General features: G+C 38.4%; 1 protein-coding gene across 3 annotated transcripts; it reads right to left on the reverse strand.

Moving 5' to 3' along the window:
• Positions 1–526: 526 nt before the first annotated feature.
• On the reverse strand, positions 527–50,945 carry BMX (BMX non-receptor tyrosine kinase). 3 transcript variants are annotated; one of them, XM_036271584.1, is made up of 19 exons: positions 50,803–50,945; positions 42,503–42,649; positions 41,546–41,650; positions 39,635–39,716; positions 37,235–37,354; positions 34,960–35,024; positions 30,432–30,553; positions 26,598–26,669; positions 25,872–25,925; positions 22,763–22,817; positions 20,994–21,073; positions 18,383–18,510; positions 15,463–15,537; positions 14,553–14,724; positions 11,273–11,489; positions 10,319–10,383; positions 6,493–6,611; positions 2,803–2,960; positions 527–909 (listed from the first exon to the last, which is right to left on the reverse strand). In XM_036271584.1, the coding sequence occupies exons 1-19, from the start codon at positions 50,803–50,805 to the stop codon at positions 835–837; spliced, it is 1,914 nt and encodes a 637-aa protein (XP_036127477.1). In that variant the 5' UTR covers positions 50,806–50,945; the 3' UTR covers positions 527–834. The 3 variants fall into 3 exon arrangements, with proteins under 3 accessions (XP_036127477.1, XP_036127476.1, XP_036127475.1); XM_036271583.1 differs by having other exon boundaries at positions 26,598–26,666; positions 30,378–30,553; XM_036271582.1 differs by having other exon boundaries at positions 30,378–30,553.
• Between the last annotated feature and the right edge of the window lie 4,627 nt (positions 50,946–55,572).

Below are 55,572 nucleotides of genomic sequence, written 5' to 3' on the forward strand. Positions count from 1 at the left end.
GTGAAACAAGCCAAGCAGAGAAAGACAAATATCACATGATCTCACTTATTTGTGGAATATAATGAACTAAACAAACTGATGAACAAAACTGACCTAGAGACATAGAGGTAGGGTACAGACTGACAAACCTCAGAAGAGAGAGTGTTGAAGGGGAAGACATAAACCTCAGAACTTATATGCAGGTATGCATGAACAATGGACATGGACAACAAAGCTGGGGATGGGGAGGAGGGTGTCAATGGGGGGAAAAGGAGAAACACCTGTAACAAAAACAATTAATAAAAATAATTTTAAAAAATACAGATTCTCAGGCTGCACTCATACTTGCTCTACCAGAATCTCTGGGGTAGTTCTTAGGAATCTGTGTTTTAATAAACTCTCCATTTGATTCTTACAGATGCTAAAAATTGAGAATATTGAAATATGAAGGCAAATGTCCACATTTCTGTACTTATTAATAGCATATTTAATTATCATGAGAGTGATGAAATAAAGAAAAGAATATCCAACAAATAGTTTTTCAGTTCTGTTCATCTTTACACACGGTACATGCCCTCTCTATTGCAATCAGAAAATGTGCTTCTGTTATAGGCTTGGAAGTATAATGTTAAGAGCAGCAGAAACAATATTATTAATTTGACCTAAATTTCAAGGACATCTTTTGTTTCCTACCTTTGTAATTTCTATATAATATAACAGACAAACAGCATACAGAATACCATTAAGAAGAACTAGCTAAATTACATCATCTGTGCCTTGCTACTTAACAAGAATGAAGATGTTGGCTAACATTTATATTTATTGTCAATCTCATCAGATCTCCTAATTTCTTCTTCAAGGTTTGTCTTTTTCCCGAAGGGGTTCAATGGAAGATAGGAGTTGCTGAAATGTGGGACGCTTTTCTGGAAGCTAAATAAAAGAAAAAAAAATCCATTGGTTTAGGTTATGATGGTTGTGATTAAAAATAAAATATATAAAATATTTATACCTGAGTCCTAAAGCTAGCAACTTTTAAAATGTGGAAACACTACAGATATTTTCACTAAAGAGAAAACAATTACAGCCCTAAGAATTGAAAAGAAAAAGTAAAAGTATCTTTGTTTACATAAGATATGATTGTATACTTGGAAAAACCAAGAGAATCAATGATAAAACAAACCTAATTGTTAATAAAGAAATTCACCAGGAGAGCAATATATAAAATTAACATACAAAATCAGTAGCCTTCATATACATGTACAATAACCAATTAGAAGATACAGTGAAAGAGAAAACCCCTTTTACAATAGCAACAATACCAACATAAAATACTAACAAAAATCTACCCCCCAAAGAAACCTTTAAAAATTGCTGAGTTATACAAATTTCGATTTCAACACATAGAAAAATGTTGCTTGTTCTTGAATAGGACAAATCAATATCATAAAGATAAATGTATCAAGTTAAAATATAAACTAAACATAATCACTTTATAAAGGGATTTTAAAAAATTGTGGTAGGGAAAACAAAAAGCTGATAGAAAAAAAGGCAAAGAGAAGACATAATTCTCAGCAAGATATACAAATGCCCTTAGAATATACTTCATTCATAATGAAAGAGGGATATTTGAAAGTTGCACTAAATGCCATTTCTTATTTTTCAGATGAGCAGAAATTCAGAAGCTCAACAATGGTCTGTGTAGTAAGATTATGGGAAAATAGGCACATTGCTAGAGTGGCAATACATGGGGACAAAAATTGTATGCTACTTTTTTGGTAAGAAAGAAAGGGAAACAAAACCACACATATACTTACATGCTTATCTTTGTGCAAAGAAGTAGAGGAAGGAGAAATTGGAATCTAGTGAAAATTGTGAATGTTTTTCCAAAAGTCGTGAAATAAAATGTAAAAAAGAGGGGAGACTAAAGTATTCTAAATCCTCACTATATACAGAGCCTTCATCTGGGGATTCTCTTTGCAGACCCCTTTCAGTGGATTGTGCTGTAATTCACACATTTGTGCGGAACAGCTGTGGAGAGAAGGCAGTTTTTTCCTGTTCAGGGCCTCCTATCCATTGGATGATGCAGTCCTTAGTCCGTGGAGAGGGGAAGGCCAAGAAGGTCTGGCTTTCACTCAAAACCCTTTGCTCCTATTCTTCAACTGACAGGGACAGCAGTAAGTCCTGTACTTGTCTATGTTTATATTGTGCATATAGTATGTATACTTACAAACTGATTGTTTTCAGTCCGTGTGTGTGTGTGTAAAGACAGAGTCCTGCGAGGGCAAATCAATCTCATGCAATTTCAGCTTCATGTCTACCCCAAAACATCTTATTCCTCATCTGCTTGGACTGCTTTTATTGAGCATTTGGGAAGTGTGAGAAGAGAGGATGGAATCGTGTCCATTATGTGTTCTCTACACATGGTTATAAGTTCTCTGTTACATGTTTTCTACTTGAGGAAAGACCCTATAGTGTGGTTAAGAACAGCGACTCCAAGACTAGCCAGCCAGCCAGCCTCTTAATAGCTGTGTGACCTTGGGCAAGTCACTTAATGTCTCTGGGTCTGTTTCCTCTTCTGTTAGTTTTAGCCATGATAATAGTACCTACCTCATAGTGTGTTTCCTGATGAATAAATAGCTAATATTTATGAAGTTTGTAGAACAGTGCTGGAAATAAGTTGGCACCTGTAGTGCTTGTTTTCAATTGCAAACACTTGAGGGCAGAAGCCCAATCCATTTCCACCTGATCTGTAGCAGGTGCCTCCCCTCAACAATGCTTTGCCTAGTGGTGACACAGTAATTAGCTCCCAAGTGGGGCACTTGCCTCATGCCAGCAGCTGTACATGATCTGGTAGATGGTGTCCGACGCCAGTTTGGGCCGGTAGAGCCTGTGGCCCTGGGAGACCTTCACGACCACCTGGGAGTTGTCATACAAGTCGTAGGGCTGCTTCCCCAGGCTGAACACTTCCCACATCAGGATCCCTGCACAACACCAAAGGGTGGCCAGCAGACAATGAGGAAAGAGAGTGTCAGAAGATACACAGTTTGTTGAATGAGCTTTACATGCCAGGTCAGAGTGAGGGAGCCCTTCGAAATGAGTCCTAGCAGAAAGGACAGAGTATGTAGTGTGGGTATATACCATCACTTCTGGAGCCCAGAGTATCTACTCCTATGTTTCCTGAAACACAGCCCTCCATTTTTTGCTGGTAAATGGGGTAAATAGCAAGGGCAGCTGCAGAGGGAGCTACTTGGGGCCAAGATTCTTGGGTTGCTTCAGGGAAGCAGCTGGGGCCTTGGTAAACCCACAAACTACCTGGCTCCAGCCCTTGGGAAGGATTGATTGAAGTCATCACCCTTTCTCTCTGCCTTGGCAGTTGGGTACAACAATTTTATTGCACAATCAAATTACCTTTCAGTGGAAACTTAAAGATAAAATCATTGACAGCATTGCTCCTTTTCTTTTTGCCACAGTGGTTTGTAATATTTTGTGGGTCAGGTATCCTTTTGAGAATCTGATAAAAGCCATTGGCTCTCCTTTGGGAAAATGAATGCACAGCATTTCTGTGTTTGGCTTCTGGATGTCCACAGTGCCCCATCCAGGGCATCATGGACTCCAGGTTAGGAAAGTAAGTTCTGGTTATAGTGGTCAATAGGCTGGCACTTGTGGTCAGTCAGACATGGCCTTTGAGACCCAGTTCTGCCACTTACAGGCTGGGCAAGTTTCTTACCCTTCTCAGTCAGCTTTCCTGTCTATAGTATGCACATATTTGCACATAATATAGTTGCTGTGATAATTAAATAGGATAAAACACACAGAGCACTTAAAAGAGCACAGGGCATTTTCACTGCTCTCTGAATGATGGCCATTTGCCATCATCCTCACAGCCAAGGCTTTGAAGCTGGCTGACTGTTGGAAAACCAGAAATATTTAAGACGGAAGAAAATTGTTCGAGAACCATAACTGATTCATTTTGAATATCTTTATCGGGGACAAATTAAGAATGGATTTAGTTTTTGGAAACAGCCAGAAAATACCAGGAACCAAGTTCTGGTGCTAAGATAAATAATCAAGGTGGATAATGCTATTTTTGGTCAAAAACAAGGTGGAATTATGAGTAGCATACTGATTTTTAAAAATATCAACTGGAATAAGGAGACTGGAACTAATTTTGACAAGTTAATCAGCACAAAATGACATCAAGTATTCACCAAAATGCTATCTTTGTGGTTTTTCTTTTTTTTTTCCTCTATGCACTGGATTAATTTTTTTTTTTTTTTGGTTCAAATTAAGAGAGCTTTATTAGCTGCGCGGCGACTGTCCCATCCTACACAGAGGAGAGAGCAGCCCCGAGCTCAGGGGGAGGGTTGCTTATATAGTTGTCTTAGCCTCTGTTAAGGAATTTGGGTTAAGGGTATGCGAGCAAGCAAGCACGTACAGAAGCAGATATTTGCAGTTAGCTGTTATGCCTGAGGGAGCAAGCAGTTTCTGTGTACACAAAGCAATGGTTATCGATACAATGCAGTGGTTGTCTATTAACAGTTAGTTCTTGCCATTCCCTTAAAATCCAGGGGGTAAGGTCATGTGTTTGTCCTTTACATTCCCCACTGGTCTTAGGGTTAAATCAAAACTTTGATTCTAAAGTGTCTTCAATTTCTTCCATTGTGGCTAGCCTCTGATAGGGAGTGCTAAGAACCATGAGCTTAACAGCCTGTACTTTTTCTCTAAAAAATTGCATTAAGCGATTGATTAAGATTGGGCCACAATTTAATATTAATAGGAGGAGGATTAAGGGGCCCGCAAGGCCAGTGATAAGAGTAGTGAAACATGGGGACCAATTAAAGAAGTTCTCATACCAATTATTAAAGGTGGATAGAGCCTGTTCTCTTTCATCCAGTTGCTGTCTAACTAATCTTATGCTTTCTCTAATAATATCTGGTTGGTTAGCATAAAAGCAACAGGTTTCTCCTAAGGCTAAACAGAGAAGAAATAAACCTGTGGAATGATGTTAGCAAGAATACATAAGTCTTTTGGATTAGGTTTGTTTTTTTTTTTTTTTACAATGAACAATACTAGTTTTACTAAAGGAATAATTATTTTGAAAAAAATAGTGTGATATAGAAAAATAAATGCCTAACTAAAATTTTCTTTTTTTTTCTGTTTTTTTCTTTTTTCTTCTATTTCTTTAGTTTTTCTTTTTTCCCCTATTTTTTCTTTTTCATTTTCTATCACCATTTATTCCCCCCTATACCCTCCTCCACTTATACACACTCCCCTCCCCACCCACAATCACCACACTGGTGTCCGTGTCTATGACTAAGTTTTACTTTTTAAGGCAGTCTTCCCAATGCCCCCAACTCCCTTCTCTCTGAAGTTTGTCAGTCTGTGATAAACCAAAGAACTGGTATGCATATATGCACAACCAATGGATACAGACAATAGTGTAAGGGAGGCAGGAGTGGGGTGGGAGAGGGGAGGAGGGGGGTCAATGGGAGAAAGGGGAGGACATCTGTAATACTTTCAACAATAAAGATAAAAAAAATAAAGGCAGTCTTATAGATGTCATGTAGAAAATCAAATTATGTTTAAGGACCAAGACAAGTATGAAATAGGTCTCAGTTGAATTTAATACAGTCTATAGCTTGATAATAATTTGGATTATTTATCCTGGATCCATCTGATGGTGATTGTAAAGAGACTTGACATCCCTCACAATGTAGAAAAATATCAGCAAATCTACAAAATCACAATTTAAGAATTATTTCAGTTTTCTAATTTACTTTACTAAATTTCAATGTAGATCTTTTAATAAAATAGATGTTAGCAAACATTTTCTGTAAAGGGTCTCACAAGGAGTATTTTAGGTTTTTTGGGTCACGCAGTGTCTATGGTAACTGCTCCGTTCAGTTGGTGCTGCACAAAATTATCCAGAGACAATACTGAAACAAATGGGCACGGCCTGGTGCCAATAAAACTTTCGTTCCAGAGACAGGTCACTGGATTTGATCCTAGGTTGTGGCTTGCTCGTCCCTGATCTAAATTATGAATTTTAACAAAGTCATTAGTTGAAATTGGTATGAGCCAAAGAGAGCACTGAGACATATTTGGTTTTTACATCAGGCATGCCCCCCCCAAATTGGTCAATTCAGAAGAAATGGCTATCATGGCTGCTTTCATGCCAAAAGTTGATGACTCCATTGTAAACCTTTCAGTGTTTTGGACTTCATGCAATCTATGTTTTAGTTTTCAATGACTCCCTTTTAAAAATTGCTTGAAATATTCAATGGAAGAGCTTTTATGAGAAGGTGGTAGCAGGATGCAAATTATAGAATGTGTAGCAGACATAACACCAACCCAAGAAAAGATCATCTTCTTCTTCTATCTCTTACTTGTCTACAGGTAATTTTGTAAGTGCTCAGGGCTTTTGCTAAAAATGGATGTTGCTACTCTTGTGGTTTCCTGTTGTGGAAGCCAGCTTGTGAAATGGGGCTGGGGCCTGTGTGTCCACATTCTTACCGAATGCCCATACGTCTGACTTGCTGCTGTATTTGAAGTAGTGAAACACTTCTGGGGCTGACCACTTGACCGGAAACTTTGTTCCTACTGAGCTGACATACTGGTCATCAAGAACATACCTGTGAGGGGAAACATCAATATAGACCTTAAGTTGCTTGGTTGTGCAGAATGGGGAGACCTCTGCTGCCACCATTGCCTGGTTGTGGGTGGTATAGGCTGATGAAGGACATAGAGGCAGCCAGTCTCAGCCACATGGCCTGGTGTTCTGGATCTTTTGCTTCCTTTCTGTGTGTACACTAAGCTAGAAGCTGCTTATAACTTGTAAGCTTTAAAAAATGATATCTAACTTTGAAAACACCAAAATCTGAATGCAAAATGTTTGGTAAATACAGAAAATCACATAAATATAAACTTAAAATCACTTAGAATCCCATTCTAAAGATAACCTATAATTCTACCACTCAAGATACATTATTAACTATACTTTCCAATCTTTTTTTATATATAACACGAACAAAATTGGGTTTCTGTCATATTAAAATTTGCTTTTATTTGCTTTTATTTTTCCTTTAACAGCATATCAAGAACATTTTGCCCATGTGGTTACATTTTCTTCTGTAGCATTATACTTAATGGCTGAATGCCCTCTTATGGATTAACATAATTTGTTTAACCATGTGAATGGCTTCCAATCTTCTGTTGTTATAAACAATGATGGACAAACAATATCCTATGGAATTATCAAGATCATAAAAATATATATTCAAGGATCTTCACTACTCTCTGTTTATAATAATGATAAAAAATGGAAGCAGTCTTTTTTTTTTTTTAAAGTTTAGCTGATTTCTTTTTTTTTTCTTTTCTTTATTGATTTTTAGAGAGAAAGGAAGGGAGAGGAAGAGATAGAAACATCGAAGAGAGTTAGATTGGTTGCCTCCTGCATGCAATCTACCTGGGGCCAGGGATCAAACCTGCAACCCAGGTAAATGTCCTTGACTGGGAATTGAACCCTCAATCCTTCAGTGTTCAGGCCAATGCTTTAACCACTGAGCAACACTGGCCAGGGCATATTATTCTATTGTATTAATGTATCATATTATATTTAATTATTCCTCAACATGTGGACATTAAGATTGCTTCCAGCCCGGCCGGTGTGGCTCAGTGGTTGAGTTTCAACCCATGCACCAAGAGGTCACCGGTTCGATTCCTAGTCAGGACACATGCCCAGGTTGTGGGCCCAATCCCCAGATTGGGGCATGCAGGAGGCGGCCAATAGATGTTCTCTCTCTTTGATGTTTCTATCTCTCCCTCTCCTTCTCCCTCTCCCTCTCTTCCTCTTCATCCCTCCCTCCCACTCTCTCTAACAATCAATAGAAAAATATCCTAGGGTGTGGATTAACAGAGAAAGAGAGAGAGAGAGAGCAAGAGCGAGCTCTATAGTTACCAAAAGGAAAAGAGGCCCATGGTATATGGTTATGTGTAAAAGTAGGTATATATAATGTGATTCCACTTTTGTGGAAACAAATAGTAAATGTACTTATTTGCATATATGATTGGGTATACGTAGGAACCAGGTATGGAAGGACATCTACCAAAAGTGTTAGCAATAATTACTACTAGTGATACAAATGGGGTGAAGGGATGGGGTAAATTGTACTTTTGACTTTCTATACCATTGCTATATTTCTCATGATAGGCACATACTATTTATATAATTAACAGAGAAAGACCCCATATATTTGCCCACAAAACAAATAATGACTCATAAATAGGAAAATAAAAAATGAAAATTATGGAAACTGAAATTTCGGATATAATTTATAGAAAAACTTTACACACCAAAATGTGTTAGAGATATTTAATGTAATTTAAAACATCAGAAAATGCTGGTTTGGCAAGTCATTCTTTGAAATATTGATAATAGTAATAATGAATAACAACTTCATAGGATTATGTACAGCACCTTCCATACTTTCCTCCCTGGGCCTCTCCAATGCCTCAGACATCATAAGACACCCAGAAACTACACTGGCATCCGCCAACTGAGGTATGCTCACAGCTTAACCCTTCCTTCAGATCATTAGGACCAAGTTAAGTCACAGGCATCTGAATGATGTGACACACAGCTTTGTGACCAAAAGGGTCTGGTGCATAACCCCCAGGATCCCTTATTCAAAGTAAGACCTGTGTTCCCCTTTTCCTAAGCAAGAAAGAACTTGAGGTATATTCCCAATATATTGGCATAACAGCCAATATTCCTACTTTAAGATCAAAGTGGGGATCAACCTTGTTCTGGGAGCTTCTCCCTGCTCTAAGGAGCAGAGAGCAGCGTTTTCTTTTGCCTTTGGGAGAGCTACACATATGGAATATCAATGCAAGAGACTCAGTGTATGGTGGTTGGAGTGATAGCAGGTAGCATACAGCTAAAGGGATACCTTGCAATATTGAGGGGTCACAAAAGAGGAGCACTTTCTAATACTAAATTTTGGGGTAGACTTAAAGAAACAGATCCTCCTATGGTGTTTTAGTGCCAAGTTTGCTAAATACAGAGCTGGCCTCGGTCAATTCTTCAGATCTCTTTGAAACTGCATTATTCCTCTTCAGAATTATGTGAGTTTATGTTTAGTCAGCACAATTTTATAACTGCATTTTGTCTCAATGTCAGGAACATCTACTTGCCCTTTAGACCAACTGTGGGCATTTTGAGGGCAGGGACTATCCCATTCATATCAGTATGTCCCACAAGTTCAAGGACTCTAGTATAAACTCGATAAATGTTTGTTCAATGGAAAAGCCAGCATGTGTGTTTTCATTTCCTATGTAAAATCATGAAAATTTGCTTTAAGGCTTAAACAGTACAAGAATTCAGAATTAGGGAATGACAGACTCTTTTAAACTGCTATCATAGCTCTATCATAGTTTGGCCCAGCGGTTAGAGCGTCCGACCGCGGACCAGAGAGGCCCGCATTTTGTTCCCACTAAGGGCACATACCTCGGTTGCAGTTTGCCCCTGCCCCGGTTGGGGTCGTGTGGGTGGCAACCACTTGATGTGTCTCTCTTATATCAATGTTTCTCTCTCTCTCTTCCTCCCTCTCTCCCTCCCATTCTATCTCAAGGTTAATGCAACAGTGTCCTCCAGTGAGGATAAAAATAAACAAAGAAAGAATAAAAAGCTAAACAGCTATCATAATCAAAATGATTCTCCAAATAATGAAGTGGTGATAAAACACCCATTAAGAGAATCTCATAGTCTATTTTCATGCCTTACTTGGTGATAAAGAAAATTTAATGACATGTCAAAAAAAATTTTCCTAGTGCTAATGCTTTCTTTACCCATTTGAACATACATTAAGAAAAAACCCAGATAGGGCTAAAGGAGCCTTGATTGACTATCTACCTATCTATCTGTCTGTCTGTCTGTCCGTCCGTCCGTCCGTCCGTCCGTCCATCCATCCATCCATCCATCCATCCATCCATCCACACACACATATTATTTATCCAAATTATCTGGCTGTAATATGTTACATTTGAATATTAAGAATCTTTCATGACATTTATTTGTAAGTTTAGAAAATGTTTATCAGGGTGTTGAAAGAACTTAAAGGGGCTTTGTATAATTTCTAAAGTACAATTTCACCTCACAGGTGAAGAACTGTATGAAACGTGTTTCATAGGTAGTCAGAGGTAGTATGAGGGAGGGGATCCAGATTTCTAAGCTCCCAATTCAGAGCATAGTCTGCATCCCTACAGGGCCTTTAATCATAATGGCATTTAGATGAGAATGGAAATCCTCCTTTAATTAGTTGCCCCTTTGGAACCGGCTTACCTTGTCATTCCAAAGTCAGATACTTTCACAGAGAGATCACTGTCTACCAAGCAGTTCCGAGCAGCCTTTGGAATAAAAACAAAATTACCAAGTAGTAAAGGTGACTATGAATCTTCTGACATCAAAGTCTGACATTTTTTTTTTTTCTCTTTGGCTGAATTCCCAGTGAAATCTAACATTGCCTATCAAAACCCCAAATGTTGGGGAGTTGTATTTTTTCCCTTTGCAATTTTCAATTTTACAAAATAAAAATGTGCTTTCATAAGTATTTTAACCTGGGCATCTATCCTTATCAAACACAAAAGGTATTATACATTAAACACAGAATCTGAGCTTTTCAACAAGAAGGGAAAAATCAGTTTTAGGGCCTCTCTCTTCACCACTAGGATACCGTGTAGTAACAGATGCTCTCGGGGTATAAATGCTGCACAGACTTAGAATGCATTTGCCTAGTGTGCATGGCATGTTTGCTGTTCAACACAAGAAAACCTCTAAAGATAAATACCAGTGCATACCAAGCAGAACATTTCCCACTTGTCTTCTGACCCAAAGACACACACAAGTTTTATTTTTTTCTGTTTGTGTTTGTATTTTCAATTATTGTATTAAATGACTGCTTTAGCACTAAGCCCTTCCCAGAGTAAGGGTCAATTTGGATTTAATGGTTCCAAGAAACACTAAATTGATCAAAGTCTTTCCATCGTTTTCCTTCAAACCACAACACAACCACATAGATCTTGATGGCTTCTTTTACTCTTTCTGTTTTTCAAATATTTAATTTTGAAATTGTAATTTTTTTATCATTAATATGTCATGTGCTTAAGCAAGTCACAAGCGAGCAAAGTAAAATCAAAGGTGGCCTTCTTGCCATTTCTCTTAATGGCCCCATTGCTGGAGGTGGGAACTATGGATCGCTTTCTTTCTTTTCTTTGAGTTTCCAATGGCTTTGCTTACCAAGTCCCGATGTATGAACTGGTGGCTCTCCAAGAAGGCCATGCCTTCACAAACATCATAGCACATTTCTAAGAGCTGGTAGGGTTCAAGTCCTTTCCCATGACTCTTCAGATAATTAAGCAAGCAGCCATTGGTTATATATTCAGTCACTATATATATAGGGTATCTCTTTGAGCACACACCATAGAATTTCACCAGCTTGGGATGGTTAAGTTTCCTGGAAACAAAAGATTTTCAAAGTTTAGTATTGAATTTCCACTCCATTTTCCAAATGTCCTGAAAAAGAATCACTCTCAGATTTTTGTTTTATTTGGTTAATCCTCGGGTGGTGGGGGGGGGGGGGCATTGATGTATGTGAGAGAGACACACTGAGTGGCTGCCTTCTGAGTGACCCTGACAGATTTTTGTTCCTTTGAATTCCCCCCTTCTACTTGAATAGAAAAAAGAAAAAAAGTTTGGATCTTATTCAGGAAACATCAGCTTTGGAGGTAAAAAATGCTGTCTCACATTGAACATTGACAACCCCAGCAGCAATTTAGCGGTTATGGATGCTGTGTTCAACTTTTGTACGGAGAAGCAGGGAAGCAATGGTCTGGTGCCTTGGAAATCCTGTTTAGTCTAGTGGCATCTTGAGAACTTCCATGACTGATTTGGAAGAAGCTACACCCTAAGATCACACACTTCCATTTTAGAGCATCTAACTTTCATGTCTATTTACCTCATTGTAAAAAAAAATAAATCTGAATATGAAGGGTATAGATAAAATGAAAATAGTCTCCATGTTAGGGAAATAATATTAGGCATGGTTTTTCTTTTTTAAAAGAACTCATTTTACTTTATTGTTACATTATTTTTTCAACAATAAATTTAGAAAATAGTAACCCCATGACATAACACTTCTGACATCAAAGTGTCATGATGAATGGGTACTCAGCTGTTATGATGTTCATCAACTTGTCCTTATGTAATTTCTTCTTATCAATTTCCAGGATGATTCTTTAATATTCAGATGTGTAAAGTAAACCTAAATTTAACGTCAACTTTTACATGTTTTAATAATTGCGGACTTATTAAATATTTAGTTATTTTCTTTCTTCTTGATTTAACTATAGGGACATGCCATATCATATTACTCTGGACAATGAGCCCAGTAATGCATATTTCAGCAACCATGGAGACCTGCATGGTACTTAGAAGTTCTCTCTTCAGAGGGTATGTTTATGGCAGAAAAAATGTCCATCACTCAATGAAAACTGTTCTTTGAACAAATTCCATCACTAACCAGAGGGCACATGGCAGGGACACCATGTCAACTAGTACCCCCATAGGCCTCAGTTTGACCACTACATGTGGGATTTAACATTTCCCCTTATGGTACAGTTCGGTCTCTTTTTTAATGACTAGATGATTTGTTAATGACTTTTTATAATTCTGTATGATTAGCAGCCCTGTAATAGCAAACAATATGTTCTAAAGTTACACCAGGACACGGGGGTTACACCATGAGCCTAAGGGAGTTTCTGGCATATTTTTATGTCTTACAAAAAGAGGACATCAGGGCCCCCTCCCCAGTTTTATGACAGTCAAATTGCCAAGAGCAGATTGAGCTACATAATTTACAGGAACCAGAGCAAAATGAAAATGCAGGGGTGCTTATTTAAGAATTATTAAGGATTTAAGGATAGTGACAGCACAGTATTAAACCAAGCACGGGACCTTCTAAGTGCAGGAGCTCTCAACACTATGCAGGTTACATGCCCATGAAGCCAGCCCTAGACAAAGGCTTGTATTCACATAATCCCTCTGCTTCAAAACAATTCTGCAACTGTGGTAAAAGTGATTGTTCTGGCTCTACTGGTACTGTTGGTCTTCATAAAGAAACTACTTAGAAAATGGACACTGGGATGTCTGCTTGGGTTTGCATCTCCACTCTGCCACTTTAACTAGCTTGGTGACTTTGGGACAATTATTTAATATTTCTGTGCCTCAGTTTCCTATAAGACAAAGATAACAATGGTACATCCCTCGTACGCTTCTTATGAGGCCTAAATGTGTTAATATTTATAAAGTTCTCAAAGACATGCCTGTAAATACTATGTAAGTGTTTAGGTAAAAAATTGAAAAGAGCTATTACTCTGTTGCAGGCTAGGATTTGTGATTTCATTATCTTTCACCAAGTACAGCTATAGCACTGTTTTTATACCATGCTTCTTATTTCCTGAAAAGCAGTGTGACCAGCTGTCCTAGTTTGCCTGGTACTGGGGGGTTGCCTAGGACACAGGACCTTCAGCACCAAAACCAGGGAAGTCTCAGGCAAAGCTGGATGGCTGGTTACCCTTCAAAGTCTGATTCACCATATTGACAAGAAGAGGTAGAATCATTAAATCAATTATTTGTACTTGCATAAATGAGAGAGAGAGAGAGAGAGAGAGAGAGAATCTGAAAACAGAGAGAGAGAAGACGTATGTATATATGTATTGCCCAAAACACTGTGCTTGGAGATGAGGCCCATTAGGAAGGGTATGTTCATTATCAGTGACAAAAGAAAAGGGTGAAAAAGGGATTTATCAGACTGTATTGAAGGTACCAGGAATCAAAAAGATGTCCATTCGGTATTAGTTTTCAATATTGTCTCAGTTCTGGCCACTAGAGGCTCCTGCCCTCACGGATATGCTTTACAGGACCCTACTATGTTCTTAACTTCACTATTTACCTCCCCACAGGGCAAGGAGGCCAGAGGGCCAAGGAGACATGTTCACTCAGAACCCATACATCCCTTTTTCCATCACATATTCATGAGGCCTCTTCCAGGACCTGTGCAGACACTTTTAGGGTCTGTCCCCCCAGAAGTGAGCCACACTGTTGGTATGACTACCTAACCAAGATAATTAGCCAAGAGATGTTGGAGACACACAGAGATATTGGATGTACTTGCACACAAGTACTAAGTATACTGCAAGACAGAGCAAGGGTTGGGAGGAGAAAGGGGAGGGAGGAGTTTGTGGGGCCCATGGGCCAGAGGCTGGTTCCTCTAAAGAGTTTTCAGAATTCTAAATTTAAATATAGCCTTTCGGGTTGTCATGAAGGTATACTTGTTAAAGGAGGAGCACACAACTGATTTTATTTAACAGTGTGTTAGCTTGATTGGTAGCTTCTAAGTATTTATATCTATGATATGTGGACTCTTGCCCCAGGCCTTGAAAATGTTAGAGTCAGGCCTGTCAGCATGAATGTCCTCCCATGGTGAGGGCTAAACTGCCTTTCCTCAGAAGAAACTTACATCATGGTCTGAGCCTCCTGGAAGAATTCATCTTCTGACATGGAGCCCTCCTTGATCATCTTAATGGCAACATCATACTGCCCTTTCCACTTGCCCAGATGGACCACTCCAAACTGGCCACTTCCCAACTCTTTCAGCAGGGTAATCTCTTCTCTTTTCAGTTCCCAGATTCCTAAATAAGACAAGACAGATACTCTTTAGGATGAGAATAGAGGCTTTGGGGCTAACAGCTTCCTAAATGATTTCCTCCCCAATAAGAGTTTCACATTGACAACGTGAAGAGCAGCAGTGATTTTTATTTTAAGCTGACCACTTAAAAACCCTTAGTGATGTGGTTTTATGACCTTTTAGGCCACATGATAATACCAACAAGACAATACTGTTCTTGAAGCAGCTACAGTTATTGACAAAAAGTTTACAGTAGAAACACTTTGCCTACCAGAGGCATCTTGGAAAGACTTAGTGTCAAAACGTGCTGATGCTCTTAGCTTGGTAAAATATCATTATATTTTCTTGTAAAACCAATTAAACAGTGACCTGGGTGGATGTTATTATCCTAAATACACATGGTTGAAAACTGGCTCCCCTGAGCAGGCACAGAATCCTGGAAGAACGAACAGGCAATGGGGTTCTAGAGGCTGATGATTGATTGAGTCTAATAAGATAAAAATTTTGACAATCTTTCTGTCAAATGCTGGAGAGATTACAGAATTAGGTTGGGAGGATCAGAAAGGTTTTTGTTTTTAGAAAATGAACAAATATATTAGAGCTGAAGCCTTCACTGGCACAATCTGAAAAGGACTGCCTTCCTGTCTTCCCTATTTTTTTTTCAGTAAATTAACAATATATGTATATTTTAACCAAAAAATGGTGGGAAGTAGAGTTTAAGAGCCCAAGGGTATGTTCATACCACTTCCCAAAGACACGGAGGTGGGGACCTTATTGGCTTTGGTCGACACAGGGTGGCGAAGTCGTGTGATCATGCCTGCAACAGAATTAGCATCATATAATCATCACATCACATCACATCACATCACATCACATCACATCACATCACATCACATCACATCATCACATCACATCGGTTCGCACCTCTGATTATGTTCTCTCTAGAGCAGCTGGAAAAACACAGAGTTCAGGATGCTGAGATGCAGAGAGAAAATCCCTTTTGATCATATTAATTCTGTAGTTGTATCGGTTTGCTTGACTTGACTAATTAGCTCAATGTAAAGCAAAAATTTAAAGAGTCAAACAACTTTATGTGATTTTGAAAATCCCATAGAGTTAGTTGCTTAATAGAATCTTTCTTTTAAAAAAATTTTCCGTTTTTATATTGCTCTCTTTTTGTTGTTGTTAATCCTCACCCAAGGATATTTTTCCATTGATTTTTAGGTAGAGTGGAAGGGAGGAAGGGAGAGAAAGAGAGAGAAACATTAATGTGAGAGACACATCGATTGGTTGCCCCCTGCACGACCCTGACCGGGGCTGGGGATCAAACCTGCAAGCCAGTTCTAGGAATCGAACCCATGACCCTTCAGTCCGGGGGGGCCAATGTTCTAACCACAACTGGCCAGGGCTACGTTGCTATCTTTTTGTAGTTCTGTATTTAAATATGTATAAACATATATTTGGTAAAAAAAAAAAAAATCAAAACAGTACATAAGGGTACAAAATAAAAAGTAAACTACTTGACTTTTAAAAAATTAAACCTATTAGCCCTGGCCAGTTTGGCTCAGCAGTTGGAGCGTTGGTCTGCAGACCAGAGAAGTCTGGGTTCGGTTTCCACTAAGGGCAAGTACCTTGGTTTCAGTTTGTCCCCAGCTCCGGTTGGGGTCATATGGATGGCGACCAGTCGATGTGTCTCTCTCACATCGATGTTTCTCTCTCTCTTCCCCCCTCTTTCCCTCCTGCTCTATCTGAAGATAAATGTAAAAATGTCCTGGGGTGAGGGAAAAAATTAAACCTATTACTAAATTGCTTTAAATTGTCAAGTCATTTTAGTTGTTTGCAGCAAGTTATGTTAAAGCTAAGTTAAAATAATAGTATTTATAGTGGCTTGAAAGAATTCACTCAAAAAATATGTTTGTTGGTTTAAGTGTGTGATGTTTTCCATGTCCTGGAAACTATCACAGTTGTCCTGGTTTTCTCCTTATTTTTTATTTTTATTTATGTATTTTTTTAATCCTCACCCGAGGACATTTTTTGATATTTTCTTCAGATAGAGTGGGAGGGAGAGAGAACGAGAGAAACATCAATGCGAAAGGTACACATCGAGTGGCTGCCACCCACACGACCCAATCAGGGCCGGGGACAAACTGCAACCGAGGTACGCGCCCTCAGCGGGAACCGAACCCGGGTCTCTCCAGACCGCAGGCCGACGCTCTAACCGCTGAGCCAAAGCGGCCAGGGCTCTCCTTACTTGTTAAATATTATTTATTTATTTTTCATATGAGTAGTCCTCAAATGTTTTAAATCCTACACCTTTAACTGGAAAAAAATTAGTGCACTCCTCCAAAATATGTATTTATACAATTGCTGCTATACTGATATGTTATGTGAATCATAAAATATCCTCACAAATAGAAAAGTTAAAAGAATGAGGTTTTAGCCCAGCCGGTGTGGCTCAGTGGACTGAGCGCCAACCCATGGACTGAGAGGTCCTGGTTTGATTCCCAGTCAGAGCACATGCCCGGGTTGCAGGCTCGGTCCCCATTGGGGGGCGTGCAGGAGGCAACCGATGGATGTTTCTCTCTCACATCGATGTTTCTATCTCTCTTTCCCTCTCTCTCTAAAAACCAATAAACACACACGCACACGCACACATATATATAAAGAATGAGATTTTAAAAAATCTAAATAAACATTTTACTGTTTTCTTCTTATACCCCGTGGGGTTACTTATGTTATATGTTCTTCGGCCCTGGTGGGGGTCGTGCAGGAGGCAACCAGTTGATGTGTCTCTCTCACATTGATGTTTCTCTCTCCCTCCCTCCCTCTTTCTCCCTTCTTCCCCTCCACTCTATGAAAAAAAAATCAATGGAAAAATATCCTCAGGTGAAGATTAAAAAAGAAAAGAAAGACTTCCAAGACATGTTGAGTAAAGAAAGCAGCTGGAAAGTGGCATGTGTAGAATGATCTCATCTCATTAAAAATATAAGCTATATATATATATATACAAACATATATAAATAATGAATACTAAGTATTAGTATCAGCAAAAGAAAAGTTCTGTCAGAACAGACACCAATTTGTATATCATTGGAGAGATAAACTCCGTGGACAAAACTATAATGTTTGAACTTTGCAATCAACTTCTGTAGGCAGAAAAAAACCTGCAAATATTTTTATAAAGATAATCTCTACTTCTAAGTCATTCAGCTCACTTAATTTTTTTTCTGTTATTATTAATTTTTCATGTATAATGTTATATTCCAGGAAATGTGGGTTAAAAATCACAGGAGGTATAGAGCTTGAGAACATTTTTTTCTTACTTTATGATTCCCTATATAATTAAGAATATTAGGAGGGCCCAGCCAGTGTGGCTCAGTGATTGAGCGTCGATCCATGTACCAAGAGGTCACCGGTTTGATTCCCAGTCAGGGTACACGCTCAGGTTGTCGGCTTCATCCCCAGTGGGGGGCATGCAGGAGGTGGCCAATCAATATTCTCTCTCATCGAAGTTTCTCTCTCTCTCTCCCTCTCCCTTCCTCTCTCTCTAAAATGAATGAAGAAAAATATTTTTAAAAAAGAATATTAGGAGGATCAGTAGTATCCAAGAAGATTGATATTTATCAACAAGGACCCATAAAAGAAAAACGGAAATAAATTACCTGCTGAATTGTGTTGATGATAGTGAATAAGCTTAGGAATAGAATCAAAACAATAGTTTTCTGCCAGATACAATTTGTTCTCAGCATTTGTATGCACATGGTAATGTTTGATGGTTCCTTTTTTATCACTAGTAAGAAAGAAAGACTGTTAAGGCATTTTAAATAAGAAATTGAAGCTTAATTACACAATGGTTAATTATTTTAGGTGCATTTGCAAATTTTGGAGAGGGAAGTCAGAGAGAGTTTCTCAGTCTTGATATCTGGTATTCTTCTGGAGGTATCCATGACAATCAGTAATTATGGAAGAGGGCGCCTCTCTGAACTCAACATATCTTTTGTGCATGCATGTACAGAACTCGTGTACAATAAAATTTCAGCTTTCTAGACTATTCCTCCCTTAGTAAGTATAAAATTGAAATGTTCCTTTGATTATTGAAAGCCCCGAAGTTCTTCAGAATCATTATTCTGAACATCAATTCTTTTTAAGGATAATAATGAAGATTAAAGTGTGGGAGGCAGTGGTGATTAGGCTGGCTGTGGGTGTTCTCCCCCAGAGTATGGGTAGGAAGCTCTTTGGGGAGTGGAACAAGCAGGAGAGAGTGGGTGAGGATGTCCTTTAATTTCTCATGTGAACTTGTACATTTTGTACATAAAACATTTTTTTTCTTTTGCTCTACTTTTAGAAAATAATGGTGAATTGATGCACACTGATTTAGGCTAACCAGGAATAATATATCTGTCTTAGACTTGAGAGTATGGCAGAGTGCTTAAGAACTGGGCTTTGAGTCCTGGTCTACAGTTTGCTGGCTACCTTATCTGGTTGTTATAAAGATTGGATGAGATTATATACCCATCAATCTGCACTATGCTTGGCACATAAGAAACTGTTAATAAGTTATTAAAAATGCAATTATAAAAACAAGAAAAGGTACTTTCTTGTTTCAAATGGCTAATCAACTCTTGGTGTCAGCCCGAAATTCACTCAAGCCCATTAATAGTGTTTTATAAAAAGAAAACTTCTGTATTTATTAATTTTGATTATTTTCATTTGATTCCTTATCTATTTTCTAATTTTTATACCCAGCCACCTTCAAAAATATATTTGGTGTCAAGAAAGTTGACTAGGAAGATGTGTGATATCAGGCTTGAATAAAATCGCCGGGTCAGAAGGCCATAGAGATTTTGATATTCAAAGAACCAAGTCTTCTCCCAGTTTTTACTGGGTTGGCTTCAGCCAGCATCCAGATGTGCAATCTAGAACATGAGATGCATGGCTTCTGGCATTGGAAAATGCCAGATGACTGCTTAGAATGCATCCTATTCTCTCAAATTGGAGATAGGTATTCTGTAAAAAAAAATTCTAAAAATAAAATAACTTTTTAATCATTTAATTATTACAAAAATACATATATATGCACTGTGGGGCAGAGCACATGGAGAAGGCACCAACGTACAGGGTCATTAAATCCAACCATTAAGAGGGTTGCACACATAGAAAAACGAATTTTATCAAGTGGTTCTAATCTAGATTTGGTCAGATTCTTATTTCAAAACATTGAGAGTTTCAGTGTGGGAAAAGGAGTGTGGCTGAAGGAACATGAACTTTTGGCTGTTGAAAGCCCAGCTTCAAGTTTTTGTCATTTATCGACTTTCTTGGTGGATCTTCATAAGCACTCTTTGAACCTCAGTCCTTTCATCTGTAAAATGGTGCAAATAAAAACAGCTTTCCTATTTGCTTCACAGAATGATTAGAAGGAAAAAGGAGGTAACAACCAATGGGTAGGTGGCTTGCGAAACTAAAGTGGAATCCTGATGTTGGTAATGATGACTTGCATGAGACGCTTGTGGAGGTCTTTTATGCCCTAAGCATTGGGATGGGAGTAGTGGAGCAGGTAGAATTACTCTTTCCCAACAACAATCATAGTAATTACTATTAGTTTATTGAGTGTTTACTATATGCCAGGCACTGTTCTGATTCAATACACTAAATTACTTCATCCATAGAACATAATAATCATTATTATGTCCCCTTTTCAGATGAGGAAGTTGAGACACAGAGTTTAAGAAACTTGCTCAATGTCATAAAGCTTTGTAAATAGCAGAGTCAGGATTTGGACCCGGAGGACTGGCTTCAAATCAGAACTCTTAACCATATGAAGAGAGCAGCACCCTAGAAAGACCTATCTGGGGAACACAGCTACACTGATTCAACCTTTTGCTAACTCTGCACCCACAGGAAAGAGTAAATTCAGATGCTGTGGTAGATTCTCAGCTCAGCAGGTGGCTATGGCCAACAGTGTAGAGGTTCCAATGCTATTTTTTCTCTTTCTAGACTTAGGACCAAATTGAGAGGAATAACCCAGGATTCCTTTAACAAATGTTTTCTGAGGCGTGCTGTGCACTGGGCACTCTGCTGCCACGAGGGATGGGCAGAAAAGGATCCCTGAGAACAGCCTCTTGGAAGTAGAGTAGAAAAAAGACTACTACAAATGGTTTCATTCAACAGAGATACTTTGATTTAAAATTTCAGGGTTTAAATATAGTGATCAAATGACCAGCATATTCAAATAATATACAAGAAGATAAAGAAATAAATCCATGTCATACTTACTTCACAGCCTTACTAAATAAAGACACTGTGTACATTCCCTCCTGCCTGGAATTTCTAACCATAAATGCTCCTTCTTTTCCCTGAAAAAGAAAGAAAATGTAGAAGAAACAGAAAACACGTTTATTATCCTTGAACATTATCCTGGTAGTCGGTAGGAAAATAGATCTTTCAGATTCACTTTAAATCTCATTGATGGCACAGAATATTCAACAGTTGGCACAGAAAGGGACCCACGTTTAGCTTTCTTCATTTTCTCACTCAGTTTATTTTACAGATCTATCCTGTGTGCTTTGACTCTTTCTCTCCAGTTAACTTTTAATGCTCTCTTATAATTTTCTGTTTTGTATTTATGTAAGTGTAATGCTTTCATCTTTCAGAAATAAAATTTAAAACCACATATCAGACAACAGTGTGGTAAAGGCAAGGGTGGGTTAGGAACGGGGAGGAGGGTGTCAATGGGGGGGGGAAGGATGGACATCTGTAATATTTTTAACAATAAAGATAAATTGAAAAAAACAACAAACACATATGCTCTTAGAAGGTTTTAGAAAACCAAAGATGTAGAACAAATCATTTAAGTCTTATGCTCAAGTTGTCTTTCTTCATTACTTGTGCTAATTCTACACAGATCCAGATTCAGAAAGAGCAGATAATAAACTAGGAATGTGACAAAATACCAAGTTAGTGAAGTCATCTCATTCTCACCAGTACTCCTCAAAAAGATAACTGATGTGTTATATAAGGTTGAACTATATCCAAACATCGCCCTGGCCAGTTTGGCTCAGCGGTTAGAGCATTGGCTTCAGGTCCAGAGAGACCCGGGTTCGGTTCCCGCTAAGGGCACGTACCTCGGTTGCAGTTTGTCCCCGGCCCTGGTTGGGTCACGCGGGTGGCAACTATTCGATGTGTCCCTTTCACGTCGATGTTTCTCTCTCTCTCTCTCCCTCCCACTCTATCTGAACAAAAAATCGGAAAATGTCCTCAGGTGAGGATAAAAACAAAACAAAACAAGCATCACTTTGTAGATCAAAAGTTTGCCATTGGTAATTCTACAACAATTAGTAATAAAATCATGTAGACTTATTTCTTATTACATCTGCATTATTGTGGTTTGGGTGCTAATGAGAAGTGCTAGAGCCGAGGTTTACTGTTCCATAGATGTTCCAATAAACCCTCATTCTGTATTCATGCCCTGGGTAGTCCCCTCACACATTGACTCTCACACATTGAGCCATGTGACTTGTTTTGGGTAATGGGACATTAGCAAACATGACAAAAACAGAGACTTGATAGTGCTTGCACTGAACTGTCAGGCTCATCCCTTCAACCACTGCTTTGAGATTACCATGCGGTAAGGAAGCCCAAGTTAGCCACATGGAGAAGAACTATGGCATCCAGGTTGTCTACATCAGCTAACCCTAACTCCCTAGTGAGTGCATCAACCAGTTAAATACAGCCACATGAGTTACCCTATACCAAACCTGCTGAAAAACCACAGACCCAGCTGAATCACACACAGAATTGTGAGAAATCATAAATGTTGTTTCAAGCCACTAAATTTTGAAGTGGATTATTACACAGAAATAGATAATGGAAACAAGGGAAGTGGCTATATGTAAAGGGCCTGGTGACCTATAGGCTGGACAACCAACACTATGATGATATGAATGTATAATTAGCACTAAGGTTTCTATAAGACGTGTATTACCCTCTGGACCCAACAATAGAAAGGGATTTTTAGGGGCTATTTCAAAGACCAGACTATTTACCTTTTGTCTCAGTAACTGTTCAGATTGTGACCTGGAGATGTTACCTGCAAACCAGCTGCAATAGGAAAGAATTCCATATTTGACAGTTAATAATGTTTAATTGCATAATTTGTCACTCAGCTTTCAAACCTGTAAAATGAGGCATTAGCCTAGATCAGGGATGTCCAAACCTGGCTGCTCCAGAGAATCACCTGAAGAACTTTTCGAAAATACAGATTCCTAGGGTGGGGCTTGTACATCTTTATTTTTAAGTGGGCTGGTATTTAAGCACTTTTTTTCTCCTTCTAATTGATCTCTAAATTCTCCTACATTTCACCATTTTGAATGAGAGCCAGAAATTAGACCAATGAAGAATATTCCAGTGAGAAATTCAGTGTTGGCAAGAATGAACATTTATCTTTCAACTTTATAATTTTCTTTTAATAATCCAGTGGAAGCATTTTTTATATCGTCTAGTTTCAAAGCAAATGCTTTTTTAAAATATATTTTTAATGTGAAGGATAGCAGTAGATAAGCGTCTATGGTTAAATTAGCATAGGAATAGTTATAGTGAATTGAGAAAAAGATGATGTGAAACAGCCAGGTGTAATCTTTAAATATTGCCCTTTTTACTAAGTTAGCCAAGAATATTATATTTCACTTTGTATGTGAAGTTCAAGAGGTCACAGAACTGTTTCTCATGTGAGATAAAAATCTATAGCTTTTTGGTTTTTGCCAAAATGTCATACTATGGACACAAATAAGGTGGGAGATGGGATGGGCATGAGTTTGGGAGCTTGGGAGGATCCTCTGGCTAGAAGATAACACCTGAGGAGGAAAGGAGTACATGAAAAGGGTGAGGGTGTATTAGGTGAAGGGGGGTATCAGCTGGTGGGCAGTTCAATGAAGTGGGAAGAGTCTTAGATGTGCCATCTTGGAGGTCTGGATTCTAGATATAACTTCCTAATAAGTAGTTCTATGACTTTGGACCAGCCACTTTGCCTCTTTTAGCTTTACAATTCTGCATATTTAAAATTAGGATGAGGATTGAACTTGATGTTTGAAAGTCTCTTCTAACTGCACCCTAATAGGTAATATATAATTAACACTGTAGATGTTAACCAATAGTTTTATTGCTAATATTTTAAGCTAATCATATTTAATCAAAAGACTCTTCAGGGAATAAGATTCAGTATATATGCCTATGGGAGATAAAAAAAAAAATGAGATGATCAGGAATAAGGAGAGAGGCCTGGAGAAGTGAGGTGAGATTGTATGTAAGCTACCCACACATACACTTACACACACACACACACAGTCACACACATACACACTTTGCCTGTGTCATAATTTTGATGAAGGCTGAATTTGGTTGTTTTAAAAATATTTCAGCCTTGGCCGGTTTGGCTCAGCGGTTGGAACGTCGGCCTGCGGTCCAGAGAGACCCGGGTTCAGTTACCGCTAAGGGCATGGACCTCGGTTGCAGTTTGTCCCCGGCCCTGGTTGGTCGTGCAGCTGGCAGCCACTCGATGTGTCCCTTTCACGTCGGTGTTTCTCTCTCTCTCTTCCTCTCTCTCCCTCCCACTCTATCTGAACAAAAAAATGGAAAAATGTCCTCGGGTGAGGATAAAAAAATAAAATAAATAAAATAAAATAAAAAATATTTCAGCATTTCAGTGTTAGAACAGCAGAGGCTTTGGCCTAGTCCTAACACATAATTTTCTGTCTAAATCTCGGTGCCGCCGTCTTTAATGGGATGGAGTAGAGATGCTTATGAATTTATGGTCATAGAACAGATGCTTTAGTGACACTGATAGAGCAGGAAGCTGGGGGCACCAAGCACAGTGTGAGCAGGTGAAGCCCCAGATCATATTGCCCTCTGGTCCTGATCTCCCGTTGGCACCTCTTTGACTTCGAAGAGAGCAGGTCTCTCCTAATCATTTTCCATATTGCACACATCTCACAAACCATTTGAATCTAGAAATGATGGAGATAGACTGTCCATATAGTCAGATCTGGGCTTTCTGAATAAAAAAAAGACTTCCAATTCATCTAAATACTAAAGACTAAAATCCACGATTAGAGGTTCACTCCCATTGGTTTAACCCTTTGCCATCTGTTAAAGTGCAATTCTGTTTGGATAATTTTGGATAATTTCTCAGTCTTTTGTCAGATATTTTTCTGAGCATAGATGTTGTGGAAGAAAGTAGGGCTATAGAGAAGTTTGAGGGTAGTATAGAGACCATGATGCAAAGGGTACAGCAGTCTACTCCAATGTGACAGGTATGCCTAGGGCTAGGCTGGGTTAGAGGGAAAGAGAAAGAGCTGAAACCATTAAATGTATATTTTACAGAAGCTCTCACTACACTTAGAGCCAATGAATTAATACCAGCACTTGTGTAAAAACATAACTATAAATATGCATAATCCTAGTGTCTGAGAGATGTAGTATATCCTTTTACTCCCACCTCTCCTTAATGCCAATCTTTACGTCCAGGAGATTTGTTTGTCCTTATTTGTAGAATGATAGAATCTTAGATTTTGGAAAGGAACTTAATAACCACTTAGACCAACCTGTCTCAGTATAGTTGGGGTGATCACACCTTATTTGCCAGAAGAGTCCTTTCTCTCTCTAAAGTGCCCTAATTTGGATGTTAAATGATAAGACTACCCTAGGAATACGAATCCCTCAACATACATGCTGTCACGTTTAAGCCTCAGTTGTGCTACTTGTAAAATTATTGAATCATAAATAACTTCAAAACTTGGACACAATGCTAACAAGAACCTCCAAACATCATCCTGGCAAGAGGCCTCTAGGGAAGAAATGATCAGCTGAAATGTCATTTGCTGTATCTACGAACACAAAGTAAAACAACAGGGACATGGGGTATATGATAAATCCAATGAATATGTGCACCCAGATGATCCAGATTGGGAAAAATATTTTAACTAGTAAAAACTCAGCTCATTGTCACTCGTCATCCAGAAAAATGGCTCAGAATCTCACATGAGTTTACACAGCCTTCTTAGCAAGTCTGAACCATATGTTTTAATGCAATTTGGGAAGAATACAATAGAAACATCTATGTCTTGTTTTAGAAAAACACAGAGGGATTTCAAAACTCACTCATAGCCATCCAAGTTTTCCTCTTCTTCAGATGAACTTGACTCAGGGAATCCCCTTAAGAAGAGAGGAATCAACATGAATTTAAAAAAAAAAGAAATAATGCAAGTGCAATATTTACCCTGCTTTCATCCATGTAAATAAAATGTAGTCTGTTAGGTTTCCCTTCCTGCACTTGGGAAGGTATTAGCAAAGTGAAGAGGGAGTGACTCAGAAGTTGAGTTCATGCTCAGTTTAATAAGAAAATGATTGTTTGATGCAAGAACTTTCCAGGAGGCCCCCAGGAATGTGGGTTTCTTTGAATTGTTCAGAAAAGTGGGCTCATGAAATAGATGAAGATGCCTTCAGCAACAAGTGTAATATAAAGTAAAAAAAAAAAGAAAAAGAAAAAGAAAAATCTCCTGTTGTGTATAGAGCAATTCTTAGAGAAGAGTTATTCAACTATAGGTTATTTTTTCCTCCTGCTAGAGATGCCTGAGCCAGGTATATTAGTGTTCATGCTAACAACAGTGTGTATCATGAATGATGGATGGGAAAAATCAGTGTGAGAAAAACGGTAACCCACAAGTTATCATTACAGACCAACTTAAGTGTTTAGAGAGGCAAACTACTTTGGGGTTTACATTTACTTTAAATGTAAAGTGTAGTAGCAAAATTATTGCTAATTTGGTCAGTTTTCCTGCAAATGGAACAAATTCTGGGTGTATAGTACTATTGAATAGGATATACCATGACATTTTTGAGGCACTGTCGTTCACAACATTTCTTTCTCTTTGGAGGCTGCATGCAAAATCTTCACTGCTATAATAAAAGAGACAGGTTTCATAAATTTATGCTTATTTATAAATGTTAAATAACAAAAGTAATTTTGTTAGATTTTAGCTTTATTAAACATTTTGACCCATGAGTTTCACTTGGTTTGGAAATTTAAGCTAATGAGTCATTTTTACATTTCTGTCCTTGTAGGGATTACAATAAAAAGCAGTAGTTTGATAGTATTCACAGATGAAAGCAAATTGTTAATAATGACTCATAATAGCCCCAAACAATAGAAAAGTTGGATTAATAAATCATCTTGACTGGGTTTGCCCTGATTTTCTTGTAGATATGCAAGCATTCGGTCACATACATACTTAAAATGTTATTTTCTTCTTTGCTGTTGTGATTGCAATTAAAAGTCTTGAAAATACTAAACTTTTAACTCCATGTAGACACATGTGGATTAGCAAGATTTTCATCATCCTCTGTCATCCATCATTTTCTCTTTCATTTTGGGTGTTGAGCAGAGCAGGAGGAACTCTCCAAGTTCAAGGTCTGTTTTACTTGGAATGTAAAGTCTATTTCCTGTTTGACTTCATATCCCAGGCTCTAATTCAAAACCACACTTCATAATGACAAGTTTCTTTAACAAGGAAATGCTCCTCTGGCTCCATTTCCTGAAGTGCCTCCCTCTCTGCCTTCCCAAGCAGCCTTTGCTCACTAGCATGGTTTTTTCACTTCATCTCTTCTTAAGAAAACTTATTTAAAAGTACTAAAAATATAATTGACATTTTTTAATTAAAATTTGTGATTAAGAAGTTTGTCTATATAACGAAATGCTATATCAGATAAGGGGTTAATTTCCAATACATATAGAGTGCTCATACAACTCCACAAAAGGAAGACAAAGAATCCAATTAAAAAATGGGCAGAGGAACTAAATAGACACCTCTCCAAACAGGACATACAAATGGCTAAGAAACATGTGAAGAAATGCTCATCATCACTAATTATCAGAGAGATGCAAATTAAAACAACAATGAGGTATCACCTCACACCTGTCAGAATGGCCACCATCAACAAATCATCAAACAACAAGTGTTGGCGAGGGTGTGGAGAAAAGGGGACTCTAGTACACTGCTGGTGGGAATGCAGACTGGTGCAGCCACTATGGAAAACACTATGGTATTACCTCAAAAAATTAAAAATTGAACTTCCATTTGACCCAGTGATCCCGCTTCTAGGAATATACCCTAAGAAGCCTAAAACACCAATCAGAAAGAATATATGTACCCCCATGTTTGTAGCAGCACTATTTACAATAGCTAAGATCTGGAAACAGCCCAAGTGTCCATCAGTAGACGAATGGATAAAAAAGCAGTGGTACATATACACAATGGTGTACTACGCAGCTGTAAGAAAGAAAGATCTCTTATCCTTTGAGACGACATGGAGGGACCTGGGAAGTATCATCCTAAGTGAAACAAGCCAAACAGAGAAAGACAAGTTTCATATGATCTCACTTATTGGTGGAATATAATGAACATAACAGTCTGAGGAAGGGGGTAGTCCCAGAGACGCGGAAGTGGGATACAGACTGACTATCCCCAGAAGAGGGGGTGGTGGGGGAGAGAGAAACCACAGAACTTATATGCATGTGTGCATGAACAATGGACATGGACAACAAACTGGGGAAAGGGCAGGGAGGGAGAGGGAGGGGGGAATCAGTGGGGGAAAAAGAAGAAACATCTGTAACAAAAATTAATTAATAAAAAAATAAAATAAAATAAAAAACGAAATGCTATATAGGCATTCAAAATAATGAGGTAGGTTGCACAACAATATGAATGTACTTAAATCTACTGAACTGTACACTTAAAATGCCGAAAATGGTAAAGTTTGTTATGTTTTACCACAATTAAATTTTTTAAAATTAAAAATTAAGTATATCTTCATGTATTCAAATGGGGAAAATGTCCAAGATGTTACGTAAAAAGAGTAAATAGCAAAGAAGACTGTATGGTGAGAACCTGGTTTTTAAATTCTATATATATGGTAACATATGAATAAGAAAACATTTTAGAGGAATGGACATCAAAGAGTCTGCAATATTTGAATGTTTTAATTAGAACAGAGATATTTTTACTACTCAGAAAAAAATAAAAGATTGAAAAGCAGCTCAGGCAAAGATAGTATGAATGAGAGAAAGTCATAGATACTGATATGAGCTGAGAATCATGGCTGCATTTTTACAATTCAAGCTCCATGAAGACCTTTTAGCAATTACTATAATTCACACATGGTTGATATAATGCTGCTCATGCTAAGAAGTGATTAATCAATCCTTGGTTCAGATAATTAGCTTCCTAAAGTTCTAGGGAAAAATCTAGGATTGGGACTAAATCTTGGGCGCAAAACCTAAGGGTGTGTCAAAACACTCAATAACCAAAATAGTGTTTTAATAAAATACTTTTTAAAATAAAAATTAATATAAATAATCTATAATAACCAAAGTATCAACATTTTAAATAAAGATAGGATCTGGCAATCTATGAGTTGGTGGCTCTGCAGCAACCCCATGTGAATGAATAGTGCTGACTACTTATTTGAATGCTGGTCAGTCAGTTCCACTGCACATCTCCCTTGATGAATCACTTGGGCTTCTGGAAGGGAGGGGACCTGGCACAAAGTTGACATAACATTTACCCTCCTTGAATCTGGGCTTGTTGTTTCCTTCCACAAGAATACTGGGTTTCGGGGAAATAAATGTAACTCCTGCCCTCAGGTACCAGCTATAGATTAATACACTTGGATTCTATCTCCACTTTGGAATGAAAGGTATCAATACTTGTTATACTGAAAACAATAGCAAGAATACATTTATATTCTTTCAAGTTCCATATAGCCCTGTGGCTGTATCAGTGATACAGTGATCCATTTGCTTTAGGTAAATATGATGAGGATGGAAAGAATAAAACAATAAAAAGAAGGTAGAAAACAAAGAAAAGAGATACATGGTGAGTCAGAGAGATGCTCTGCATGCTCTGTGGGGAAAGGCAGATATCTGGACCCTAGAGGGATTCTAATAACTAGGTGAGAAAATGTCAGACAGTGAACAGCATGGTTGGGAGGAAGTATGAGGCAGCAAATAAGGAAGGTTAGTTGGTTGACCCTTTTTCTATTGTCATTGTGCAATTCAATTTCATATTTATTGAGCATCAAGTATTGTGCCGACTTGGTGCCAGATCCTAGAGATATATACAATTTAGGTACTGTCTTGAAGATAATTTCAGTTGTGGCATTAGGTAGCATATTTTGGCTTAAAAACATGACGAGACTCATCAAATCCTGAGGAGGCAATCTTGAAATGCTACTTGTCATTTGGTCAGTGATGCCCAAGCACTTTACAAAAGTCAGTCCACTCTATGCTTTCTCATATAAAGGACATAATCTAAATATTCAGAGTTCTGGAATGTAGGGTTATTAGGGGGAAAGGGGAGAGAGAGAGAGGATGGAATAAAATGCTCAAGTATTACTTAGATAATTAGATTGGATAGTCTAAATGGAAATACTGTGCTGCTCAGTCCTAGTGGGGTCACTGCTTCTGGCTTCTGACTCAGTGAACATTTTCTGACAGGACAACCCTATCTCAGCCAAGGTGTATGTGGACAGCTTTGAGATTGAGATCCAAGGCAGTGGTGTAATGTTTATTCTACATGCTGGGCAGCCAGACTAAGAGCTGAGGTTTACCTTTTCAGTTTTCTTACTTGCCACCAGTCAGGGCAATCTTCTCTTGGAACATACCGCATATTGACGTTTTGCTGGGAGTCATAGTTTTTCTTTGAATCAATGTCATACTGGGCTAGAGTGGTACTTGAAGATGGTTCATCCATTTTGAAAATAGGAACTGCTCGAGGAATCTTCAGCTTTGGAGGACAAGATATTTTAATAGATCACAGTAAGGAACATGCACAGATTCATGTACCGGGAACTAACAACCAAGGCATATCAGCTCTTAAATTAAAAAGGAAGAAACTAAAGAAGGAATTAAGGAAGGAAGGAATCAGGGAAGGAAGAAATCAATGAACGAAGAAATCAAGGGAGGAAGGAATCAAGAGGGAGGGAGGGTGGAAGGAAGGAAAGAAGAAAGAAAGAAGAAAGAAAGAAAGAAAGAAAGAAAGAAAGAAAGAAAGAAAGAAAGAAAGAAAGAAAGAAAGGAAGGAAGAAACAAGGAAGGAAGGAAGGAAGGAAGGAAGGAAGGAAGGAAGGAAGGAAGGAAGGAAGGAAGGAAGGAAGGAAGGAAAAAGAGAGAGAGAGAAAGAAAAAGAAAAAAGAAAAAGATAAAGAAAGAAAGTTGATGTTCATATCTGACAAGGAAAGCAAAAGACATGTAAAAGAATGTTCATAGCAGAATTATTTCAATTAGATAAAAACTGGAAACTACCTAAATGCCAATTATAAGGATAAAATATTAAACATATTGTGGTTGTAGTAGGCTAAATAATGTTCTCCCATATTTATTTATGTCCTGGTCCCTGGCGCCTGTGAATATGTTATCTTACATGGTGAGAGGGACTTTGTAGATATGATTAATTTAGGGATGTTGCAATGGGAAGATTATCCTGGATTGTTGGGGTAGGTTCAGTGTAATTAAAAGGCTTTAAAAGAGGAAGACGAGAAAGTCAGAGATTATGAAGATGTGAGGATGGAAGCAGAAATCAGAAAGGAAAGAAGATGCTACCCTACTGGCATTGATGATGGAGGAAAAGGTCAGGAACCAAGAAACACAGGTAGCTTCTCCAAGCTGGAATAGATTTTTCCCTAAAATCTCCAGAAGGAACACAGCTGTGTGGACCCATTTTAGACTCTGATCTTCAGAACTATGAAAAAATAACTTTGTGTTGCTTAAAGTCACTAAATTCATGGTAATTTGTTACACAGCAATAAGAAACTACTACAGTATTCACACACTGGAATTCTATATGGCAATGAGAATAAATTATGACCATATACTAAAAAATGAGAAAATCTCATAAATTGAACAAAAGAAAACAGACAATAAACAACTATATAATTTCATTTACATAAAGCTCAAAAACAGGCAAATCATCTATAATGTTATAAATCAGGCTAGTGATTAATCTTGGTGGGATGTAGTAACTGAAAGGAAACATGAGGGTGGCATTATGTGATGTTCTGTTTCTTAATTTGAATGTGGGTTATAAAAATGTATTCAGTTTGTGAAAATGTATCAAACTGATCATTTAGGACTTGTATACTTTCCTAAGTGTGTTGTACTTCAATTAGAAATTTACATTATATATGTATGTATGTGTGTGTGTGTGTGTGTGTGTGTATTCATATTCTGAATTTAATATTTCCACACTGTATTTTACTTTTTTCCAGGGAGTAACATCCTGGAAATTTTAGTTATGCAGGACACTGCAATTTATGAACTGTGGGATAGTTATCTCCAAAGATAAGTGCAGTGGAAAGTTCCCTAATCGGAAATCTGAACAGAATAGCTAGAAAATGAATTTTAATTTTCCTCAGCTCAATAAGTGCTCCACTGAATGCTCTGGTAAAAACAAAATGAAGGAAAACATATTTTTCACAATACTCTCTCTGATCCCTGATCCCTTTGGGCAGCTTATAATCAAAACAGACCTTGGCCACTGATTTCTCTGAATGATAATTCCTCGACCTAGACTAGATACAATAGTGTCTAGCTGCTAAATTATACTCTGTTCTTAGATTTCTTTAAAACAAACTTTATTGGAGTATAATTTACAGACCCTTTTTAAGTGTAGAATTCAGTGACTTTTAATAAAGTTATCAAGTTGGGCAACTATCACCACAACGCAGTCTGAGCACATTTCTATCACCCCTATATGATCCCAAGTGTCCATTTGTAGACCATCCCCTTTCCCATCCTGGCCTCAGGCAACCACTAATTGACCTTTTGTTCCTATAGATTAGCTTAGTCTGGACATGGCTTTTAGGTGTTTCACAAGGCCATAATTTCCAAGCTTCAGGAATGAAGCATGCATCCAAACCAAAACAGTAATATCACTGATAACATAAAAACAAACAAAAAATGCACCCAAACTTTAATGATTGTATTAGTTTCCTGAGGGCTGCCATAACAAATTAGTACACATTTGGTGAATTAAAGCAACAGTTTGTCACAGTTCTGGAGGCTAGAAGTCCAAAATCAAGGTTTAAGCATGACCATACTCCCTTGAAAAGCTCTAGGGGAAAATTTTTGCTTGCTCTTTTCAGCTTCTGGTGGTTCTAGGCATTCTTTGCCTTGTGGCAGCATGACTCCAAACTCTGCCTAGGTCTTTATTTTATTATTATTTTTGTTAATTCATTGATTTTTAGAGAGAGCGGAAGGAAGGGAGTGAGGGAGGGGGGAACATGGATGTGAGAGAGACACATCGATTGGCTGGCTCCCACATATGTCCTGACCAGGGATTGAACCTGCAACCCAGGCATGTGCCCTTGACCAGGAATCAAACCCACAACCCTTAAGTGTGGCAGGTTGACTATCTAACCACTGAGCAACATCAGCTAGGGCTCTGCCTAGGTCTTTAGATGGCCTTCTTCTCTGTGTATCTCTATGTCCTCTCATTTTATAAGGAAACCAGCCATTGGATTTATGGCTCATCCTAATTCAGTATAATCTCATCTCAGTCCTTAACTAATTACATCTGCAAATACCCTGTTTAGGTCACATTCTGAGATTTGGGTGAACATAAAATTTGGGGGACATACTTCAAGCTACTATAATAAGGGATTTCTTTTTGCCCTTCATGTTAGTTCACAAAAATTATATTGTTTTTACTTAGAAAGATAGAAGTGTGTGTGAATGTGTGCAACTGAAAATAAGTACCCAAGACACTATTGAACTGATGGATGAGTGGAGATGTTGTCTTAATTTCAGGCGAGATTTCAGAGAAGCACTGGGAGGCCATTTTATGTGTCTCCTGGTATTTGAGGACGCTGACACCTGCCTGGGAAGTCTAAAAGCAGGAAACTATGGCTGACCTATGAACCTATGAAAGCAGACCACAAGGAGAGCAGCAGCCTGTACTGTGAAAGCAAGCCACATACAGTTTTACTAACTAAAGCAATCAAGATTTTGTTTGTTTTTCTGAAGGCTAACTCCACCCTTGGGAGGGAGTTGGCTGGGAGCAATCTTGAAAACTCTGCCCAAGATCAGTAGATTGACACAGCAGAAAAGTTGAGGGTTAAAAACCCAAGAGCTAAGGGTCAAGACATTTCCTCTGTTATAAAACTACATTTGAATGTTCACCCCAGTGGGAAACCTATGAAAGTCTCCCATAAGATAAAGAATTAGCATTGGAAAACTGTCTTGCCAAGAAGCCATCACTACCAAAGCATGATGGGATCAACCATATATGACTGTCTCTTTTTCAGTAGACCTGCTCTCCCTGGGTCAAAAATCCTGAAAGGGTAAAAAAATCTCAGCCTCTCCATGACCCTTTCCTCAAAGCAGGCTGTCCTCTGATGCAGACTTGAGCTAGGTGAAGGGGAAAAGTGTTAACTTTTCAAGTTGTGTGGTTGTAGCATTGGATGGGACAATTAGAGGCTGTTCTCATGCCTACTGGTAATTGGGAAAATTTATGTCATCTGAGAGTGACTAGAAGAAAGCCAACCGAGTAGCTTTGAAAGGATAATGGAGAGAAAGAATTATGTTGTTTTCTGCTAGTGTCCTGTGGGGTCCCATTCCTTCATCAGGATACTTACATGAGGAAGTCTTAGCCATGCTGGTGGTAGAAGAATGACAGCTAGTAACAGCTGCCTGTTATATGTGATGCTATCTCCCACATGCACCATTTTTCAGTGACTATTTATGTGCTTACAGGTTAGAAAAAGGCCCAGTTATTAAATATAAAAATAAGAAATGGTAAATAGTTCTTTTTTTTTTTTCTTTATTGATTTTAGAGAGAGAGGAAGGGAGAGGTAGAGAGAGATAGAAACATCGATGAGAGAGATCAATTAGCCGCCTCCTGCATGTCCCTCACTGGGGATTTGGCCCACAACCTGGGCATGTGCCCTGACCGGGAATCTAACTGACGAACTCTTGGTGCATGGGTTGATGCTCAACCACTGAGCAATACCGGCTGGGCAATAGTTCTTTATTTGAATTTATTATTTGACATTGCCATTGCTATTGGTGATAGCTCATAGTTTTTCTCTCTTTGCTGATAGTCTGAAAGAAACCCATATTTTTTAGTCTTGAATCTGGCAACTCTTGATTTATTTAATATATCCTAATTATGAGAAAAGTTAAATGTTGACTTACCACTCTGTCTGGGAAGATAGGAACTCTTAGTTTCTCTTCTTTTGTTGCAATGTGCAGATCAGCATCTGAAAAGTAAAACCAAGTAATATCAGAAGGAACTTTAAATAAAACAAAGCAAAACAGCCAATGTTATGAATCAAAAGAACCAGCTTGTATAAGCAATAATGCAGATTAAATAAATTTAGACACAACATCTTGAGTGATTGTTGCTTTCCTATATAACACCCAAATAATACACCACTCCTCCACCATCATCAATATCTTCCCAAAATAGATAAAAATAGTCAGCTTCCTTTAAATTCTAAAAACTATTAATTTATACCACATTTCCACCTTGTATTTGAGTATCATATATCTAATCCCTTGGGTGGGACCTATGATCCCAGGATTCAGAACCCATGTCTGATTCATCTTTAATTGGTTCATACAAGATACTGATAAATAGCTGATTTATAAGTGAACAAACATATTTCATGCATTTTTCTGTTCTTATGATAATAGTTGGTTTCTCTTTCTACCCATACATGTAGATAGATGTCCAGGCTGTGAATGTGAAGCCATTATATGTCTTATAAATGGGGTGGCCATGTGGTTTATTGACCAAATTGGAACATTCCTAACAGTGATAGGTAGCCTTTTAATATAATTATGTCAGGACACCAGCTGCAGAATGAGACTGTCCCAAACAAAGTGAGGTGCATGGCCAATTTACTTGTAGGACACGTACCCTAGAAAGAGGGTAGTCCAGGGAATTTTGAAGACAGAAAGAAGCAAAAATATTCAATTGTTTTCTTTCTGTGCCCGTGGGATTTCCTGTAGCTCAGCAAAGGGGGCCAAGGGAGTAAATTACACTTTGGCAGATAGACAATATCACAGCTGCTTGTGAGCCATAATACCCCTATATTCTGTAGTTTTCTTCAGAGGCTGGCAAAGAGCCTGTGGCACCTAGGACACATGGTAGGTGGCATCCAGCCAGAGCCTAGGAAGATAATCCAAAGGCAGTGCTCTCTCTGGCCTTTCTCTGCTCTTTCCCTGGGATTTAGGGCAAGGTCAGAGCTGGAAGCTGTCCTGCTGGATAATGATGTCAGATCATGGACAGAATAAATGGATAAAATGATTAATGCTATAAGGACACATTACTCCTCCATCCCTCACTGTAGAGGGAAGATCCACATACAGTAAATTCTGAATAGTTCATTAAATCACTATAATTCAAGAGTATAAAGGGCAATATGATCTAATTAAGATGAATAAATATGCATTGTGTAGTCTAATTGAGATGGAAAACACAATGCACATTTATTCATTGAGTTTGTTTTAAAATGACCAGCAATAATATTAACATAACTGTCAGGTGTCAATACTGTTATGAAGTGAATTTGGATAACATTTCATGTCTCTGTGTGTTTTACAATTTATAGAGTGTTTTCACACAGCTGATCTCATTCAATTCTTTCAAGTCATTGTAATCCAAGTAAATTTTGTCCAGGCTGCTAAAACTGTTTTTATTTATTGACAACCTCATGTTGTTAAACAATGATAAACTAAAATATATAAGACTATCTCATGTAAGTATCCTGGTGAAGGAATGGGACTCAAAGGCACAAGAAGAAAATAATATAATTCTCTCCCACCATTATCCCTTCAAAAACACTATGTAGACTTTCTTTTCTGTCTCCGGATAAAGTCTCCGGCAGATTTCCCTAGGAATATAACAGGATAGAACCCTTCACTACCTTCTCTGATGTTATTAAGAAATCAACAAACATGTGGAGAATGGCAAACCACTTTAAATATATCTCTTAATACTTGGCCATCCATCATTTTGTTATATATGGTGATTAAAAGTGTTACTTAAATTTTATCCATTGACACATTTTTTAAAATATTTTTTTTCAGTTTATGGTTTAGTTTATGAATCATTGTAAAATGTTCACCACGTTCTACCTATTTTGAACTCATCTTAAACCAGGAAGAATTCTAGGAGGGAATAAACAGCTCCTTGCTTCATTTATGATTCAAATTTGAAAAAAAATTTATCATGAAGTGAGAGAATGACAAATGTTAATATTGTTATTATTTTACTAACATGACTCAATTGACCCTAGAATTAGACTTCATTTGCCAGATAGCATCTTTGAGGCTGACATTTTGTGATGCTAACCAATCTGGCACATCTTGTTTTCCTGAACTAGTAGGCTGTTCTGGCATATGGCAGATTTGCCTAATGGGGCACCATCCACCCAGAGTCCAACCAATAGAGAGGTCACATTACATGCTTCCCAGAGAGTACATCCTGGGGCCGCTTTGCAACTCTGTTGGCAGCACAGGAACTTCCCGTCCACGAAGAACCCACTGTGGTACTTGATCAGCAGGTGGGGGTTGCCCCTTATCTCTGGGGAGCAGGCAGGAAGAAAAAACATTCAGTAAGTTCTGTTATCACAGAACAATGAAAACATCATTTTTGCCAGCAACCAGGGTAAGAGCAAATGGTTCCCAAAAGGTATCAGTCTTTCACTTAGAAGTTTAAAAAGCCAAAGAGAGCCCGGCCAGTGTGGCTCAGTGGATTGAACATTGTCCCATGGATTCAGAGGTCCTGGTTAGATTCCAGGTCAAGACACATGCCAGGGTTGTGGGCTCGATCCCCAGTGATGGGGGTGGGGGGCATGCAAGATGCAGCCCATAGATGCTTCTCTCTCACATCGATGTTTCTATCTCTCTCTCCCTTCTCTCTCTAAAAAAATCAATGAAAACATAAAAAATAAAATAAAATAAAAATAAAAAGCCCAAAAGAAAAGTCTAACCATATATATACTGAGAACAACACAATGACTTATATTAGTCTTTTAAAATGCTAGTATAAAATGCATACACAGATCAACTGGGTGTTAGGATTTTAGAAATACATCCATAAAGGAAGTAAGTGTGTTACAGCACATGCCTGTTGTGCTCTTGTGGCATAAAGAGTCTGGAAGGTAGGACTGGATCTTAGCAAAAAGGAAAGAAGGTTCTAATAAAATTATTATCATTCATTTCCTTCTGATGAAGGATCCGATCCAGAATCATGGCATTTAGTTATCTACTTTCCCTTGATATAGAACAGTTTCTCCTTCCTTCTTTGTCATTCATGACTTTGTCCTGTTTACATTGAGAGATTGATGGTTTATGGGTCTACTTTTCTAGGAATATATGCATATTTTAAAACCTATGGGAATAGGACAAAGAAATCCAAACAAATTATAATATTAGAGTATAATACAGTGTCTACAGCAAACTAGTGTCCCTTAAAACTAATACCTCCAAGATATTAGTAGAGAATAGTTCAGGAAGAGTCTCTAGGTGGGGAGGGTTGATTCTACATTTGGCTTCAACTCTTTTCTTGATTTTTTATTCATCTCACAGATTAATTATTTTGATACCAAGGGAATTCTGCTCCTCCTTTACAACCCCAACTCAGGGAATTGTATGGAGAGAATAATAACCATCTTGCTGAGTCATTGGAGGGATATGAGAAAATGTATGTAAAGCATCCCGCACAGTGTTTGGTGCAGAGTATGTGTTCAATGAACAGTGGACTTTAGTAATATTATTTCCTTAGTTTTACTCAGCTCAGCTTACCTGCAAAGGCTGGTATTAAAAATTTTACTAAGTGTTAATGAGAATTAAAAATAAATTATTACAGCCCTGGCTGGTTTGGCTCAGCGGTTAGAGCGTCGGCCTGTGGTCCTGAGAGACCCGGGTTCGGTTCCCGCTAAGGGCACGAACTTCGGTTGCAGTTTGTCCCTGGCCCTGGTCGGTCATGCGGGTGGCAGCCACTCGATGTGTTCCTTTCACGTCGATGTTTCTCTCTGTTCCTCTCTCTCCCTCCCACTCTACCTGAACAACAACAACAACAACAACAACAAAAAATGGAAAAATGTCCTCTGGTGAGGATAAAAAAAAAAATTATTACAGAAACCATAGCAAACAAAAGGAATTAAGTTTATAAAACACTAGTTTCTGACCTTGAGCTTTCCCAGAAGCCTAGCATTTATACTGTACTAGTTAAAAAGTTGGATTTGGATAATTGAATTATGAGTTATCCATTATTAGGTATATGACATTGCGTATGTCTCTTTAACTTCACTTATCTGAAAAAATGGAGACTAATATGACTCATTTTCACAGAGTTGTCAAGAGGGTTATCTAAGAAAATGTTTCACAAGAACTTGACACAGTAGCTGGCAAATGATAAGTGCTTAGTAACTATTAGCTATAACTTTCTGTAAAAATCCAAAGTACAGTAGCTACAGGACCTGACACAACCACAAGAGGACCTAGACTAGACTTTGCCCCGGAAAGGCAAGCACAGTGGGTGGGGAGCAGGTGGCCTGGCTTCCTCCCAGCTGCTCTGGGAAGAACAATAGCCAGCTCTGTGCAGAGCAGGGACAGCGAGTGGGGTGGGAGGTGGGTAGGAGGTGGGTGGAGGGGTAGGGAAGGGTATCTGATACCCAGGCTTCCCCTATGTAACAATGAGAATGCAAAATGAGGATAAGCATGGCATATTCTCTGAGGTTGGTAGGAAAATCAGTAGATTCTGTCTTGGCATTGAGTCCTTTTACTGTCAATATCTTTCTTCCACCCACCCTCAAAAGAACTCAATCAATGACTCTCTTTTATGACTGTTTAAAATTACCATTTTGTAATGCTTTCAACCACTGACTTCGGCTCTCTTCATTTGATGCATAGACATAGAGAAGCCCATCTTTATAGACAATCTGGAAAGGAAAAGATTTGGTGCATTTAGCCATAATTACATCATAGTTCACTCTGGTGCAACTGCAAGTTTTCTGTTATCTAAAAGAAACCTTGAGTTTGCTTATAATATCCATTAGCCCTGGAATAAGGTAGAAAAAAAAAATCTAGTTATTTTTATCCTCTACCTTTTAACTTGTTTTATCCCAGATACCCCTAAACTTTGGAAAATCATAGCAGACAATTAGAAAATTATAAAATGTTAGATATAACAGATGTCTTAGGAGTGTTCTGGTCTACCCACCTACCCAGTGCATGACTCTCTTTACAGGCAGTTGGAAAATGTTTATCTGTTCTATTCTTAAAAATATCTTCAGGGATAGAATGTCCTTCACTTTTAACTATGCCATCCTTGACAATTTTTATATATTCTGATCATTATGTAGTTCATGCTTATATTGAGTAAAAATACGTCTCCCTGTTACTTATCCCCTTGGATCATGTCCCACCCTTGGAATCCCAGCATAAGTCATTTTTCTATTTCTTAAGACTCTTGTTTAAATGTTTGAGAATTACAATGTCTCTATTTTATTCACTTTTGTGGGGAACTAATACAGATCATTTATTAAACACCTACTAGTTTGGGGGATCTTTTCTAGATGCTTTAATGTTTTAATCCTATTTCAACTTTGTGAAAAATATATTATTATGCCCATTTTGCAAGTGAAAAACTCAGAGAGAAACAGAGTGTGTTGTCTATGGTTATACAAATATAAGCAATGGCTAGCACCTCTGTGGGGTTCCAAAGCCTGTGTTCTTTAAGTACTTCATGCCCCTGTGATATGAATGTGAAGGATCTTCCATGAACACACACTCCCCTGGTTTCTCCCAATTGGGTAATGATCTTTTAAAAGTGGGAAGCATAGATTGTTCAGCAGTTAGATTATTTTATTTTGTTTCATTTTTGGCCACAGTTCTTTCATACTGGCACTGGGTAGTCTGAACATTGGAAGGGCAGTCCACCTGCCTTTAGATCAGAAAGATAAGTATTCATGATATAATAAAAGTAGGGCTTAGTTCAAGCCACTTCCCAAGGGTACTGTAGGCACACTTTCCATAACACACCATTTTAAGGTAATACTTTATGGTAAAATTAAAACTCCTTAGCATGCAGTGCAAAGCCTTTCTTATGTGGCCTGCCCACCTTTCTAGACTCATCTCTTTTACTCTTTTACAGGGCTGCTTTATTCATAAGTACTACTTGAAGCTCTCCAAACCTGTCATATTATTTTACGTATTAGTGCCTTGACATCTGCTGTTTCTTTATTTCACTGTTCTTTCTGTTTTTGCTGGGTTTAACTCCACTTGTCCTTCCCAATCCACCTCCAGTAGAAAATCTCCCTGACTCGTGGAGTGAAGAGTGAAGTTTTTGCTTCCTGGGACACCATGGCTACCTGCTGACCTTTACCTTAACACTTACCCTCACTGCATTATAATGATCTGTAAATGCCTTGGGAACAGGGATGACATTTTCTTCCCTATAGTGTGCCTGGTACCTTCTGGCACATTGGCTATGCCTGGCAATGTCTGATGAAAGAGACTGTCAGAGCCCAAGGCAAGTCAGCTACTGGGGCTCACTCGTTCACCTTTCTTCTTTGTCCTTTAGGGAAGGCAAATGGGTAGATTGAATTTTAGCAACCTGCCTAACTCGTATCTAGAAATGTTACAAGTCTTGTCATTGTGTTAATGAATCATTTGCAACATCTTTATTTATCCCTGCTATATTGAGTTTATAATAGAAAATACTAAAGGAAGAGCCATTAATCCAATGGAATGTTGCCTCTCCCCTTACCTGAAATGGGTACTGTCTCTCCACAGGGGTCTGCTCCTCAAGATTGACTTTCTCCACACATCTGATTTTCTTAATCTCAATTGATCCTTTTCTGCTGCCTCTTTTCTGAATTAAAAAACAAAATATAAGATGCCTCATGTGATACACAGTGGTGCACAATAAAAAGCATAAAGGTAAGGTTATGCTTGGGAGGGATATTTGGAGATGGGGTGAGCATGTGAGGCTCATTCCAATGCTTCTCTAATAGTCAAAATTTAATGACAGCAGAATATGTTTTTAAGTATGGACACAAAATCATATATGCCTCCCAAAGCAAGTCTTCAGGCAGCACTTAATAATTTTGTTTGATAATCGTGAAACACATTTCAAATCACCTGCCATGTGGTTAATCTACTCAGGAAAAATCAAGATTTAATTCCACAAAACATCTTCATTTTGTTTCAGTTTTATGACAGTATTTCTACTGTGATGGAGTTCTCAATCATATAGAAATAGTCTGATTTCCTGCACTAAGGCAGGATTTCTCACCTTCAGCAATATTTGGGGCCAGATAATTCTTTGTGGTGGGGGCTGTCCTGTGCATTATAAAATGTTTAGCAGTATCCCTGGCCTCTATGCAGTAGAAGTCAGTAGCCTGCTACTCCCACCAATTATGAAAACCAAAAATGTCCCCAGCCATTGTTAAATGTCCCCTGGGGGGCAAAATCACCCTCAGTTGAGAACTGCTGTTCTAAAGTGATTTACAGTTTGTCTTTGTAAAGTTAGCCAGTGTTTTACAATCCTTTATTCTTGAATTATTACACCTTGGTTAAGAAAAGACAAATGTGATAAGTGAGTGCAAGTTGGTCTTTACTGTAAAAGCCAAGAAACCTGATATTGTTTCATTATAATTAAGTACTTTGTGGAGCCTTAAGAAAAATAAATAGTATAAAAGCAATGGAATAAATAGGGTCTCACCATTTTGTCATATTCATAGTAGGAGAGGTTTGTTTTGGTCAAAACAAAAAGCCGCTCTTTGTAATTATTTGGTGACATTTTCTTCTTCTGCTGTGACCTTTTGAGAAGAAGTTCTTCTAGAATGGATTTTGTATCCATACTGTCGTCCTAAATAAAATAATTAAAATGAATATTTGTATCATCTAGCTAGGTTCTCTTTTACTTTCATAATTTTTATTCAACTATTTTTCATTCAAGGATAATATAAATAATACAAATTTTCAAAGTTAGATCTAGATTTATAGAGGAAAAGTAATTAAGCAGGCTCTTAACTAAACATATACCTGTACACTTTCCCTACTGCTTTGGTTTTGACTTTGATAAATATGTTTAATTTTTATATCATTTTATGTATTTTACTCATCTCCTACTCTAGATCATAAATTGACCATCTTGATACTACCCTCCAGACCACCTAATAAAAATCTTTTTATTCCTTCAGCATGCTATAGGCATTTGTTGAATTGAATTGGATATAATCAAACTTTTAAAAATTTTAACTCCACACAGTTCACCATGTCTGAAGTAACTGATCAACTGAAATTTCTCTCCATTAATGTGACCAGTTATTTGACCAAATTATCCAAATCACTGTGAGACTCTGATATCATTTAAAATAACACCCACAGCCCTCGCTGGTATGGCTCAGCAGTTAGAGCGTGGGCCCATGGACTGAAGAGTTGCAGGTTTGATTCTGGCCAAAGGCACACACCTTGGTTGTGGTTCGATCTCTGGCCCTGGTTGGGTTATGCAGGAGGCAACCAATCGATGCGTCTCTCTCACATTGATGTTTCTCTCTCTATTTCTCTCTCTCTACCTCGCGCCTTCCCACTCTATCTGAAAATCAATGGAAAAATATCCTTGGGTGAGGATTTACAAATAATAAAAATAAAATAATACCTATAGCCCCTGGTCATGGTCAGATTTTTAACATAAAGGACATGGGTTTACTTTTCAATATTTCTGATAATAAAACATTTAAAATGATATCAAAAGAGATAAGAAACTTAAAAAGTGGTACTTTATAAACTAAAAACACCCTTTTCCTTCCCAAACCATGTAAAACATTAAAACTTAAAGTATTTCTGGAAAATAAATGCATTAATTTTCTGGTTCTAAAGATTATTGCCTCAACCCTCTGTCTGATATCAGGCCTGATCATGAACAATAGTGTTCAGCAAGCTGTAGGCCATAAGAAAGAAAATTTATGTTCTTTGCTTTGTGAAGTCACATCATTATTAATAGTCACATGCTCAATAATTACCATCTTTCTTTGTTTATTGATAATCTGAAGGTAATTAACTTTACTCACCTTATGTTGGAGAGAGCCGAAGTGTGCTTGTGATTCCTTACCTTTAAGTCTCAAGCTCTAAGCAAAAAGTTAGAGCTCTGAGGCACCATCACTCATATTCCCTCTGCTTATGCCAGGGTCATGTACCAGAAAGAAGATATTTGCATCCTATTTATCACCCTGGATCAGGAAGCACCCACATGGGCATTGCTCTGTCTGGATGGAGGCAGATGCCAAGTGAACCTGTCCAATCACTAATGGGCACTTCTCACTGGCCAAGGAATATGGTAGACCTACTATGGCAGGGCAGTGGGAAGAATGAGAGGCTAAGAAAAACAGCTTGGCATTGAACAAACCATGGTCAGGCCCAGCCAGCTTCTCTCCCTATGTGGACCATGCTACTCTAGAAATGGGAATCAAGGAAATCAACTTTAATTATTTATTTATATAGATCAGAAGACTATTAATCTTTCAAATGTTCTCTAAGGGCATCATTTGATTTATAGGCAGAAGTAATACAAATCTTATCTACTAAATATAGGAGAGTTTTGGTCACTTTTTGTTTTGAATATTGTTTTATCTGGGGAGGAAATGAAGCACTGTAAAATTCTTTTGCAAAAGTAGAATGGGTTTCTTTTGAGCGCAATGGGTACTATTAGTCATAGTCACTGGTTTCTTTGCCCTAAACAGGGCAGAGATCAGTGTGTAGTAAACCCAGCAGGACCTGGAGATGCAGGTAACACACCTACCTTTCACCTTTGCCTCCATTAGAAACTCTACACATACGTTCGTTCAGATAAGATTATTTTCTACACCCAAAGTCTATGGCCGAAAGATAATTTGCTTGAAGACTTATTGAAACTAGGGAGGGTCTACTTTTGGTGAGTTAAAGTCCCCTTTGCGGCATAGTTGTAGGGCACTTTTGCCTTTTACATTTCTACATTTAAAAATTGACTAACAAAGCAAAAGAGAAAACTGTGAAAACTCTTGCAAATGTCTTTTATATTCACAGCTAATACACTACTCCTCAGAGCAGAGTGCTGGTTAAATAGGTCTGGTTAGTAGAATAGAAAGGTTACTTTTCAAATGTTTCCAGATGCTGAATCAATTTGTAACATTAAGAACACTGTTTTGAAAATGCAAATCTCAGTGTCCAATGTGGTATTGATCTTTCCCAGTACTACATGATGACATACACACTTTTGTGTTTATACATTTTTCACATTCATCACGTTAAAGATAGTGTTGAAAAAAATGATATTGTTGGGGAAATTTTTACCTAAAAATTAATATGGTGAGTCACAGAAACTAGTGACAAATGAAATTCACAAATTTGCTTCTGTCTATTGAAGAACATTACAAAGGAAGGTGCCAAGTCCACAAGCACATTCTTTAATAAACCTCCAAGGATTTATACATGTTGCTGTGTCTGTAGCAATATAATTTGCTAGACTTCAACAAAATTGTTCATTCCAAAATCTTGCCATTTATGAATTGATTGGCTTTCATTTAAAAAATTATGTGTGTTCATTATATTCCACAAATAAGTGAGATCATGTGATATTTATCTTTCTCTGCTTGGCTTGTTTCGCTTAGGATAATGCTTTCCAGGTCCCTAAGGGTAGACCCAGAGACGTGGAAGTAGGGTACAGACTGACAACCCTCAGAGGAGAGGATGGTGGGGGAAGGAAAGAGATAAACCACAGAACTTATATGCATGTATGCATAACCAATGGACATGGACAACAAAGCTGGGGACGGGGTGGAGGGGATGGGAGGTGGGTGTCAATGGGGAAAAAGAAATGACTGCAACAAAAATAAGTTAGTAAAAAAAATTATGTGTGATATGTTTATTCTGCAAAGCCAAGAACTATAGACAAGCAAAAGAAAAAAAAAAAAACTCAACATTTTGGTGAACATAGCTTTAGATTTTTTTCAAGTATATACGTGCATGTGTTTATTTTTACAAAAAATGAGTTCACACTCTGGTTAGGTGGCTCAGTTGGTTGGAGCATCATCCCGTGCACCAAAAAGATTGCGGGTTTGATTCCTGTTCAGGCACATACGTAGGTTGCAGGTTCGATTCCCAGTTGGGGCACATGCAGAAGGCAACCAATCAATGTTTCCCACATGGATGTTTCTCTCTCTCAATGTCCTCAGGTGAGGGTTAAAAAAAAATGAGTTTACATACTGTGCACATGGATCTGTAATCTGTTATCATATAGCAAACACTCAGAGCTACATGTCTTTGAAATCCTTCAGAGTTCCACTCCTGAAGTGGACCCTCATGCTTCCTAATAAATTTGAAGAACCCCCCATTTAGGTGACTAACACTTTTGTCATCTCAAGATCAGTTTCTTCTAAGACAATACTTGATTCCTACTCAAGTTTCAGCCTGCCTTTCTCCTTCTATTTGCTTTTGCCCCTTTCTTGTACTTCCTCTAGATTAGCCTAGATTCTAAATTGAAGACATTTCTCTAGTATCCCTTTGTATAGGAGGTGATACTCAGTGATGACTAATTTTTAGAAATGTAATATCTCTTTTTTGTACTAGGACAATAAATCAACAGGGCTCAGGTACCACTGTTGACTCAGAAGCCTGTCTAAAGACTAGCACTCTGCCCATCCTTATTTAAGGGAGATTTAGTTGGGAAGATTAAAGAAAATGTTCAAAATAAAATGAGATCTTAAAGCTAGTCTGTATTAACCAGAAATTTATTTCTATAAGGGAGCTGGTAAGGTTTGGCTGGAATCTCATATTACCACCTACATAAAATAGACACATCAATTTGCCTACCAAATAGTCCAGGCTACCTATTTCCATAAGCACATGAAACTAGAAAGAGATTAAAGTGCAGGGGAGGCAAAAACAACAACAACAACAAAAAAAACACACCCCACAACACCTTAAAGAAATCAATATAGTATTTTCTACAAGGAAGGCAGCAACCATTATATACTCTATAACATACATAAAGGGTGCATGCTGAATTAACCTGAGTTGGAATCACTAGGGTTGTTTAGTATTAATAAAGAAATGATATCATGAGAGTAAGATGTTCAACTCTGCAGGTATATTTAGTACACTTGGATTTAAGCCTCCAGTGTGTTCTGAGTGATAACAAACAGGTTTGAGAGCTAGGTTTCATAACTGGTTAATGTGCAAGGTTGCTGTGGGGTGGTAGACTCAGAAGGCTTGGAGGAGGTGATAGTGATAGTGCTGTCATTTGTAAGCTGTGTCACCCTGACTAAATCCTCTCCCTGCACAAATGTCAGTTTTATGATCTGTAAAATGAGATGAGTAACAGTTCTTTCACTTAATATGACTTAAATGAGAAATGAGAAATCTTATGTGAAAATATCAGGCACACTGTGGGCACTGAATCATGATTTAAAAAGGAGGTGAAAGGAAACAACTCACGTGCTGGAGTCAAGTCTGTTGTCTTTGGTACAAAAGGCCCAAAAAGGAAATTTTTTTTTCTTAAGATAATCAAGAAATCCCTGGTCGGTTTGGCTCAGCGGTTAGAGTGTCGGCTTGCGGTCCAGAGAGATCCGGGTTCGGTTCCTGCTAAGGGCACGTACCTCGGTTGCAGTTTGTCCCCGGCCCTGGTTGGTCGTGCAGGTGGCAACCACTCGATGTGTCCCTTCACATCGATGTTTCTCTCTCTCTCTCTTCCTCTCTCTCCCTTCCGCTCTGTCTGAACAAAAAATGCAAAAATGTCCTCGGGTGAGGATAAAAAAAAAAAAAAAAAAAAAAAGAATGTCCTTGGGTGAGGATTAAAAAAAAAAAAAAAAGTCCAGAGATAATCAAGAAAGATATTATGGAATGGAAAACATTAAAATTGGATCTTGAAGGATATGAGTGATTGTAGTAATAATATTCCTAGCTAACATTTAAGGAGGACTCACCATGTGCCAGGCACAACTTGAAGCTCTTTAAAAATATGCTTTTGTTTACTGGTCACAACTATCCTATTGGGTAGGTCATGAAACCCCCACCTTATGGGGTAGGTTGTGACACCCTGCCCTATGGGTACACAGGCACCCTTTGGGGTAGGTCATAACACCCCTACCTATGGGGTGAGTTGTAACAAAGTCCCACTGTGGGGTAAGTGGCAACCTCATTTCCTGCTTAGAGCTGATGAAGCTGTGACAGACAATAAATTATCTAAGCTACACTGCTAGTGTGGTGGAACTGGGATTTAAATCCAGGTAACCTAACTTCACAGCACGTATTCTTGACCATGGTGCTAATGTTAGAGAAGGACATGCCAGCTGTGTAATCCTCCTAATAAGAGAAAGCTCTAACCTAATATAGGAAGGCAACCAGAGAATACCAAAGCTGGTAGGAACCCTAGAAATAATCTTATGAATGCAATAACTGAGCCCCAGCAGCCTAAGTGACTTAGCCAGAACTGCAAAGCTGTGGCCTGAAAGATACAACCCAGGGAGCCAGATTTCTAGTGTCCTGCTTGGGGCACTGTCCACACCATCATGACAATAAATAGATTAAAAGAGAGCTGTGTGTTCAGCTAAACATACTGAAGCCTTGCATAAATTTGAGTATTATGAGACCCATGGAAGGGATGTTTTATTGGCAATAACAGAAAGATGTGACCTATAAATAATCTTTCAGCAGGAATCTCCAAGGTGGTGTTAAATAGCAAAACTCTAGCTCACATTTTGAAGATAGGTAAGAACATACAACTCAAAAGCTGGAATAAATTCTAAGTGGTGCAGAAGGGGTGGGGGCGGCAGGAGGCAGGAAATGAAGAAAGAAAGGCGTATATAGTTAAATGGGGTCATTGGATAGGTCCCTCAGCCAAAAAGCATATTCCCTGACTGGCTCAGGATGGTGCTCTTAAGGCTTTATTCTTCAGAACTGAGAGATGAGAGTAGCAATTCCTTAATTCATTACTTGATTTAATCATCCTCTCTTATCTTACGTGTCATTTAGCTAAAAGTTTTGGTAGGTGTCAAGATATTAAAATAATCCACATTGCAGTGGATGACAGGGGTGGGAAGGAAAGATGCTTCAAGTGAGGACTGAAGAGGTAATGGCGGCTCAGGAAGGGAAAATGGAGGACCGACCCTATGACAAACTCAATCTTCAAATATTTGCCCCAGGCCAGGCCTGCTTATCTTCCTGCTAAATAACTGAACAAAATATGATGGTAAATTAAACAGGAACAAAAAGCTTACCTCAGAATCCGCTAAATTCGTTTAAAAGTATGACTCTTAAGATGCTGGCCAAAGACAAATACCAGTTCCATAGAACCCGCCAAATCCCTCTTTCACATGATGTTATGTAGAAGAGAGAAAGCTACAATTGTCTTGGCATGATGTTGGCAGAAATCCTTTAACCTTGACACTCAAGTTCTCAGCATTTTGAAACACCATACCTTAATCGCTCCAAAATGAATTTATGAAAACCAGGTATTTTGGGAAGTTCAGTTTTGCACAAAGGCAAGCATTCCAATGCCATTTTTGTTGGAGCTAAAATTTGCGTTAGGTGTGAAATTCATCTTTGGTGCCCCACAGAGCTTTTCTAAGCCCTTCCTTCTTTTCAGCCACCTCTTTCCTTCTCCTTCCCCTTTGCCAGCGCACTCCTCTAGATACCTTCCTTAGGAGAAAAACAAATGTGATAAATCTATGTCCTAATACCTTATGCTAAATTACTTTAACACATAGCACTGCTTAGGGAATGTATAGGTTGGTATGTACAAAAGCAGCCAGCTTTGGTAGGTTCAAATCTCTGCTCTGTCTCCATACAACCTGGCATGTTACTTAACCCTGCTAAACCTCAACTTCCTTATCTTAAAGGAAGTAAAAAATAACCACCTCAAAGGGTTAGGAGGAGTCAAGAGAAAATGGTGGTAAGATGCCTAGCACACTAGTAGATGTTCCAGAAATCCATACCCCTTCCTCTCATCATTCCATAGGCAAAATTTTCAAAAAATACCATAACAAAGTTTAAAATCAAAATGAAATGACCCTCAAAATAAAATTTTAGTCCTTATCCCCTTCCCCCAGCTCCTGGGGATAGGAATTAATTGAAGGCAGGAAGAATCCCCAGGTGTTGTCAATAAGCACCTATTCCGCAGATCTGTTACAAGCGTTTATCCTCAAACTGGATCTTAAAAGCAGGTTGAGCGAATCCCTTAGTGACTGTGTATTTGTGCCACCCGATTTCTTACAAAACAATGTAAAATGTTACTCAAAGTGTACTTCTTGGACCAGAAGCATCAGCATCACCTGAGAGCTTGTTAGAAATACAGAATCTTGGTTCCCAACCCAGACCTACTGCATCACAATCTGAACTTTACTGAGATCCCCAGGTGATGTGTGCATACGCGATTTTGAAAAGCACTGACCTAGACCACATTATAGCATACTACTTTCTAAATCCAATGAAATTACCACAGTCCACAAGAATTTTCAAAATTACATAGATGTGGGTACAGCTTTAGGGTTCACCTCTCTCCCATCTTTCTATCTCCATCTAAAATACCCCTAAGCCTCTGATTTAGGGAGATTTCAGGAACCTAAGAACAAATATCTGTACCTAAAATAACATCATAAAAACAAAGAAAGAGAAAAGAAGGAGTGACTAACATTTCTTTGCCTTTCAGAAGCAGTTATGAAGCCAACATGAAAAGTCATGAAAAGGCAATGCCTGAAAAATAAGTAAGGAGAAAATCAGAGGAAACAACGCAAAGCTAGATGAAGCTGGTGGTAATATACACACAACCTGACAGCTGCCCTGAACAAAAATTTGAGCCAGAAAAATCCCAGAAATTTCATTCATATATATATATATATATATATATATATATATATATATATATATATATATATTTTAAAGGCTGGTTTCCCAAATTTTGTGAAGTTCAGGCTCTACAACACCCGGATCCAAACCTGTGTTCCTGTAGGATATGACATTGCATAGCCATCTGCCGCTTAAACGCACCATTTTGGCTTGTTCTGCTGCCTGGTCCACCACGGTGAAGTCAATCTGCTCTTGCAGGAGCACAGCCCCAGCTGTCCTTCTTCCAGCAGCAGCAAATTGTCTCACATTTTCTTGGCTGCCGGGTCAGAAATGGCTACATTACTCAGTGCCCCCAAAACGTTTATTGTCCTGCAAGGCCTTACACAATCCCACAGGAAACCACGCTCAACACTTAGCCAACACTTGTTGATCTGATTGAATGCAACAAAAACAGAAAAAAGCATATTTTGTAAAGTTTCCAACTTTGATAACCATGGCTCCTGCTTTTCCCAGGCAGCTCTTGGGTACATGTGATAACCTTGCCTTTGTTTATAGAACTCGATGCTGGAAAGGACAAGAAAATATCTCTGCAAAACTCCGCTCTGACGCTGACTTCTCGCATGAGTCAGGAAACCATGAGGTAACTCCAAAGTGCACAGAGGATAAGCTATGAAAACTCTAACTCAATACTGGAGAAAAGGAGGTGGGAGAATATATGAGAGAGGACAGTTAGTATGACTGAAAAAGAGCACATTTCCACAGCTTAGATTGTTAAGAAATCCAGAAATGGAAAAGAGATCAGTTTTGTTAATGTACCACGCACCAAGATTGCAATGAAAGAGTGCGATTGTCACTTGACATTATTATGGCAACATCACAGCTTTGGCTTTATTCTTTCCTCCATTTTCTTGGGTGTACACTGGCTGGTCATATGAAATAAATCTACTGACTTATTTTATATTCTGCTATGGACATCCAAGAAAATTGTTCATTATATTGGCATGAATTGACACACTGTTTACTTATAAATCATTGGCTACTTTAACTTATTAGTAAACACCTATGGTGTGATGAAATCTTGGGTTGGCAGAGGAGAATGAAGCTACTGATATTCAAAGAGGTAGCCTTTTGAGTGGACACAGGATTAACATAATTTCTTTTCATCTATTCAGTCAGTCAAGTCTTATTGAGAACCTTTCTTGTGCTAAGCAATCTGTTAGGGGCTGGAGACACAGTGGTAAACAGGAGAGGGACAGCTCACATATTCTGGGGGCTTATGTCTAGTGGAGAAAGAATCAAAACTAAGGATCCAATTACAGTAGAATGTGTGAAAAAGAATTTGCAAAGTTTTTTTTCTGTATGTTTGTTTGTTTTTTTAGAGAGAGAGAGGAAGGACAGGGAGAGAGCAAAACATGGATGTGAGAGTGAAACATAGATCAGCTGCATCCTGCAAGCTCTACCAGGGATCAAACCCAAAAGCTGGGCATGTACCCTGACCAGGAATCAAACCAAACCTGCAACCTTTTGGTGCACGGGATGATACCCAACTAACTGAGCCACACTGGCCAGAGCTTGACGAGATATTTTTAATAGTTTCTATTTGAAACTGGGATTTGGGGAAGGGCAAAGAGTCTTTCAGAATAATTCAAATGAATTGAAATTACACTCTGACAGCAAATAAGTCGCTAATGGATTCCAAATAGCTCTCCATCCCCTAGAAATAAAGTCGGCAGTCAATTAAGAAATTGGGGTGAGGCAACCTGGCCAAATAAGTTAATTCTACACTCTTTGAATTAATGTTTTTTCCCACATGACAACTTGTATTTACTTCACTCTTTAAGCAGGGTAGAAGATCAATTCTAGAATAAAGAATAAATGGAGGGGAGAGGAAGGAGGACATGGTAGAACCCTGGAAACACGTGGCACAGTTTTTTGGGATTCCCATCCCTTCTTGGGCCTTGAAACATTCAAGGGCAGCTGGGAAGCATGGTTTCCTCTGAGTCAAAATGTCACACATTTATTTACTTATTCTCTATTCATACACTTCCTCTGCCACTTCTCCAGAGCCTTTCTTTGGCTCTGTATCCTTTTCCATGTCTTTAGTTTAATTCTAACTTATTATATGCCAACTGCTATTTTAATTACAAAATTTATTTGCGCAAGTTCTAGTCTGCCTTGTCACCTATATGCAGCAAGACCCTTAGGAATTTTCTCTAAAGCTTGTGATGAGAGGAAAGGGTATGGGTTTCTACTAGTATGCTAGGCATCTTACCGCCATTTTTTCTTGACTCTTCCTAACCCTTCTTGATTGTTATTTATTTATTTTTTTTAATCCTCACCCGAGGATATTTTTCCATTTTTTGTACAGATAAAGTGGGAGGGAGAGAGAGGAAGGGAGAGAGAGAGAGAAACATCGACGTGAAGGGACACATCGAGTGGCTGCCACCCGCACGACCAACCAGGGCCAGGGACAAACTGCAACCGAGGTACGTGCCCTTAGCGGGAACCGAACCCGGGTCTCTCCGGACCGCAGGCCGACGCTCTAACCGCTGAGCCAAACTGGCCAGGGCTTGATTGTTATTTTTTACTCCCTTTACAATGGGGAAGCAGGCAACAAGCTTCCGTAGGGATGCAGCATGGGGTAATTTGACTTCATGATATAAACAAGCTTGTTGACTTGAGAATAGTAGTGCTAATATTTTTAGAATAAGAAAGTATAATAAGATCCATTGTGTGTGTGTGTGTGTGTGTGTGTGTGTGTGTGTGTGGAAGAGAGAGAATGAGAGAGAGACAGAGACTGAGACAGAGACCAAGACAGAGACAGAAACAGAGAGACCTCCTTTTGGCTTACTTCTATTTTTCTCTCATTTAAAACAATTCATTTGATTCATGGCTTTAAGCAACATCTATATGCTTATGATTCAAAATTTCAGCCAGGTCCTCTCCCCTAAATTCTGGACTTTTATTTGATGGTCAACTTGTCCATCTATACTTGGAATATCTGATAAACATGTCAAACTTGATATATCTAAAGCTGACCTCCTGACTAAACCTTCAAACTAGCTTCTTCTATAGTCTTTCCCCTTCTCAGCTAATAGCAACTGTATCCTTTCAGTTGTTCAGGCCAAGGAATGTGGAATCAGTCTTGACTTTTACCCTTCCTTCATACCCAACATCCAGTCTTTCTCTAAATATGATCTTTAAAGTATATATCAAATTTAGCCACTTTTCACTACCTCTACTTTTACCTACTGGTCTAAATTGCCACCATCCCTAGCCTGCAATATTGCACTCACCTCCTGACTGTTCTCCCTGCTTCCACTCTTGCTCCCTGAAGTCTATTCTCCACTGACTAGCCAGAATGATTTTTCTAAATGTAAGTCAAATGCTGCAACCCCTCCAGTCTGAACTCTCTAATGCACACCCTTCTGTCTTCTGGTCTCCTAGTATCATCTCTTACATCTCATTCTTCTACTTCACATAGCCACTCCTAAAACTGGCCTCCTTTCTTCTCTTACCATATTCTGAGCACCATCTGCCCCGGGTCCTTTGCATTGACACTTTCCTCTGCTTGGCAAACTGTCACAGATATATGCCTGGTTCATTTTCTCATCTCCAGGCTCTGCTTCAGATGGCATATTTTTAATGAGGCTGACCTGGACCACTCTGTTTAATATTACAACCTCACTCTACCAAGCACTCCCAATCTCCCTTACTTGGTTCTATTTGTTCTTTTTTTCCTAGCACTTAGCACCTTAAATCCTATTACATAATTTACTTATTTATTATCTTTGGTGGTGTTCTCTCCTCACTAAAGAGCAAACCCACAGGGCTCCAGCAGCTTCTCTCTGTAGATTGAGCTTTTCCCTTGGAAATATTTTCATTGAGGGTATCACTTCATCACCTCCTATACTTATTCATTTTGGTGCTAAATTAATCAACTTGGAGGTTGGGATCTGATGTGAATCATTTACACTTACTAGCATCGAAGATTAATGTATCACCTCTCTTAAGGATGCTTGCATGTTAAACCTCAGGTTCTACAATGGAGCAAATAGCCTTGTTCCTCATGAAAGGAGATGGGTGAGTGAAGGATGGAGGTGAACATGAAAACATTTGTTGTTTTGTTATTACCTTGCCTGACATCTGAAATCTTCACATAAACTGTTGGCATTTTGTCAATTTTACTCATACTTTTTATTGAAAGGTAAAGATTTTGGGTTTAGATAGGGTTGGCAGACTATGACTACCACCTGTTTTTGTAAAAAATATTTTTTTGGAACATAGCCCCATCCATTTGTTTACATATTGTGTGTGGCTGCTTTCATTCTACAAGGGCAGAGTTGAGTAGTTGCAACAGACACCATATGCCCACAAGTCTCAAATATTTACTATCTGGCCTTCACAGGAAGTTTTTGCCAACTCATGCTCTAGAAGAATCCTGCCAGCTGTGGAAGTGACCTAATAGTTTGGAATTTAGTTTAATAGCTCAGTTCAACAGACATTCACTGAATTGTACTGTGTTCACGGTACCAGAGTTGGAAACAAAGGGTATCTTTATGGAACCCTTCTAGCCATGATTCCTACTTTGATTCAAATTAGTTTTTCCAAAAATTTTATCATAAAAAATTTTGAAATGCATAAAAGCTTTAAAAAATTTTATGGTGAGCACCCATACATCACTACCTAGATTCTACAATTACATTTTACATTGGCTTTATCATCTAGCCCTTTATGCAACTCTCTATCCATCCATCTGTCCACCTTATTGGTATTATTACTACTATTGTTATATTTTGGTGCAAAGTAAGTTACAGGCATCGGTATACTTGAACTAGAGGTTAATTCAAATTCGTCTTTATTTTAACTCCAATACTATGATCTTGAAAGCAGCCTTCATTTGGTCAGAAGACAACCTTACAAAAGCTGAAAACTGAGAAAGGTTATCATGGTAACCGAGGTAAGTATCAA

The sequence above is a fragment of the Molossus molossus genome, unplaced genomic scaffold (assembly GCF_014108415.1).
Source record: "Molossus molossus isolate mMolMol1 unplaced genomic scaffold, mMolMol1.p scaffold_m16_p_2, whole genome shotgun sequence".
Classification (NCBI taxonomy): domain Eukaryota; kingdom Metazoa; phylum Chordata; class Mammalia; order Chiroptera; family Molossidae; genus Molossus; species Molossus molossus.

Coding starts and splice junctions, on each gene's coding strand:
- BMX (XM_036271582.1), bottom strand. Junction 6,612..10,318: donor TCTGACTTTGGAATGACAAG/GTAAGCCGGTTC, acceptor TTCCCCTCACAG/GTATGTTCTTGATGACCAGT. Junction 2,961..6,492: donor GTCAGACGTATGGGCATTCG/GTAAGAATGTGG, acceptor GGTGTTGTGCAG/GGATCCTGATGTGGGAAGTG.